Source organism: Trichosurus vulpecula, chromosome 2 (genome assembly GCF_011100635.1).
Source record: "Trichosurus vulpecula isolate mTriVul1 chromosome 2, mTriVul1.pri, whole genome shotgun sequence".
NCBI classification, from domain to species: domain Eukaryota; kingdom Metazoa; phylum Chordata; class Mammalia; order Diprotodontia; family Phalangeridae; genus Trichosurus; species Trichosurus vulpecula.
In genome coordinates, this window is record NC_050574.1 from 80421326 (window position 1) to 80493414 (window position 72089).

At 41.1% G+C, this 72089-nt stretch overlaps 2 protein-coding genes across 2 annotated transcripts; one reads left to right on the forward strand and one right to left on the reverse strand.

Annotated features, from left to right (window-relative positions):
• The first annotated feature begins 1418 nt into the window (after positions 1-1418).
• LOC118836486 (SUN domain-containing protein 2-like) lies at positions 1419-24457 on the forward strand. The gene is given in 16 exon segments (XM_036743764.1): positions 1419-1555; positions 1911-1968; positions 2276-2411; positions 3034-3331; positions 4532-4602; positions 5588-5715; positions 12919-13173; positions 13369-13446; positions 14117-14157; positions 14558-14723; positions 15144-15365; positions 15545-15629; positions 15869-15984; positions 16140-16307; positions 24006-24098; positions 24335-24457. Coding segments are annotated over 16 exon segments (2175 nt in total).
• An 11039-nt stretch (positions 24458-35496) lies between these two features.
• On the reverse strand, positions 35497-36420 carry LOC118836487 (vomeronasal type-1 receptor 1-like). The gene has a single exon (XM_036743765.1). It carries the CDS (start codon positions 36418-36420, stop codon positions 35497-35499), a length of 924 nt encoding a protein of 307 aa, XP_036599660.1.
• Positions 36421-72089: the final 35669 nt, after the last annotated feature.

A 72089-nucleotide genomic window follows, 5' to 3' on the forward strand; every position in this document is an offset into this window, starting at 1 on the left:
CGGGGCAGGTTCAAGTGAGCCATTTCCTTTGTGTTGGTAGCTCCTGAAAAGGACCTTGGGGGGTATTGTGTATCATCTCTGGGCAGATGAGGGAAAGCCAGGCTGCTCGTGGCAGGAGCTCTTGAAAAGTGTCAGTGTCTGTGCGTGGAACCAAGCCAGTCCCCAAAGCCTTTTCTGGACAGCCTGGAAGATTGTTTTCATCTCTGCCCCTCCAGTCTGGGTTGACAGCTGGCAGCAGATCCAGTGTGCTCCCAGGCCTGAGCCAAAAGGGATCCATCATTTCAATCAAAGCAGTAACACCAAGAATACAAGCCATAGCTTGTGCAATGGTCACAGACCCTCTAAAATTGAGGCTGGGATATTAGAGATTATTTTGTAGTGTGGACAGACTGGGCAAGCAAGCTGAGATCCCCTACAACCTGGTCTCCTCTGTAATCTGAGGGCTTGAACCCTGGGCTAATTCATCTTCATTACATCAGTTTTCCTAGGGCTGGGACAGCCTCTGCTTGATATGAACCCTCTGTACTTGAAGCCTTTCTTTTACAATCCTTGACAATTGAGAAATCCTTGAGGAGGCATTGAAGTTGGAGCTCAATTAGGGAGGGTGAGGCCTGCCTTGGAGGGTCTTCCTGGTGGTGTGGGGTCCCAAGGGAGCTTACCCTTGTCCATTTAGGCCTTTGTAAAATGAGTTCCATAATCCATATAGCTGTGATGATGACATGAAAAAACTGTCCAGGACTGTTCCTCCTGAAGCACATTGCCTAAGGGTCAGCTTTAGTATCAACTGGTTAGCTTGGACCAAGATAGAGTTCTTGCATGTTACCCAATCTGCCCTGTAGAACAGATCACAGAACCTGGTATTATTGGGGGGTGGGGACTGTTGGGAACTAAAGACTTAGAAGAGAAAGTGGTCCTTCCGTACCAATCTTATCAGGAGAAAGAAAATGTGTGTTTGTGAAGAAAGCTGAGAACAATCACAAGGCCAGTATCCACACCCCAGCTTCAGTAAAGATGTGCTAAGGGGGAGATGCACAATGGAGACAGTGTGGGGGTGGCCCTTCATCAGGGAAGTCTCCTGCAGGATCCTTTTGAGAGAGGACTTCGTGGCCAGGCTGAGCCATGGCTGAAATCAGGCACAAAGCTGCTGGGCTTGGCTCTGATAGGCAGCCATCATCCGTGTGCCTTGGAGATGCTTCAGAAGCACTTTAAGGGGGCACCTCTGTGTTGCAGCCCAGCTTCCATTTTGGAGGATTCAGTCTGGGGAGTTTCATCCCTCTCCTTCAAGGTTCCTCCCCCCCATCAGTCTCTTCTCTGGGGGTCCCAGAAAATGACTATAAGTCAGTCAGTAAGCATGGCTGCTCATTGCTTTTTCCTCCTTTTGGGAATTTCTACAATTAATCTAGGAGGAAAGACTGATGATGCCCCGACGCAGTGAGCGCCTGATGCGGCGTTACAATGGTGACAATGGAGGCAGTGGCAGCAGCAGCACCAGCAGCAGCACAGGGATTTCCCTGGTAGCTGGCCAGCACCCAGCCTTCCAGGACAGTGCCTTTAGGTAAGTTGTGCCAGAGTGAGCCTAAGCTACCTTCCAGACCACAACTGCCCAGTGCAACCAAGGGCCTTGGCAGCTTCCATGTGCACATGTCTTTTTTGGCCCCATCTTTGGTGGAGACATGACTCAACTGCTTGCTTTCCCCACAAATGTGAGAATTTCTTGTCCCCAGCACCATCTCTTCCCCTTCTCCCACAAGCTGGGCTACTGCTGCTTTCACTGTCTTCGAACAGGGACTAGGGAGGGGCAGCTTTGAATGTCCTGAAGGCTGGAAACCCTGAAGTTTGAAGCTGAGCAGGGAACGAATGCCTTCTGCCATGAATCACTTCACCCTAGCACCAATGCCCATGTTTACTAGGATGAGCTGCAGTGCCCAACAAGGGCATAGGAACCCACTGGTGGTGAAGGACTTGTGGGTGAAGAGACAGGTTCAGGAGGCTGTTAATTGCTCTCATACGTCACCATGGTGGTTTAATTTGGAAAGGGGCCTTCCCTGGTGTATGGTAGCTGTGACTTTGTTCAATGCCACCTCCAACATTCAAAGTTATCCATCAGCTTAAAAAATAAGAACAGGAAAAGAGGGCTTTGGGTATCATTTCTTTTCATCCTGGAATTCTCTGAAAAAGTCTCTTCCTCCTGGCCTTTCCCCCTCCCTGTCTTTCTCACCCTTTGTCTTTTTGGCCCTCTTTCTCACCTTTGTTCTTCATGCTTGGTGCCCCCCAGGACTATGAGGAGGAAGACCAGGGAAGCGAAATGCCTGTCATCAGCCTGTCCCCTGGACCCTGTTTCCAATCCTCACACCACTTACAAGGAATCGGTGGTCAGGCAGGCCTCTGTCAGGGGACCCTGGGCCACCTGGGTGACCAGAAGCTCATTTCTAGTAGAACAGCTGTAATCTTCGTGGAGTGAAAATGGTGAGCTCGGCCCAGAGTTGACAAACCTGAGGGCTTGGGCTGGGAAGAAGAAGAGGAGAAGCTCCTCCCTGTCTTCTCAAGATTTCCAGGGTGGTTGGCTTTTAGGCTTGTCTCTGACATGTGTTGGTCTGCTCCTATTTGGATCTCTGTTTCCTCCTGTGAGACATAAGATTGTATTGGGTTGGGTTGGCTCATCTGCCTGGATCCTCTCACACTGAAGATCCTTCCATTCTCCTGAAGGCCCTCAGCCCCATAGATGGCACTTTTAGAGGTTCCTGGGAGAATAACCCTACCCCCTAAGGCTGAAGGCCAACTGGTTTTCCACAGCCAATGAGTTAAAAATGGTCTTTCTCTACTGAAATAAAGTTTCATCATCTTGAAAACAATCCTTAGCTCATACAAGAGTAGGATGTGGGCCATATTTCACCCTTGGGCAAAATTCACTCCCTGCCCTAGAGCAGGTGGGATGGGCTTCAGGGCTCCACCCAGCAAAGAGGTGAGATATCTGAGTTGTGTCTGAAAAGTTCTGCCAGGCATCCCACCTTTGGCAACTGCTTCTGCTTCAAGCTGAGTGGAGTAACTCTAGGACAGTGTGTGGAGATGAGCTTCTTATGGAAGGATCCCCAAGCACAGTGAGAGAGCCTTGGGAGGATCCAAGAGCAGAAGAGCAAGAAGCAGCTGCAGAGTTAGCAGGCTGGGACCAGGCTAACTCTGGGCCAGGATGGGCTTGGAGGGCAAAGTCTTTGAAGCCCTCTGCTGGGACTTTTACAGGGTGGCTCTTTGGCCTGTTGTCCTCGTGGCTCGGCACCAGCTGCTATTTCGTGACCACAGCTGCCTCCCTGATGGACATCATTGTCTTCAACAGGTCAGTGAGGCCTCCCTGAGGCCTGCCAGAATCAAAGATCCAATGGCCCAAAGAGCTCCACAGTCCTTGAGATCAGTTTCCCCATAGGCTTTGCCATGTTGGATTTCAGCTTTTTCAGACTTTTATGCACTGAATCTTATGAGAGTGGATCAGGTCAGGTTCAGGGGTGTCCTGTAACCTGCTGGTGAGAGTCAGCTACCAATCAGGGCTTGACTGAGTGTGTTGACTTAAAGAAGATGATTGGAGAAGATGATTGTGTATGGCTTGCCCTCCTCCAGAGCTACTTGGCACACGCCAGCCCCCATTACTCTTGGCTCTTCAGGGAAGTGAGTTGGTTGTGAGCACTCTCTTCCTGAGTATCTTGGAGCAGTTCTCCCCTCAGTAGTTCCTGTCTCTGATATCAACTGAGTCTGGTGGGTTCACCTTGGAGGGACTGAGTTTCCAGGAACAATCCTTACTTTGGGTTTGGAATCCAGAATTATTTTCCCATTCCTCCAGGTATCCAGGCCATTCTTGTAGTTTCTCTGTGGAGGAGCATGTCCAGGTTTCCAGGCTGTTTCCAGGCCTGGGTCCAAGAGCCTTTAGAGCAGGTGTGGGGAACTTGTAGTCTCCAGGCCACATTTGGCCTTCTGGGTCCTCTGGTGTGGCTTTTTGACTGAGTCCAAATTTTACAGCACAAATCCTTTTATTCAGAGATATATTCTGTGATGTTTGGATTCAGTCAAAGGACTGTACTTGAGGAGCTAGCAGCCCACATGTGGCCTCAAGGTCAGCAGGTTCCTCAGCCCTGCTCCAGATTCTTGGGGCCCCAGGCTAGGCCAAGGGTGACCAGCCAGACTTAGCAGGCCTTCCTCCTGCAGCAATTCCAAGTTCAAATTTACAAGCACTGAAAGACTTAGCATATTCACACATTTCTGATGGAGGTCTGATAGGGAGAAGCCTTCCAGCAAAGCTGCCAAAGGGCACCCTGTCACCATTCATGACAACATTAATGCATTTCCCAAAGGCCAGTTTTCTCTTTCCACTTGACCTCCAGGGCTGTCCATAAAACCCCAGAGCTCCACATCTTGTCTGTGCCTGGATAGGGGCACACCCTTTTGGTTGTTTCATTGCCGGCTCAGGGAGGGTGTCACAGGAGACTGTGGTGGGGAAGGGCAGCTGCTACCATCTCCTCCTTCATTTCATCCCCATGAAATACAGGTGCTTTCCGACTTCGAAGAAGCTGCTCCTGTGTCTTCTATTGCCATTGCTTCTGGTTTCACTGACTTTTGGTGAGGCTTACTGAGTCCCCAGGGCAGCCTGGGAGGGAGGATGGCCCAGGGTTTGATGGCAGGGCCGTGGAAGGAAAGTCTGGAAGATAGAGCTTTGACGGGGAGCCTTTAGGGAGCTGGGACAAAAGCCTGGGGAAAAGGGACCCTGGCCTCATATGGGGAAGTTTTCATGCCTAAAATGTGAAAGTTATGTCTTGTGTCTCCTTCTCCTAATCCATTTCAACACAACTTTTTGTGCTTCTTCTGTATGCAGGCCTCCCTTATGTGGTTGGGGTAGCTGTGAGGCTTCCCAGGGGCATATTTTATCTGTGCACTGAGTGTTCACTGACCAGGCACTTGAAGGCGGGGGAGTGGTAGAGGAGCTGAGTCAGTTATCTGGGTAGGACAGAGGCAACGGCAGCACTGGGGACTTCGCCCCTTCTCATTGTTGAGAACAGACAGGGTGGTCCTCCCTAGATGATCCCAGAAGGGCTGGACTCTTGCTCAGGAGCCATGATGTTACTCACTCCATACTGTGAGAAAAAAAACAAGCTCATGAATGATGACACCACAAGCAGACAGTCACCAGGACCTGTATTCAGGTGGCATCACTTGAAAGCATCTGGTCCTCCTTCAGAAGGAAGAGAGCAGTGTGTAGACTAGGCCTGGGATGATGAGGCAGGACTTCTTGGTTTATATTCCATGTCCTCTCACCATCTTATTCTTATGTATCTTTTTTGCCACAATTCGAAATTATATCATGACCTCCTGAGAGGATCATGTGAAAGGGAATCCTTTTCTGTAGGCTCTTGTGGTGGAAGTGGCTCTAGCCATTGCCTTCCATGTCATGGAGCTTGTCAGGCATCTGCTTTTCTTGGACTGGAGTCTGTGCTTGCATAGATGTGACACTGCCAGAGTCAGTCCAGATGTAGGTCCTCAACCTCTACTTTTTACCCTTCTGGTGCCATAGCCTCTGCCTCAATTAGCCTTTGCTCCCATGTGCTAGGTGCTTGGTCTTTCAACCCCTATGGACTGCAGACTTTCCACCCTCCTATGCTTTCCTGGTGGGCAGCAAAAGGAAGCAGCAAGAGTGAGGAGTCACAGGAATCAGGAAAATCTACCCCATATTTCCAGGTGAGTGTCTGGGATTTTTACCAAGAATGGTTTGCACACCATGGGCAGACACCTTGCTCACAATCAAGTTCATTCCTCTCAACCTAGTGTTACTTAGTCAACAAGCTCTTACTAATCATGGCTTACTGTGTGTCAGGCAATATCCTAAGCCACTGGGATTCGAAGAAAGGCCAAACCAAACAAACAATCTTACAGTCCATGCCCCTGAGAACCTCCTAGACTGATGAGGAGACAATTAGGTACAAACAAAATCTAAAAGACCCAATGGGAGCACAGAAGTAGAGAGCATTGGCTGTGCTGTTTCTTATAGGGTGGCAATACAGACTATTGTCATACCATCCTTGAAGCCTGTCTTGGCCTGGCCGGGTCTGTCAGATACAGTCCTTGGTAAGGTCAACTCTGTAGCACCATGAGGCATGGGAGAATGGAGAAGCAGGGTTAGTCATAAAAAGGTACTTTGTTTTAATTTTTTATTAAAACAATCTGTTTTATTTTCCTCTCACCACCCACCTATTTGCGAAAATGCACAACAAACCACTTGTAACAAACGTGCAGCATCCAGCAAATCAGTCCCTCCTTGGACATGTCTAAGAGATGCATGTCTCCTTCTGCTTCTTGAGTCTATTCTCTCACTGTCAGAAATTGGCTCATTTGCCAGAAGAGTAGTTGATCATCGCATTAATCAGAGTTCCAAAGTCTTTCCCAGTTGTTTGTCTTTGTGGTTTGCTTACTCCTCCCTATATCAGTTCATACAAGTTAATAGCAAAAAATGTGGGACTATTTGGTGTTTTTTTGGAGCGATTCTCAGCAGTAAGAAAATCAAGAGTCTTTGATTGAGTCTTGCCTTTGCTTGAATCAAGAGTCTTTGATTGAATTAGGAGTCCTTGATTGGAAAGAGTACATATACTCTGAGGTATATACAGAGTATATATACTCTGAGTATATATACATTTTTGGGGGGCTCATTAATTGGAAGAATGTTTGTGTAATTTGGCCGGATGAGACTATGGGTTGCTGTTAAGGAGCCCCCAGCTTTGAAAACCCAGATTTCTGTGCCTCTGTCTCTGCTAACTATGCTTGTATTGCTATGGCAACACATTTAGCAGCCTGTCTATTGTTTTCCGTTATTTTCTCTGTTTGTAATTTCTGTTGGTATTTGCTCTGAAGTTCAAGGTGCTGACTTTTTCCCTTGAACTCAGTGAATGACATGCATATGCTTAATTCAAGTAAGATTGTTAAGCCATTACAGTTGCTTTCCTTTAGAGAAGCAGATCAAAGGACATATGCTAGCAGCCCTCTTGTATGCCTGTGTTATTGGCTTTACACCTCCACAGTAGCTACAAGGAACACTGTTGTTACAAAATGGGGCAGTTGGCAAGATCTTCAAATTGAAATGAAATTTTGGGGTTTGGGGTACTAGGATAGAGTTTGTCACCTCAAAAGCAGAAGCAGCCTGAGGGGAAACAGGCAACTAGCAGTGATGTCAGTGTTTTCCAAGGTGCTTGCAGCAGGGCCCTTGGGCGATCGCCTCTCCTTCCTCCTCCCTTCCCCACTAGGCCTCTGGAAGAGACATGTTATAGCCGTGGCTATGGGAGGATAACAAGCAGATGCTCGGGGCTACTACGTCTCCCTCAGTCTTTAGACCATCTATGAGCATGATGTGTGTGGTTAGCATTCTTCCTGTATAATCTGAGTGGCCACATGGAGTGGTGGGGTCAAGGACCTGCCTCTGGAGAGCAGCAACAATGAAGTGCTGGATGTCCGATGCAGACTCAGGCCCATGATTTTGGAAATAGCCAGGGTCAGAATTTGATTTGCCTGACATCTTATGTTCACTGCAAGGATTTCTTTTCAACTGGGAGAGGGGGAAAATCAGTGGAATGATTACTCACAGACTCCCCTTGGAGAAGACAAGTCAACCTTAAGACTTGTGTTTTATCACATTTTCAAGGCAACTCGAAAGCCCCAAAGTTATACTCACAAGGAGCATGAGCATAAGCATAAGCATAAGCAATGAGCATAATAAGCAAACACCGTGTTTACAGATGGCAAAGAAAGTCTACGAGGAATCTGATTAAATCATTTTGTCCTTGTGACCCCAACACCCCGCAGAGGAGTTTATCAGTGTTGATTGATTGGAATTGTATGCATTCTTCAAAACAACGTGCAAGAGAAGAAGACACTAATACAATTTGTCAGTAAGAGAGTCCTTAGATACAACATACATGGTCAGAATCATGAAGAAAACAAGAACAGACCATGTTCACAGAATAAGAAATATTGGTTACATAATTCATTTCAGCATCCAACATCAGATCAGTCACTGGGCTCAACAAAGGTTAAAATCAAGAGCAAATTAGAAGAAAGAGGGACAAAAAAGTAGTAGGAGACACAGTATAGATCCAACAGCTCCATTTCTTCTTGTTCAGATACGTTAAGAATTCATGCATGGACAAAAGCAACACTGACTCATAGCATGCTTTCCCAAGGATGAGTGACTACTGCCTCAAAACACCACATTTCAGTGAGAAGGCTAGCAAGCCTGGAGGCTGCCTGTGTCAGAGACCAGCTGCTCTTTGCCGAGCAAAGAAGTCATGGCAGCAAAAGGTAAGACTGTGTTTGAGGACAGGCCACTGGCAAAAGAGAAGAGAGTAGTGAATAAAGAATACAAACAGTGACCTCATGAAACAACAAAGAGCAGGAAGGCCCCTCAGCCTTCCTATTCAACCTGGTCCTGGAAAATGGAGGCCCTTGACCTCCTGAGGTAGCCCCTTCCCCTTTTAGTGACTTGCCTTATTAGAAAGTTGTCTTCGCCTCTGATATGTGTGTGATTTCTGTCCAGCTGGGTCATCTAAAACAAGTCTCATCCCCTGTCCACAAAAGTCTGCAAACAGTTTTCATGCTCCCTCATTGATTTTATGCATTTGCTGATTTGTTTCCAAAAATCTTGATGTCTTTTGTTTTTACATAACCTACCTTTCCCAGTGTAGCTTCTCTCCTCAGAGAGAGATGCAGGTAATTTGGAAAATACCCAAAAAGTTTTTGTGATCTATTAGTACAAATAACTAAGAGTTAGATATATCTATATACATATATATGTATGTATGATATGCATTTATATGTGTATATGGATATATTTTGTGTATATATGTACATATATATCTATATTTCTGTCTATCTATCTATCTATCTATCTATCTTTCTATCTATCTATCTATCTATCTGTATCTTCCATTCTTTAGGATCCATTCTTGAAGATCCATTCTTTTGCCCCAACTCCTTCTCTGTTTGTGTATCACTCTGTTTCAAGTGTACTTCTTGTAGAGACCATATTGTTAGATTCTGATTTCTAATCCGTCCTACTCTACTCTTTCATTCTTTCATCTCATTCACATTCACAGTTATGACCCCTAAATGTATATTTTGCTCCATCCTATTCTTTTGCACTTAATCTTTTCTTTTTGAGCCTGGCCCGTCTTCTTGCCCTTTTGCTTCTGACCATTGCCTCCCTTAATCTACCCCCTCTCTCATTCTTACCTCCCCCTCACCTTTCGTTTAACCCCTTTTCCTCTTACTTTTCTTTGGGTAAGATGAATTTCCATGCATAATTGTATGTGCATGTGTATTCTTACCTCCTTCAACCAGTTCAGATGAGAATAAGTTTCAAGTGTTCCCTGTTCTTCTCTTCTCTCATCCATTGCATAATCCCTTCCGTATGGATGGGATCAGTTTCTCCATTCTTTCTCTGCTTCCCCCTCTTCCAGTACATTTCTCTGCCTCGCCCTTCCATTCTTTGGAGATCATCACAACAGAATAGAATCATTCTTGGACTGCTATCTAATTAGATTCCCTCAAAGGCCCCTGGTCATCATGAAATTCTGAAGGGGTTCCATCTATCATCTAGCCACACAAGAGACTCAGACAATTTACCCTTGTTGATTGCCTTGTCATTCCTCATTCCTGTTGACCTTATTATGCTTCTCTTGAGTTCTGTGTTTGAATGTCAGATTTTCTATTTCTCTCTGGTGTTTTCATAAGGAATGCTTGAAAGTTCTCTCTTCATGAAGTGTTCCCGTTCCCCTATGGGAATATATGCTTGGCTCTAATCCCAGACCTTTTGCATTGCAGAATATCATATACTAAGCCCTGTACTCCTTTAGTGAGGAAGCTGCTAAATCTCATGTTTCCTGACAGTATTTGGATTATTTCTCTCTGGCTGCCAGCAGGATTTTCTCCTTGACTTGGGAGCTCTGGATTGTATGCAATTCCTGGGGGTTTCATTTGGGGGTTTCTTTCAAGAACTGATTGGTGGGTTCTTTCCAGTTTTACTTTGATCTCTGATTCTAAGACATTTGGGCACTTTTACTTTATAATATCTTCAAAAATATTAAGTGGCGCACCGCTCCCTTTTTTTGTTCCTGGCTTTTAGGTGGAGCATTGACTCTTAAATTATCGCTCCTCAATTCATTTCTACGTCATTGTTTTTTATATGAGATATTACAAATTTTCTCTTATTTGTTCATTCCTTCTAATCTATTTTCTTTTTTCTCTTGCTGTCTCATAGTTATTTATCTTCTGTTTGCTCAGTTTTAATTTTGAAGGGTCTCTCGTCAGTATTTTTGGGCGACATTTACCAAACTCTTAGATCTTTCCGTCACTGCCCTTGTTTTTTTTAATTTTTCCTCTTCCACTCTTATTTAGTGTCTAAAATCATTGTTTTTGCTCACTTTCATCTTGTTCTTTAGTTCTTCTAGGAATTTTTGTTCAGCTTGTGTCAATGTGCACTTTTTCTTTGAGGCTTTCCTTGAAGATGCTTTCAAGTCACAGTCTTCTTCTGTCTTTCTGTGTTGAGCTTCCCTGTCACCATAGAAGCTCTTAACGGTCACATTCATTTTTTGGTGTACTCGTTCTTTCAGCATATTTCTTCGTCATGAACTTTATGTTGGTGTTGGGATCTGCTCACCTGTGAGCTTTCTCAGAATGCTTCAAGAAACTCATCAAGGTTTTAGTGCTTCCAAAGTGGTGTGATCTGTTCACTGTTCTCCTTGTCTGAGCTGTGCAAAGCCCTTGACTCATGATTGGGTCTACTGGCTTGTGGGTGGTTTAGTTTCTGTAGAATGTTATTGGAGTCAGTCACTGTTAGCCCACTTTGAGGTTCTGCAGGGGCCAAGCTTATTGACTGTCCTTGTGTGTGTGCATCTACTCCCCCAAGTATCCCATTGCAGGCTTACATGCAGTACTAAAGGTTTCCACTGAGTAACCTGCTGTGCTGTGGGTTCAGGCCAGCTATAAGCTCTGTTTGAGGAATTTGTGGATCCCTGGCTCACTCATGACTGCTCCTGTCTGCCCTATGTCTGTGGCCCAGAGGTGCCACCTGGCCCCATTCCTCTTCTTAGCCCTCCTACAGGTCCTCTAGGACCTTCTCCTGCCCAGGGATTCAGTCCCAGCCTTTTTGCCATCCTTGGGTACTGAAATACTTCCCACCGTCCCAGTTGACATTATGCTGGTCTCATGACCAGCTCCCACCCCAGTGTACTCAGCCCTCTCTTTCTTTTTCAGCTTCCCTGGTCTGGAAAACTGACTCATGGGGACTTTTTCTTGGCTTTCCTGATCAGAATACTATCTGGCATATTTTCTAGATGGCTAGAGGGGAGGTGGACTGGGCTCAGCTAAAATGCTGAGCCTCCCTCTGCTATCTTGGCTCTGCCCAGGTTCTGTATGAATACTAGGGCATGGAGAGGGTGGACCTTCTGCATGCTTGGCCTCCTTTGCACCTCTTGGGTAGGTCACTGACCCAGACTTTTACGCTGAACTCTCTTAGCTTCTTTGCCATTTCTACCTTCCTAACCCTGGCCACCCCAGTTCAAGCCCTCATCACTCTCTCCTGGGTGTTAGAAATACACTTGACACTGAAATTCAAGGATCAAGGGCAATTTATTCTTAATGAGGAATCCAAAGGAATTGGTAAATGTTTCTGGCTAGGAGTGGACTCCTCCCTTCTTTAGGATGAGGGTGTTGGGAATACAGGAGCAAGACCATCTTTATTCTTTTAGACTGACATAGAGAGATGCAGCATCAGCTCAGTACCTCCCTTCAGAAAATGGATTGGTCTGCTCCCTTCCGAGTTACAATCTTCTCTACATGCCTCTCATATGCAACTCCTTGGTATGTTACCCCCCCCAACATACTTCCCATGTTCTAAAATGGCGGAAAACTCCTCCCTGTTGGCATGTAAAGTAATATTCAATTAACCAATTGGGCATACATGGTAGCCAGTTGACCTAGTTCTCCCTTCATCCCTGACTGTTATCTGACTGGTTTAGTCCATGTTTTAATAAACATCCTGAGGCTGCGGTTTATGCAAAACAGTAAACTTTATTTGGATTGGCTGGGGACCCTCATCCTGGTTAATTTTTACTTTGTTCAAGCTGACATTTAATGAAATATTCTTTGGAACTTAATGACCTCATCTATGGAAACTTAACTTTGCCTAACTTTTACTAATCTCTCACATGGGTCACTGCTGCAGACTCCTGAGTGGCCTCCCTGCCTCCAGTCCATTCTTCACTCTCCTCCCAAAGGAACTATCCTTAAGGACAGAGAAGCTTGGTGGTAACTTTCCTCCTCAGCCAACTCCAGGGGCTCCCCTTTGCCTCTGGGCTAAAACAGCTCTACTCTCTCTTTCCAGGCTTAGCCTCCCTGGGCCTCAGTCCTTCCATACTTGGTGACCTTGCCAAAATGGCTGCCTCCATGCTGAGAATTCATTCTGTGTTCCCTTTACTCTTTTAGTTCTGCTCTCCTCCTCACAAGCTCGTGCCCTTTCTCCAATTAACCTGTTCATCCACAGGCCTTTACTAAGCACTTATTATGTGCCAGATCCTGGCCTTGGTCATTCAGGTACAAAGAAAGAAACAATTCCCATTAGCAGGAAATGTCCATTCTAATGGGAGGGGCCAAAAGAGTATCCAAAAATGTAAACACCATCAATGTAAAATGAAGAATTCTATACATGGCAGTTAAATACCTGGTGGTTTGGAATGTTCTTGTCTCCGCCAATAGGATAGAAGTTCCCAGTGTGTAAGAAAGGTTCCTTTCTTGGTGCTTGTGTGCTTAGTAAACGCGGGAGTCTCTAACGCCCAGTGTTCCTTGTTCATCCTCCTAAGAGGCTTTTGATCTTTGTTTGTTTTCCTTCTTGTTCCCAAGGCTGAACAACATGTCCTGTCATGGGTTCATTGTTCAGGAAGATGACTGGAGACTCTGACATCAGATTCCTCTGCTCATTGGCAGAAGGAGGCTGCTAGGCTGGAACACCTGCAGCTACAGCCAGGGGCCATTGGGAATGGAGATGGGAAATGCCTGAGCCAGGAAGACATTCTGACTGTCCTGAAGGGCCTGGTGAGCCGATGGGAAGCCACTCTGAAGCAAGACTTCCGCAGGGACAGTACTGCCTACATCCAGGTGAGGAGAAAGCAGGAGCTGCTCACCTGCTCTCCTGCTCAGACTAGTTCACCAGGACTGGCCTCTCTCAGTTTGACCAACAGGGGCAGTAGGGGGCATGGACATCTTGAGGTGAGGCAGTACTCTGGGCTCCCCAGAGCCTGCCAAGTTCCCTGGGTCTTGTTGAAGGTCTATCTCCTTGTCCCTTCTCCTCAGGAAGTGATGGCCAAGCTCAGGGCTGAAAGTCATCAAGACTTGAATAACATCTTAAAGAAGATTACTTGGGTGTGCCAGGTAATCTAGAAACTCAGCTTTTTCTGGAGGCAGAGACAGTGGGGGTGGGCATCTCAGGAGAGGCCTCTCAGGGGGCCTGGCACTTGTCTGTGGGGTTCTGGCCACATTCCATACCTGTCTGGGAGCATCTTAGATTGACAAAGACTCTGGTCATGCTAAGAGATGGCCACTTGCTAACAGAGCTACCTGATGACCCTGGATCCTGTTGTCTGAAGGATGAGCAAGGAGCTTACTGACCTCAAACAAACCTAGACCTCCTCCTACAGCAAGTGTCTGAGACCTGTCCCATGTGCTGAGCACATCCATGCCGGAAGACTAGGGAAGGATATGACTGTGAAGGAGAAGAATGGGACTTAAGAGCTAAGTTTGAAACTTTCTTCAAGGGACCAAGAGATAACCTTACCACTGTGGGGAAAGTGGTTGATGCCTACTCCTAGCTGAGCTTGGACCTTTCTCAGGTGCCTCCTCTTGGTGGCATGGTAGGACAGGAGGCCAGTCTCGGAAAGGTCTAACCTGGACCCAAGATCAAGATTTCTGGAGCCCAACAGTTTGTAGAGAATAGGATTCTCCTCAGCAGACAGAGGGCCTACCCAGAGAAGACCACAAGTCCCCAGAATGAGGAGCTGATATTTTTATCGGTCTCAATGTAGCCTCATTTTCCTTACGGGAGCTAGAAAGATGAATGCTCCAGGTCAAGTTGGAGTGGCAGAGGTAAGGTTCCAAAGTGACTTCTAAAGTCAAAGGGATGCAAGTAGGGCTAGTAAGCTAGAGCAGAGAAGTTAAAACTGAGATTGTGGGTGGGGATGGGGGTGGAGGAGTAGGGGTGGTAGTGGAGCCAGAATACTTGGGTTAGCATGTCCATAAGATCAATCAGAGATGGTGAGGTCTTCAAAGAGCAGATGAAAGTAGTGAGGGCTGGGAGGGAAATGACCTGCCCAGGGTGACCCAAGGAGTAAAAGGGAAGACGTGAAGCCAGGTCTCTTGCTCTGTTCTTTCCATTGGATGGCGGTTTTCTTCAAGTGAGCCTGTTCCATTTCCTGGCCTCTGCTTGAAGCCATTCTCCATGACTATGCAGTGGTGGACCTTGACCTTTCCTTTTGTCACTGGCTAGTTTGGCCCAAGAAGCTATCCAGGAAAACATTGTAAAGGAAATGGGTCCACTGCAGGCCCAGCTGGCTAGCATGAAGCAGGAGCTGGTGGCCTTGAGCCAGAGACAAGCTGCAGTGGCAGAAGAAATAGACCTTTGGTGAGAGAAGATGGCAGCCCTGCGAAGTGATGTGAGTCCCCCCAGTTCCCTGGTTAGGCCGCCCATTCCCCTCAATCCAATACTGGCTGCTGCTGCCTGGGCATTTGCCCAGGGAGGTTGAAACCTCTAAGGTGTCCACTGGGTGCTTCTCCATGATTGGGCCTATTGGGTGGACTTAGTGACATGGAGGGGACATTTCTCATCTGTCAAATGGGACAAGAGTAAGCCGCAGAGGGACCAATGGGATCCTATTTGCAGACCCCAAAGCAGTGGAGAAACACCAGTTAGTTGGTTCACAATCTTGCCTTCACTGGCACCAGGCAGGCACATGCAGGCCCTGAACCCTCAGAGTCTCTCTAGACACCCAAAGGCCCCTGTTGAGGCCCTCTTCCTTCCTCACCTCTGCTGTTTCTCAGGTGTTTGCTGAGCTCTCTTCTCTGCTGGGTTCTAGGTGGAGTCACATTTCCCAGCCTGGATCAATCAGTTTCTTGTTGGAGATAAGAGCACTCAGTCAGGGTTCCTTCAGCTAGAGGAGGTGCAGGCCCAGCTTCAGGACCTGGAGCAGAGAATACTTACTCATGTGGCAGAGGGGCAGGTCAAGTTTGCCAGTGAAGCTGCTGCCAGCCAAAGGCTGAGCCTTCTCAAGGATGGAATGAGAGGGGTGACAGAGGAGGTGAGAGATGTGCCCCACTCCCTGAGTGGCTGGTGGGAAGCCCAGGTTTGTCCTGAGAGGAGACTCCCGGGAGGGAGGGGGAAGCCCTGGCCCAGCAGGTAGCATGCTTGCCCCTCCCCCACAAGGAGTGGACAGGTCCTGCAGGCGGTCAGGCCCATAAGTCCATGCCTGTGTTTTAGGAAGTGCGCCAGACGGTGAAACAGGCTCTAAAGCTGTATAGTGAAGACTGCATTGGGCTGGTGGATTACGCCCTGGAATCCTCAGGTAGGCAGCCTACAGAAAGCCAGAGGGCTTGAGACATGAGGTTTTAGAAAATTGGGAGGCAATTCTAGGACAAGAGGAATGGAAAACTGGGGATACCCCTTATGGGACAAAGCAGTTAGGAGGGCTGATTCACCTGCAGTGCCCTGTAGCCTTGAGAGCTGCCCTAGGCTACCCTGGTGTCCTGCCAGCCTGAGGCTTCTACCTCCTCCCCTCTCCTCATTTCCTTGTTGCTCTTTCAGGTGCCAGCATCATCAGCAGCCACTGCTCAGCCACCTATGACACCAGGATAGCTGTTCTAAGTCTGTTTGGTATCCCCTTGTGGTATTATTCCCACTCCCCAAGAGCCATCCTCCAGGTAGGGCTGCAAAAAGGATCCCCAGCTTACCTCTCTTAGCCTGCCATGTCCTGCCCTCCTCTGTGGGGGCTGGGCTCTCCAGGCCGAGAGGCCCCACGATCAGGAGCTGTTCTATTGGCCTACTGCCTTTCACCTAATTTGCCTTCTTCCCACAGCCAGACGTCTACCCTGGCAACTGCTGGGCATTCCGGGGCCCGCAGGGCTTTGTCGGTATTCGATTGTCTGCCAGCATCCACCTCACTGCTGTCACCTTGGAGCACGTGCCCAACACCCTGTCCCCCATCAGAAACATTCCCAGCGCCCCCAAAGACTTTGTCATTTTGGTTAGTATCAGAGTCTGGAAGCTCTTTCTAGAAAGGCTGAAAGCCGTTTCTTTTTTTTTTTTTTTTTCTGAAAAATTTTTTTTCTTTATTTATTTTTAGTTTATCACACGGTTCTACATAGTTTTGAGTTCCAGTTTTTCTCCCCTCCCTTCCCCCTCCCTCCCCAAGACGGCATGAAGTCTCATATAACTGTCATGTATAACTTCGCATTGAATTAATTTATGCTCTAGTCAAGTCGTGGAGAAGAATTTTGACCAATGGAATGAATCATGAGAAAGAAGAAACAGAACCAAAAAAACAAAAAAAAACAAAAAAAAAACCCCAAAAACAAAAACAAAAGAGAAGCAGAAAAGGCGAGCATGTAGTGTGCCTCAGTCTGTATTCAAACTTCGCAGTTCTTTCTCTGAATGAAGATAGCATTCTCCATCGTGAGTCCCCTGGAGTTGTCCTTGCCCCTTTAGGTTGCTGAGAGAAGTGCAGTATGTCAGGGTTGGTCCTCAGGGAATCCACATATCTGTGGCTGTCCACAACGTTCTCCTGGCTCTGCTCCGCTCACTCAGCATTATGTCGTGTAGGTTTTTCCAGGTTGTTATGAAGTCTGCACCATCCCCATTTCTTATGGCACAATAGTATTCCATCACCTTCATATACCACAGCTTGTTCAGCCATTCCCCAATCGATGGGCATCCCTTTGCTTTCCAATTCTTGGCTACCACAAAGAGAGCTGCTATAAATATTCTTGTACATATGGGTCCTTTTCCCACTTGCGTGATTTCTTTGGGATACAACCCTAGAAGTGGTATTACTGGGTCAAAGGGTATGAACATTTCTATAGCCCTTTGGGCATAGTTCCACACCGCCCTCCAAAATGGCTGGAACAACTCGCAACTCCACCAGCAATGCAACAATGTTCCAATTTCCCCACATCCTTTCCAGCATTTATCATTCTCCTGATTTGTTATTTTAGCCAATCTGACAGGAGAGATGTGGTATCTAAGAGTTGTTTTGATTTGCATTTCTCTAATCAGCAGCGATCCAGAGCATTTTTTCATATGCCTGTAGATAGCTTTAATTTCTTCCTCTGAAAACTGCCTGTTCATATCCTTTGACCATTTCTCAATTGGGGAATGGCTTGTATTCCTATATATTTGGCTTAGCTCCCTGTATATTTTAGAGATGAGGCCTTTATCAGAGATACTAGTTGCAAAGATTTTCTCCCAATTTTCTGCTTCCCTCCTAATTCTTGTTGCATTGGCTTTTTTTGTACAAAAACATTTCAATTTGACATAATCAAAATTATCCATTTTGCATTTTGTAATGCTCTCTATCCCTTGTTGGGTCATGAATTCTTTACTTTTCCACAAATCTGATAAGTAAACTATTCCTTGCTTTCCCAAATTACTTAGAGTATCAACTTTTACTCCTAAATCATGAACCCATTTTGACTTTATTTTGGTATATGGTGTAAGATATTGGTCTATGCCCAGTTTTTGCCCTACCATTTTCCAATTTTCCCAACAGTTTTTGTGAAATAGTGAATTATTAGCCCAGAAACTGGCTTCTTTGGGTTTATCAAAGAGTAGATTGCTAAACTTGTTGATTTCACCTACTTGTGTACCTATCCTATTCCACTGATCCACACCCCTGTTTCTTAAGCAGTACCAGGCAGTTTTGATGACTGCTGCTGTGTAGTACAGTTTAATATCTGGTGTGGCTAAACCACCATCCCTAGCATGTCTTTTCATTAATATCCTAGATACTCTAGACCTCTTGTTTTTCCAAATGAATTTTGTTATTATTTTGTCCAGCTCAGTAAAAAAATTTTTTGGTAGTTCGATTGGTATGGCACTGAATAGATAGATTAATTTAGGTAGAATTGTCATTTTTATTATATTAGCTCGGCCTAACCATGAGCAACTGATATTTCTCCATTTATTTAGATCTGATTTTATTCGCGTGAAAAGTGTTTCATATTTATGTTCATATAGGCCCTGGGTTTGTCTTGGCAAATAGACTCCCAAATATTTTATAGTGCCTTCAGTAACTTTGAATGGAATTTCTCTTTCTATCTCTTGCTGTTGGGCTTTGTCAGTAATGTATAGGAATGCTGAGGATTTATGTGGGTTTATTTTATATCCTGCAACTTTGCTAAAGTTGTTTATTATTTCAAGTAGTTTTTTACTTGATTCTCTAGGATTCTCTAGATAAATCATCATATCATCTGCAAAAAGTGATAATTTAGTTTCTTCTTTTCCTATTCTAATTCCTTCAATTTCTTTTTCTTCTCTTATTGCTTCAGCTAATGTTTCTAGAACCAAATTGAATAATAGGGGTGATAATGGACATCCTTGTTTCACCCCTGATCTTACTGGGAATGCATCTAGCTTATCCCATAATGCTTGTTGATGGTTATAGGTAGATGCTATTTATAATTTTAAGGAAGGTTCCACTTATTCCTATGCTTTCTAGTGTTTTTAATAGGGCATAAAAACCTCACAATCCAGTGCAGAAAAGCAGAAGTAGTCAATGCATCCTTTTCAGATCACGATGCAATAAAAATCATTTTTAATAAAGTACCATGGAAAAATAAGCTAAAAACTAATTGGAAACTAAATAATTTAATTCTAAAGAGTGAGTGGGCCAAAGAACAAATCAGAGAAACAATTAATAATTTCATTCAAGAGAATGACAATAATGAAACAACATACCAAAACTTATGGGATGCAGCAAAAGCAGTTCTTAGGGGAAGTTTTATATCTCTAAATGCCTACATGAATAAAATAGGGAAAGAGGAGATCAATGATCTGGGCATACAGCTGAAAAAGCTAGAAAAAGAGCAAATTGAAAACCCCCAATTAAATACCAAATTAGAAATACTGAAAATCAAAGGAGAGATTAATAAAATTGAAACCAAGAAAACTATTGAATTAATAAATAAAACAAAGAGCTGGTTTTATGAAAAAACCAATAAAATTGACAAACCTTTGGCCAATTTGATTAAAAAAAAGAAAGAAGAAAATCAAATTACCAGTATAAAAAATGAAAAGGGTGAGGTCACCTCTAATGAAGAGGAAATCAAAACAATAATTAGGAATTATTTTGCCCAACTGTATGCCCATAAATTAGACAACCTTAGAGAATTGGATGAATATCTACAAAAACATAAACTGCCCAGACTAACAGAGAAGGAAGTGAAATTTCTTAATGACCCCATATCAGAAAAAGAAATTGAGCAGGCCATCAACGAACTCCCTAGGAAAAAATCTCCAGGACCAGATGGTTTTACATGTGGATTCTATCAAACATTTAAAGAACAACTAATTCCAATACTTTGTAGACTATTTGGGAAAATAGGTGAAGAAGGAATCCTACCAAATTCCTTTTATGACACAAATATGGTACTAATACCTAGACCAGGTAGAGTTAAAACAGAGAAAGAAAATTATAGACCAATTTCTCTAATGAATATTGATGCAAAAATTTTAAATGAAATATTAGCAAAAAGATTGCAGCAACTCATTACGAGAATAATACACCATGACCAGGTAGGATTTATTCCAGGAATGCAAGGCTGGTTCAATATTAGGAAAACTATTAGCATAATTGACCATATCAACAACAAAACTAGCAAAAACCATATGATCATCTCAATAGACGCAGAAAAAGCCTTTGAAAGCCGTTTCTTAACAGCAGCATTGTGAGGTGAGGAATGGAAGGATGTGCCCATTTTACAGACAGGACCTTGAAGCTGGGCTCCTGACTCCAGAGCCAACCCTTCCACCTCTCTTCCTAGAGAGCAGCCAGGAAAGAACAAGGAGAGTAGTAATAAGAGCCAAGATTTCTTTTTTCTTTTTTTTTTTAATTTATTTAACATATTTAGTTTTCAGCATTGATTTTCACAAGAGTTTGGATTACAAATTTTCTCCCCATTTCTACCCTCCCCCCCACTCCAAGATGGCGTATATTCTGGTTGCCCTGTTCCCCAGTCAGCGCTCCCCTCTGTCACCCCACTCCCCTTCCATCCCCTTTTCCCTTCCTTTCTTGTAGGGCAAGATAAATTTTTACGCCCCATTGCCTGTGTATCTTATTTTCTTGTTGCATGCAAAAACATTTTTGTTTGTTTTTGAATATCTGTTTTTAAAACTTTGAGTTCCAAATTCTCTCCCCTCTTCCCTTCCCACCCACCCTCCCTAAGAAGTCAAGCAATTCAACATAGGCCACATGTGTATCATTATGTATAACCCTTCCACAATACTCAAGTTGTGAAAGACTAACTATATTTTGCTCCTTCCCAACCCATCCCCTTTTATTGAATTTTATCCCTTGACCCTGTCCCCTTTTGAAAGTGTTTCTTTTTGACTACCTCCACCCCCATCTGTCCTCCCCTCCATCATCCCCCCAATTTTTTTTATCTTCTTCCCTCTTCTTTCCTGTGGGGTAATATTCCCAATTAGGTATGTATGGTATTCCCTCCTTAGGCCAAATCTGATGAGAGCAATGTTCACTCATTCCCCCCTCATCTGCCCTCTCCCCTCCTCCCATAGAACTGCTTCCTCTTGCCACCTTTATGGGAGATAATCCATCCCATTCTATCTCTCCTTATCTCCCTCTCTCAGTATGTTCCTCTCTCATCCCTTAATTTGATTTTATTTCTTTTAGATATCTTCCCTTCATCTTCAACTCACCCTGTGTCCACTCTCTCCCTCTCTCTCTCTCTCTCTCTCTCTCTCTCTCTCTCTCTGTTTCTCTCTCTCTCTCTCTCTCTCTCTCTCTCTCTCTCTCTATATATATATATATATATATATACATATACATATATGTATATGTATATATATATATACACACATAGATATATACATATATACACATTCACCCATATATATACATAAACATATATGTATGCATATTCCCTTCAGCTACCCTAATACTGAGGTCTCATGAATCATACTCATCATCTTTCCATGTAGGAATGTAAACAAAACAGTTCAACTTTAGTAAGTCCCTTGCAATTTCCGTTTCTTGATTACCTTTTCATGCTTCTCTTGATTCTTGTGTTTGAAAGTCAAATTTTCTATTCAGTTCTGGTCTTTTCACTGAGAAAGCTTGAAAGTCCTCTATTTTATTGAAAGTCCATATTTTGCCTTGGAACATGATACTCAGTTTTGCTGGGTAGGTGATTCTAGGTTTTAATCCTAGCTCCATTGACCTCCGGAATATCGCATTCCAAGCCCTTCGATCTCTTAATGTAGAAGCTGCCAGATCTTGGGTTATTCTGATTGGGTTTCCACAATACTCAAATTGTTTCTTTCTGGCTGCTTGCAGTATTTTCTCCTTGATCTGGGAGCTCTGGAATTTAGCGACAATATTCCTAGGAGATTTCTTTTTGGGATCTACTTGAGGAGGCGATCGATGGATTCTTTCAATTTCTATTTTGCCCTGTGGCTCTAGAATATCAGGGCAGTTCTCCTTGATAATTTCTTGAAAGATGATATCTAGGCTCTTTTTTTGATCATGGCTTTCAGGTAGTCCAATAATTTTTAAATTATCTCTCCTGGATCTATTTTCCAGGTCAGTGGTTTTTCCATTGAGATATTTCGCATTATCTTCCATTTTTTCATTCCTTTGGTTCTGTTTTATAATATCTTGATTTCTCATAAAATCACTAGCTTCACTTGCTCCAATCTAATTTTTAAAGTAGTATTTTCTTCAGTGGTCTTTTGGACCTCCTTTTCCATTTGGCTAATTCTGCCTTTCAAGGCATTCTTCTCCTCGTTGGCTTTTTGGAGCTCTTTTGCCATTTGAGTTAATCTGTTTTTTAAGGTGTTGTTTTCTTCAGTGTATTTTTCGGTATTTTTTTGGGTCTCCTTTAGCAATGTTTTTCATGGTTTTCTCGCATCCTTCTCATTTCTCTTCCCAATTTTTCCTCTACTTCTCTAACTTGCTTTTCCAAATCCTTTTTGAGCTCTTCCATGGCCTGGGAACAGTTCATGTTTTTCTTGGAGGCTGTTGGTGTAGGCTCTTGCACTTTGTTGACTTCTTCTGGCTGTATGTTTTGGTCTTCTTTGTCACCAAAGAAAGAATCCAAAGTCCGAGACTGAGTCTCGGTGCGTTTTCGCTGCCTGGCCATGTTCCCAGCCAACTAACTTGACCTTTGAGTTTTTCAGTGGGGTAAGGCTAGTTGTAGACTAGAGAGTTCTATGTTTCACGTTTGGGGGGGAGGTGCCAGTTCTGCCACACCAGCACTTCTCCTTCCCCAACCCCCAACCCGGACTAGGCTTAGATCTTAAGCAGGCTGTGCACTCCTGCTCTGATCCGCCAGTTAATTCCTCCCACCAGGTGGGCCTGGAGCCGGAAGTAACAACAGCTGTAGCTGCCCCACCTCCGCTGCCCCTGGGGCTGGAAGCCGATCGGCGAACTCCTTCTACTCCTGGAGCTTTTCCCACTAACCTTCTCCAAAGTCTTTGGTGTTTGTGGGTTAAGGAGTCTGGTAACTGCCGCAGCTCACTGATTCAGGGTGCTAGGGCCCCCTCCGCCCGGCTTCTGGTCTGGATGGTCCACGCTGTTCAGGCTGGGTTCTGTTCCCCTCCGTTCCCAGCTCCCAGCTCTGTGCGGGATAGACCTCACCCAGAGTCCATCCAGTCTGTCCTGGGCTGGAGCCCTGCTTCCCTCTGCTGTTTTGTGGGTTCTGTCATTCTAGAATTGGTTCAGAGCCATTTTTTATAGGTTTTTGGAGGAACTCGGTATGGAGCTCACACTAAATTCCTGCTTAGCGGCCGCCATCTTGGCTCTGCCCCCTCAAAAGCCAAGATTTTGATGCTATCTCAGGGTCCTTTTCTACAGCATTGCCTCTATGGCAGGTGTCCCATGGGGTGGGGATGGTGAGTGCAATTCCCTAAGTAGTCACTTCCTCAGGGCAGAGATGAAATGTCCTTGGAAGAAGGATTTGGGGCCAAAAGATGGAGCCAGAGGAGAAGGTGAAGCAGGTAGGGGAGGGGCAAGCTACAGGAGCTAAACCTGACATGGATGAAGGAACTGAAGCACCCACAGTGAAATGGTTTATCCCAAGGCTTGCAGCAGCTTAGAAGAAGAGACAGAGAAGGAGGCCAGGGACTTGAGGGGGAAGGCATCTTTCTATTGAATTAGTAAGAGAGATGCTAGGAGTTGAGGGGACCAAGCAAGGAGCCATCACAGTGGCTTCAATTTTCTCTCCTTTACTCTCTCCAGTGTATCCTTCTGCCTCTTCCTCCTGCAAGGCCCTCACCCCCTCCTCCTCCCCTTCCTCCCAAAAGGCCTCCTCAGTCATCTCCGCCTTCTCCTTCTTCTCAGCCCCCTCTTCTCCTTCTTCCCCCTCCTCCCTTCCCTCCTCCTTCTCCCCGTCTTCCTCCTTGGTCTCTTCTTCTACCTCCCCCTCAGGCCCCTCCTCTCCTTCTCCCTTTGCCCCCTCCTCCTCATCCCCCTCCACCAATGCCTCCCCCTCCTTTGCCTCCCTGGATTTGATCTGATTCCTGTCCTAAGAGCCAGATCTTTTCTCCAACCCACTCCAATCTGTCTGTCTGACCATTCATCCATCCATTCATCCATCCATCCATCCATTCATCCATCCATCCATCCATCCATTCATCCATGCGTCCATCCCTCCATCCATTCATCCATCCATCCCTCCATCCATCCCTTCCCTTTGCTTTTCTTTCTTTTCAGGGACTAAATGAAAATTCGCAGTTGGAGGGTGTGGCGCTTGGCCACTTCACCTATGATAACACTGGGGAGCCCATTCAGACCTTCCACATTCAGGTATGGAGGGCTGGCTGCACAGCAGTTGGCCAGTGACCCAGACAGGCTGGTGATCTTGAGGGCTGGATCACCAGCCAGTGGGATTCTGTGGCTTTGCAAACAGCTTTGGTGGAAGCCAGGATAACCTTGTTGCTTCATTCAGTTTCTTAAGAACTCCTGGTGCAGAGGGGCTCCAGGGTCAGAGCATCCAGCAGGGGATCTCAGGCCTTTCTGACCCCACTCTTCTCTTCCCACAGGATAATGACACAATGCCATACCAGCTGTTCATTGGACATTATTCGACAAGGGATCTGAGATCTCGGCAGCCTAGGCAGCAAATACATCTTCTTAAGCCCTGCAGTTCTTCCCTCCTGTCATGAAAGCAAAGGGCTTCATTTCCCTGGGGATGGAAAGTGTTCAGAGTCTGATCAAGCAAGTTGTCTCACTGAGACTGAAAGTGGCTTTCTTGATTGGGCAGTTCCCAACTGCCCCTCTCCTGATACAACCCGCATCACCTCACACCTGCACTATTGCCATAGTTGCTGGTGGGTCTGATTGCCTCAAGTCTCTCCCCACTTCTTCCAGTTATCAAACTGATTTTTCCTAAGTTGCAGGTCTATGTCACCCACCCACTCAATAATCCATGGCTCCCTATTCTGTCCTGGATCAAATGCAGAATCCTCTGCTTGTCCTTCCAAGCTCTTCATGACTTAAGCCTCTACTCCCTTTCCAGCCTTCTTCTCACACTTCAGTCCCCACCACATCTTCTTCAATCCAGTGACACTGACCTCCTGGCTATTCCTTGCACATGACCCTACATCTTCTCTTTTCAGCCTTTTCTCTGTCTGTGCCCCATGCCTGGAACATTCTCCCTCTTAATCTTGACTTCCCTGGCTTCTTCTAAGTGCCAGTGAAAACTCCACCTTGTACAAGAAGCCTCCCCGAACCCCTCAATTCTACCTTCTGTCGACTATTTCTTATGTTTCCCATACATAGTTTGTTCGTATTGAGTTATTTGCATGTCGTCTCGCTCATCAGATTGTGAGGTCCTTCAGGGCAGGCACCGTGTTTTTGCCTTTCTTTGTATTCCTAGCTGTTAGCATAGTAAGCATTTAATCAATATTTATTGACTGACTGATCATACTAAATGCTGTAGAGAGATGAAGGAGGATTAAGACTGAGAAAAGGTCATTAGATCATAAGAGAGCAATTTTGGCTGAATAATGAGTTTGGAGACCAAAATACAGAGAGCTAAGAGAGTGAAAGGAAAGCAAGTGAAGGTGCCTCATGCTGATCATGTTATCAATCAAGAAACATTTCTCAATAAAGCAGTTTTTCCCATTTTCTATAGATGAGACATGAGGGACAGAAACATCCAAATGTGGTCGATGATAAAATCATTTGTTACAGAAACACCAAGAGATCTGTTCTCTTTGTAGTATTTGTGTTGTCTTCTTGCCAGTTTCATCTTTAATCAATATTCTTGGAGTGATTTAGTTAATTAGGTCTCACACTCAATTTTCTGCAAATTTCCTTTTCATTCTATTCCTTTTTGCTGTTTTTATAAAACCAGAGATGATTCTCTTCATGATCTTCTACATCTTATTTAAGGTTTTGCAAGGGATTTTATGTTCTAAAGTGGTGTTGCCCTTATGTGCTGTGTTTCTCTATTTGGTAAGGAGATCAGCGGGTGGCTGGCTAAAGCAGTTTCTAGGATATTTTGGCCTCCTCCCTTTGGCAACTGCTTTATGTTGATCAGATTTCTGCCTTTTCCTTAATCTCTTCCCTCCTTTTCACCATTTCTAACTTATTTGAATGGGTTATCTTTTTAAATGGGTATATTATCTTTTTCTCTAACTTGGGGGTTTTGACCTTTGCTTTAACAAGATGATTTGACTACAAAGTGTATTCAGAAATGATTCCCATGTCAATAACCAATCACTTCTTATCCATTAGGATACAATTTCATTTTGTGGTGAGGTTGTTTGGCATTTGACACATTCAGTGAGTTCCAACTCTCACTTTTTCCCCATTTTAATGAAAATCCACCTTTTGCTTTCTCCCAGCTCTCCTTTCCAGAAAAAAAACCTTGTAATAAACATGCAGAATTCTGATTCCTGCATGTAATTATTTTTCAATTCACCTAACCTCCTGAAAGAAATATTCAGGCTCTATATATGACTGCACTCTTTCCTTTCCTAATTCTTTATTATACTTTGCACCGTATTTTTTGCCATTCTCTGCCCACCTTTGCACTGAAACCACCATATTTTAAGGCACATATTGACTTCATCTGGAGAAACCTATTGATTTTTTTCATAGCATTTCTGGACCTCATCTTCTGATCAGATGTTGACTCAGAAGCTACAAGGCTGTTTCAGGGGCACTTTTTCTTGTGCTTGTAATGATCTCTGTAAAATAGGAAGGCTGAATCACCTGAATCACTTCTTGTTTTGTACGCCCAATGAAATCAATCCCCTCCTTTTTTACTTCTCAAAGAACCAGTGAGCCATCCTTCCATTTCCTGCTGTCTGTGGTTTCATTTATAGCAAGGATATTAATATTGATCCACTTGCTATCCTTCCATAGAATGCTGAATTAGAATCACTGGACAAAGATGTCCCATTTAGGGGAGTACAGTTAAATTAAGCTTCTATCTATGTCCAAAGGTCTAAAAATCTTTGTATGCCATTGACCCAGCAATACCATTACTAGGTTTGTATAACAAAAAGATCATCTAAAGGTGAAAGGACCCACATGAACAGAAATCTTTGTAGCAGCTCTTTTTGTGGAAGGAAAGAATTGGAAATTGAGGAGATGCTCATCTATTGGGGAATGGCAAAAGAAGTGTGGTATTTGAATGTAATAGAATAGTATTCTTGTATAAGAAATAATGAGTAGGTGTACTTCTAAAAAAATGAGAAATGCTCTTGGAGGTCCTTTGCAGCTCCCAATGTGATGAAGTAGAACAAGGGATAAAGGGAGACAGCTTGGAGAAACCTTTCATGCTATGAGGCCCATCTTGCTTCACACTGCCCTGCAACTCTCCTGCCCGTTGCCCTCCAGAGCCAAGATGTTGGACACAGGCCTCAGGCCTGGAAAGATGGGGCTGGACCTCATTCCCTTCTGCCCTTCCCTGGGCTCTGTGAAACCTCCCAGGGCACTGGCCTCCTCCCCAGCAGGGTAGCCCTAACCCAACATCTCCTGGATGACCTTTCCAGGCTTCCAGGACAGGCACTCATGCTGGCCAAGGGAACACGTGAGGCTCTTTAACTTCATTTTGGGTTGTCTTTCTGTCCTCTTTATGAATACTGGTCAGTAATCCCCCAAAGAACCAGGGGAGACACCTGGGGTGGGGCCAGAGAGGAAAATGAAGACAATTCTAGGGAATGGGCCATGTTTTCCAGTGGGAAAGGGGGCCCAAGGTGAGGGTGGGGGGCAGGGAAGGGAATGAGAGGTTAAGGGCAGCCCAGGCTGGGACAGGCCACAGACTTGGGCTTTGGGTCCTTCCTGAAGTGAAAAATAAACAAGTATGTCCCAAGCATGCCACTGGAGCTTGTCCCACACCCAGCCCGAGCATCTGAGGCACAACAGGCCCTCTTGAACTTTAGAGGGCCCATCCCTCTCCCTCTCTTAGCACCCAGAATTTCCAGGTGCTGGAAACTTCCCCACCCTTGGAATAAGCTCCAAGTCAACTCCAGTAGCAGTTCCGATGGGCAAAGTCTGCAGAATAGAAGGTCAGTAAATTCTAAAGGGCAGTGAGAGCAGTTGCTCAACCTACTTGAGTAGGCAACCCTCAGGGGACTTTATAAACATGATTTCAAGCAAGCTGAAGGCCCCGACTCTATGCCAGAGTGAAAAGGGGAAGAGCAATTTCTCCAGAATCCCCAAAGCTAACTGCAAGGGACAAGCCACAACCAAGGATTGGAAGGTGGGCTCCTTCTGGAGCTGCTGAGCCGTGGAGAGGAGAAACGAAGAAGAGGGCAGCCGTGGTGGCAGGTTGAGGGGTGGGCATGAGGCCTATCAGAAGCCCTCCAATTCCCTCCAAGACCTACTGGTTCAAAGTCAAGCACTTTGAACCTTCCTTTTTCAAGGGAAGGGGGGACTAGAAAGAGCTAAAGGAGTAAAGGGGAGGACACTGTCCCTTCCATTCTTGCCCCTATTTAAAAGAGTGGAAGGGAAGGGTTGGAGAGCCCTGCTTTGGTGGCCACCTGAGGGAATTTTCCCAACACATGGGCCATTCTTCCTTCCTAACTCTGAAGAGAAGGCATGTTTTTCCACCTCCCTCTGGGAGACAGTCATGTTGATTTTTCTAATGGGGTGTGCTTGTGTGTGTGTGTGTGTGTGTGTGTGTGTGTGTGTGCATACACATATGTGTTTGGGGGGAGGGAGGCCTGGCAACAGTCCTGTGCCCAAGGCAGACCCACCTAGTCCCCTGCCTCGAGATTCCCTTTTTGCAGGCCAGACAGAGGATCATCACCCATTCCATCCCCAGTCTTGGCCAGCTTCATCCTCCCAGTGCCAGAACCTAGCTGCCCTTGAACACACGCTCTAACATGGGGCACCCCCAGCTCAAGGATGATGTTCCCAGGATGAAGATCTGGCTGCGCCTGGCCCCAGCTCCTGCCCCACTTCCTCATGTCCCGTCTTGCACACATCTTGAGTCCCCTCCCCATTCCCCACCCCAGCATTTGCCCCACATTCCCTCTGGTACTCTGGTATCTACTAAGGAATGCAGAGAAGGACACTGTCACTGAAATGGACATGGTCACAGACATGGTGGGCAGGGTAGGGACAGAGCCTTTTCAACAGGTGTGGGGGTAGCCCTGCCAAGCCAGGAGAGGAGGAGAGGCAGGGTCCAAGGCGCTGGGCATGAGCATGGTGCCTTCCTCAGTGGGAGGGCACAGTAGTTGCCCCTCCTCTTGTCTGCCCCCCTGTGCCAAGGCATATCTGCACCCTCAAGAACTGCTGCCCTAGACAGGGAATAGGGGCCACTTCCCTTGTCTGCCTTCCAAAAAACCTGAGCACCCTGGCTGCCTCTCCCCTTGTCTGTATTCTCCCTGCGCTAAGGCAGTGCTGCCCTCCAGAAGAGTTGCCCCTGGGCACAGCTGCCTCTGGATCATCCTCTAAGCTTTCCCCTCAAAATCCCCAGTGTAAAAAGGGGGGTGTTTATGACTGAGTTTAGTTCCTCAGTGCCAGGCCTGGATGACTGGGGAGCTTCGTCTCCTTTCCCACAAACAACCTCAAAATGGAGTTCCCCAGGCTAGGGCTCACTTCCCAATACCAGAGCTTGGCAGGCCCTTCCACCAGTTTAAAGGCCCAGCTGCCCCTGGCTCACTGGGTGTCCCTGTCAGGACATCATGGCCCCTTCCTCCCTCCTCCCTGCAGAAGAGCCTCCCTGGCCAGAGGTCACATCTCCCACTCACCCCAACCTCATTTTCAGAGTTTAGCCAAACTGAGAGTTGGGGCAAGTGCAAGTGACCCCTTTCCTTTGGGCTGGTGGCTCTTGAAAAGGACCTTAAGGGGTGTTGTGGGTGTTGTGGGTCATCCCTGGGCAGATGAGGAAAAGCCCTCTCTTCTGACCACCCCCCTCCCTTTTTCCCCCCTTCCCCTCCTACTTCCTGTAGGACAAGTTAGATTTCTAAACTTATCAGAGTATGTTATTCCCTTCTTGAACTAGATCAGATGACAGTAAAGCTCAAATACTGCTCTTCTCCCTCCCTTCTTTCCCTCTACTATAATACGTTTTTGTGCCACTTCATTTGGTGTAATTTACCCTTTTCTACTACCTCCTTACCACTACTCTCATAGCCCTCCCTTTAGATCTCTTACTTATATTTTTTATCTTTACATCAGTTAATTTATACAGCCATTCACAACCTATGCACATCCCTTTCAATTGTCATAATAGCTGTACCATTCTCAAGAGTGACATATATATGTATATATATAAAACATACATAAGATGATATAATCCCACATAAAGATGCAAACAACCTGCCCTTATTGGTTAATAAGGTTAGTGGGGTTTTTCCCCCTGGTTACCTTTTTATGTCTCTCTTGAGTTTTGTATTTGGAGATCATATTTTCCATTGAGTTCTGGCCTTTTCATCAGGAAGGTCTGGAATTCCCTTATTTCATTGAATGTCCATCTCCTTGCCTGAAAAATTATGCTTAGTTTTGCTGGGTAGTTGATCCTTGGTTGTAGTCCCAGCTCCTTTGCCCTTCAGAATATCATATTCCAATTTCTCCTGTCTTTTAATGTGGAAGCTGAGAGATCCGGCATGATCCTGACGGGAGTTCCACGATATGTGAATTTCTTCTTTTAGGCTGCTTGAAGTATTTTCTCCTTCAGTTTATAGTTCTGAAATTTGGTTATAATATTCCTTGGTGTTTTCAGTTTGGTATCTCTTTCAGGGGGTGATCGGTGAATTCTTTCAATGACTACTTTGCCCTCAGGTTCTAGGACCTCTGGGCAGTTGTCTTTGATAATTGCTTCAAAGATACCGTCAAGGCTCCTTTTTTCATCGTGGATTTCTGGTAGACCAATAACTCTTAAATTGTCTCTCCTGGATCTATTTTCCAGGTCAGTTGTTTTCCCAACCAGGTATTTCACATTTTTTTAAATATTTGTTTAACATATTTATTTTTCAGCATTGATTTTCACAAGAGTTTGAATTACCAATTTTCTCCCCATTTCTACCCTCCCCCCCCCACTCCAAGATGGTGTATATTCTGGTTGCCCTGTTCCCCAGTCAGCACTCCCCTCTGTCACCCCACTCCCCTCCCATCCCCTTTTCCCTTCCTTTCTTGTAGGGCAAGATAAATTTCTATGTCCCATTGTCTGTGTATCTTACTTTCTAGTTGCATGGAAAAACATTTTTGTTTGTTTTTGAACATGTTTTTAAAACTTTGAGTTCCAAATTCTCTCCACTCTTCCCTTCTCACCCACCCTCCCTAAGAAGTGAAGCAATTCAACATAGGCCACATATGTATCATTATGTATAATCCTTTCACAATACTCAAGTTGTGAAAGACTAACTATATTTTGCTCCTTCCCAACCCATCCTCCTTTATTGGATTTTCTCCCTTGACCCTGTCCCCTTTGAAAGTGTTTGTTTTTGAAGACCTCCATTCCCCCCTCACCCGCCCTCTCCCCTCCTCCCCCAGAACTGCTTCCTCTTGCCACCTTTGTGCGAGATAATCCACCCCATTGTATCTCTCCTTATCTCCCTCTCTCAGTATGTTCCTCTATCATCCCTTAATTTGATTTTATTTCTTTTAGATAACTTCCCTTCATCTTCAACTCACCCTGTGTCCTCTCTCTCTCTCTCTCTCTATACATATATATATATATATATATATATATACACACACACACACACACACACACACACACATAGATATATACATACATACACATTCACCCACATATATATATAAACATATATGTATGCATATTCCCTTCAGCTACCCTAATACTGAGGTCTCATGAATCATACACATCATCTTTCCATGTAGGAATGTAAACAAAACAGTTCACCTTTAGTAAGTCCCTTGCAATTTCTTTTTCTTGTTCTTTTTCCTGATTACCTTTTCATGCTTCTCTTGATTCTTGTGTTTGAAAGCCAAATTTTCTATTCAGTTCTGGTCTTTTCACTGAGAAAGCTTGAAAGTCCTCTATTTTATTGAAAGTCCATATTTTGCCTTGGAGCATGATACTCAGTTTTGCTGGGTAGGTGATTCTTGGTTTTAATCCTAGCTCCATTGACCGCAGGAATATCGTATTCCAAGCCCTTTGATCTCTTAATGTAGAGGCTGCCAGATCTTGGGTTATTCTGATTGGGTTTCCACAATACTCAAATTGTTTCTTTCTGGCTGCTTGCAGTATTTTCTCCTTGATCTGGGAGCTCTGGAATTTGGCGACAATATTCCTAGGAGATTTCTTTTTGGGATCTACTTGAGGAGGCGATCGATGGATTCTTTCAATTTCTATTTTGCCCTGTGGCTCTAGAATCTTTTCCAAATCCTTTTTGAGCTCTTACATGGCCTGGGAACAGTTCATGTTTTTCTTCTTTGCTTTTGGTGTAGGCTCTTGCACTTTATTGACTTCTTTAGGCTGTATGTTTTGGTCTTCTTTGTCAGCAAAGAAAGAATGCAAAGTCTGATACTTCCACTTGCTCAACTCTAATTTTTAATGAGTTAGTGTTTTCATTTTGCTTTTGAGTCTCCTTTTCCAATTGGTTGATTTTACCTCTCAGGGTGTCATTTTCTCTCTTTAGATTCTGTATCTCCATAGCCATTTCACCAATCTTATTGTTTAGGGGCTTGATTTTGTCTTCTTTTAGCTCCCTAATTTGGTTTTTAAAATCCTCCTTTAGCTCTTCCAGCAATGCTTTTTGGGCTGGAGACCAGTTCACATTACCCTTTGAGGTATCAGACACATCTATAGTGTCATTGCTGTACCCTTCCATATTGTTATTTTGATCCTGCCTGTCTCCATATAAAAAAATCTATTGTCCTCAGTTTTTTTGTGTTCTTCTTCATGTTTGTTGTTTTGCCTTTTCCTGGCTTTACAAAAAATTTCTCCCTATAGGGCTCAGGGCTCTCAATCCCACCTTTCTTATTCTGGGGATTGTGAGTCTAGAATTATAGCCTTCAGTTTCCTGAGGTGTGGGGAAGGGGTCTGGCTCCCTGGCGTCTCACTCTCTATGGATGCTCTCCAGCACTTGCTTTTCAGCAATGGTCTCAGCTGTTTGTTGTTTGAGCTGATTTCTGGCACTACCCCTGGGGGAGAAAGATTATGTCTGGGCTCCTGGTGTTGACCTCTGCCGACTCTGCCCCTCTGGAATTAGTTAACTTCTACTATTTGACCACTGAGGCCCCACTTCTTTCTCCTCTGTTCCAGCATTTTTTTTCCCCTGAGGAATTCTCTGGGTGGTGGGGGGGTGGGATTAGAGCCGCTTGGCTGGCCTTTATGTCTCCCGGAATTTCAAGAAGTCGAGTTTCTGAGCTGTAAGCGTCAGGAGTTGGTGTTTTCCCAGCTGGTGGGATTGCGCTGCCTCTCGTCTCTTCCACAGACTGCCGTCCTGTGTTGGGAGGCCGGGGGATCTCCGCCGGTTTAGGGCGCCCAGCTTTCTTCCCACGTGGATATTGTTTCAGTTAGGTATAAGTTTCAACTTTAACTTAATTAGTCTTGACAACATAAGAGTTAAAAGAACTATAATTGGTTAACAAATCATTCTTCCCTATGAACAAAATTTTCATGAGACAATTGCCCATTCACTGCTGTGAAAAGATTTTAGTACAAATCGCATGATACAAAACACAAGATAGGACAGTGTCATATTTTACATTGAAGCTTCTGGTGTAAGTATATTAAATGAAGTTTTTGAATTTTTAAATAGTTCCTGTAGTTTTATGTCTTGCTTTTTTACCTTTGAAATAAAAAAAAATTAAGAAAGCATGTTTCTGTCTCAAAATTAAAAAAAAAAAACTAATTAGAACAAAAACACCAAAGTAACTACCTCTGAAGGAAGATATTATCTACTTACAGAGAAAGAACTCATAAATAGGCATATGGAAAAAGTGATTTTACAAATATATACATATTTGTGTCTAATGGTTGCCATCTCTAGGGAGAGGAAGAAAAAAAATGGAAAAAACAGAAATGTACATGATGCTTATCATATATTTATTTTATTATATATTTAAAAGGAAGAGTAAGTTGTATATAAGAGGTTTGCAGTTTCATGTGCAATCATCTTTTTTTCATAGTATTTTATGAAATACTTGTTTTATTCCATAAATTGAAAATAAATAAATACATTTTTAAAAAGGTTACAACCTGGAAGACTAGTCAAGAAAGCAAACAGACGAAATAGTCCTAAAAAAGGTCTCCCAAAATTCACAGGCGATACAGAAGTACAAGGCAGTGAATAAAAGAAGACAAACATACTAACCAGCAGCACACAGTTTGGGTGGCTCTGGTCTCAAGGCAACCACAGTGAGATTGTTGCCATGAACGGACTCTGGTTCTGTCTGTGTAGGATAAACCCTCTATTCCCTAGTCTACACTACGATTCCTAAATAGGCAACATTAGGAAAGGAGATTGGGGAGAAAAGAGAAAGTGAAATATTAACTGAAACAGAAAATGTAGCAGGAAATAAATGAAATCCTATACTTCACTCATCTTTTCAATTCCCTTTGGAGCTTTCACATAGACAAGGATAATGCAATTTGGTGCTGTTGGGGATTGCCTTCCATTATAAGAGTGGAAGTGTTTGCTTTTCACATTACATCTGAATACAACTTAAAATAATTCAGTTGCTCCTTAATTCACTATCTTTGGTTTGGCTCAGGATTCTTATCTCACTGACATCTGAGACGGTGAGTAGGCATCTTCAGTGAAGGTTGTATGGATGCAGGTGAAGAGTGAGGGGAGGTTGAAAAGTGAAGGAAGAGAGGATGAAGAGAGACAACATCTGTCCTGATAGTTCTGCTGTGGCTATGATATTCCCTTTATTTCCCTTCTTGTTCCAAGTGGCAGAATACTTAGAAAAGAGATTGGGCAATATTCAATGAGTAGGCAAGATCAACAGATCACTGAATTTGGAGTCACCAGACCTGAACTGGAACCCATACTCTGACCTTTGCGACCCAAATTATGGGCATTTTCAGCATTGTTGTTTTTAAGTATATTTCATATGAATTTATCATGCACATTTTACCACTACCACTTTCCACTAATCTATAAAAACAATCATCACAGATGTTCATAGTTCATAAAATAAAGAAGTTCTAACTGTAGGCATACCTAGAAGTCTATCATGGCATTCTAAGATCATTATTTCAATGGAAAGAGTTGAGTAGTATATATCTTCTTCAGTTCTCTTGATTCATGATTTATCATTGCATTGATCAAGTGTCTAGAATCTTTCAAAGTTGTTTTATCTATAACCTCATTGCATAAATTTCTTTAGTTCTCATTGTGCTCTGAACTCATTCATAGAAGAGTTTCCAGTTTTCTGGAAAAATTACATCATTATTTATTTCAAAATGGCAATCCATTCTAGTAATATAATGCACTTTGTAGGCATTCCCCAAAAGAAGGAAACTCCTTTAGCTTCCAGTTTAAGACTACTATGGAATGAGTTTCTAGATATGTTTGTGTACAGATATGATTTTTTCCAACTCTTTCAGATATAGGCCTAGTGTTGGTTTAGGGGGCTCAAATGGCATATAAATACAAATCATTTGGGGAGCACAGTTCCAAATTTCTATCTGAAATAGCTAGACCAATCCCTGGCTTTAAGAGTGCTTTATTGTACATATTTTCCTACAACCCATGTAACAATTATCATTTTGCTCTTTCAGTTATATTAGCTGCTGTGAATAGTGTGAAACCGCAGAGCTCTTTCAGAACTGTAACATCATCTTTTCCCAGAGGGCCAAGGAGTATTTTTGGACTTGGGAGTCACTGACTATTAGAACAAAGGAGCTGCAAGCTGGAAAACAGGCAGCCAGGAAGGCAGAGCTATGAACAAGCCAGGAAAATGTTTTCCCATAGCGAATGCATAACAACAGGATAGAATTCAGACAGTAAAAGGAGACAAACAGAATGATAAGCAGCAGGACTGTTTGGGTGGCTCTGGCCTCAGGGAAACCGTTGGGTTTGAGACTGTTGCCATGAAGGTACTGTACTCTCTGATGGTGTCTATACAAGACAAAAACTATATACCCACTGGTGCCCACCATGATTCCTACATATAAAACATCAGGAAGGGAGAATAGGAGTATATATAGTAAAATATATGGTGAAACATGAAATGTAGCAGAACAGTAAATGAAATCATTTATACCAGTGATGTTATTGCTTCCTTTTGGGCCTTTCATATATAAAAGAATCAGGCAATTTTTCAGGAGATTGAAGGTCCAGCATGAGAGAAACAATGGGACAATATACTTTGGGGATCTAGCTTTAAAGTTTTCCCACCAGGAGCTTCTAGGACTTAAAGTGAAGGCTTGGAAGCTACTCAGGAGGCAGGTGGTACAGAGGGAAAGATCCCGGGCCACTCTGTGAAAGTAAAAGACAAGTTTACATCCCACATCATCCAAGAAATTGGTGAGCCCCAATGTAGCCATGATTTGAGGAATCCCTTTGGAAAGAAGCACCAAGTCATTGGCAAAGGCCAAGTGGCATAGAAGCAAGTCAATGGGCCTCAGCCTGGGACCAGTGAAGAAGGTGATGGTATATAGGCCCAGGAGGAAGGAGTTCCCCAGGGCCCCAAATCCAGTCTGAAAAAGAAAAAGGAGTCCCAGTGCTATGCCGTCAGAAATCATTCTCTTTTTTTACTAGCAGTACATAGCAATGGAAACCACTTAATCCACAATCATTCAGAAATACACAGAGTGGAAGATATTTCCTGAGATGAGGGAGACACTTTCCATTTCCAGTCACTGTTCAGTCTCATCCAGAAAACCCATGGAGAATGTCTCTTTTATTATTGGCAGATGGGTATTCAGGAACATAGCATTGATGGGGAAATTTCTAATGTGTTTTCACCTTCATTTGTAGAGAGTCCTTCTTTAAAACACTGATTGGTTGAGCTCTTCTTTGGTGAAAGAACAAAATTAGGAGAATCCCTATAATACAGTCCTTAACACACTTGAACATATTGATGATAGAAAGACCACTTGGTTGAGAACTTGATGTACAGAACTCTTGCAGTCTGAAATATACCGTAATATATATATATATATGTGTGCCTTTGAATAGGATGTCTGTCACTGCAACCAATAACTGAAGACTATTAAATTTTGTCATCTCCATCTACAAAGAACATAGAAAAAAGATTTAATATATGATTTGCCAGCTTGTTTCTGAGTTATTGTTGTAAATATATTCTATCTGTTGGGGTGAACATATATGTTTACATAACAATTAGAGTTATTTTTATAACATATATTTGGATTATATTTGTATATTTGGATTACATATATATTTCTATAAGTTTTTTTCATAGTAACCAAATCTTTGAAAACAAAGGCGAATCTTCCTATTGGGGAATGGATAAACCACTATGTTATAGGACTATAATAGAATACTATTGTATAAGAAGAAATGACATAAAAGGTTCTGAAGACATTTTGAAGAGTTGTATGTACTAATACAGAGAAAAGTTAGCAGAATTAGGAGAAGAATTTGTTGAATTCAATTATAAGGAAAACACCTTTGACAGACTTTGGAACTCATCAATGCAATAATAAAATATGAATCCAGAAAAATGAAGACAAAATCTACTTACCTGCCCACCCATATTAAGTTGTTTATATGTTTACATATACTGTAGTTCCTTTTATTCTTTTTTTGACCTCTTCAGGCCATAAATCTAGTATTTATATATCTGTGTCCAAAGGCACCCATACTTTGATAATTTGTAGACTTAGTTCCAAATTGATTTCCAGAATAATCACACGAATTCATAGCTCTACCATCTTCATATTATTTTTCCTTTTCATATTGCATTCCTACAGTATGTCCAGTATTTATCATTTTCCTGTTTCTTCATATTAGCCACTCTGATGAGTGGGAGGGTAAATCTCAATTCCTTTTTGTTGTATTTTCCTGATTAAGAGTGATTTAGATCATTTGTCCATGTGGTTGTCCATCCTTTGTATTTTGCTCTTTAAAAACTGCCTATTATCATTTAAAGTATCTATCTCTCGTGAAATGGGTTCCTCTTATAAATTTGGATCAATTCCTTATGTCTTTGAGACTTTTTTAAATATTTCAATTTTATATGATCAAAAATAAACATCTTGTCATCCTCTTTGCCAATTTTTTAACTCTTACCTTATAGATTTTAAGGATAATTTATTTCCTGTTTCTGTAATTTGATCGTGACGTGACATTTTATAGGTAGGTCACATATCTATTTGAACCTCCTCTAGGTATATATTGCATTACATACATATTCCACTCTGCATATGTTGCTCTACCTCCTTTTAACTTCATGGAACAAGGTGCCCCTCCCAGGTTAAAACCATCTCATATAATCTCATTATCATACTACTAACTCAAGCCTTGATTGACAGGACCTCCTCAGCCTCCTCTCTCCTCTGATTGGAGACCTGGAGGATAGAGTACCAAACTCTTTCCAATGCTTTACTCTATGACGAGCAGAAACAAAATGTTTTGAATCACTTCACTCTACATTTGCTCCTCTGCCTGGTTTCAACCCCACAGAAGCCCACTGGTGTGCCATTCTCCTCCCCTTTCTGCCAACAACCTCCTTTACTACCTCCCATACTTTGCAATCCTATTTTATAGTACCCTGTCTCTCTACCTCCATTAGATTGCAAGGTCCTGGAGGGCAAGGATTGTCTTTCTTTTTCTTCATTGTAGTCCTAGTGCTTAGCACACTTCCTGGGCCATAGAAAATATTATTAAAGTTGATTGGATGGGATTGAAAATTGGATTTGAGTTATTATGAAGTGTTGATTTAAACATGAATTCTGCCAGATGACTGTCCAGGTGTGCTATGAGTTATAATGAAATAGCGATTCCTTCAAATAACTTCCCTTTGATTTTACTGAACACTGTGTTACTATGGTTGTTTACTTTTCTGCTCCACTGATAACTGATGCTCTTTATAATTCTCTCTCTGTCTGTCTCTCTCTCTCTCCCTTTTTCTGTCTCTCTCATCACTCAACTGATTAGTTTTCATGGTACAGTTTGAGCTATTGCAATGATATGCTAATTTCTTTTCCTACCTTTTAAAATTTTTTTCCACTTTAGAGTCTTGACCTCCTTCTCTTCCCTTTCAAGAGTATGGTTCAGAATAGTAAATTAAATAGGTGGAAAAATTATTATCTTCTTTATAATCAATCAGTGTTTGCATGAGCAAATAATGTTTCTCCTAGCATTGATTTTTTTCTTCAATTTCTGTGAAGTAGATATCCAAGCCAAAGATGGATATCCTAAATTCAGAGATATACTCACTTTTTTGCTTACTCAGTTATTTTAAATGGAATTTCACTTTCTAGCTCTTCCATCATCCCCCCCTTGTCTTTGTAACTAAGACTTAGCTGCCTTCTCATCCTAGAACTTTTTGCCATCATTCCAGCCACTTTTTTCCAGTGATGAATGTCTTCTGTGGGCCTCAATACTTTTGCAATGAGAAGAGACTGTATATGCATCATTCCCCTCCTGGTTACAGTTATGACTCTCAGACTTTGCAACCAAAAGACTCACATGCCTACCAGTTCTCAATATGCACTTTTCAGCTTCCTTCATATGTTGCATTCCCCTTTATGATGTAGTCTCCTGGGGGCAGAAATTTTCCTTCTTTTTGCCTTTATTTGATTACCCAAAATTACAGTATCTAGCAAATACTAAATATTTAAATGTTCATTGCGTCCAGGAATGAAGGGTTTTGTTTGTAACACACATAGGAATGCTGATGATTTGGGTCATCTTATATTCTATAATTCTCTTGAATTTGTTCATTATTTTAATTACCTTTTGTTCACAACTAGGGCTTACTGAGTACTCATATCATCTATAAAAGTAAAACCTTTACTTTTCTTGCCTTATTTTATTTAGTCAGTTTCATTTTCTGACCTTACTACTATAAAGTGCATTTCTAGCACTATTTTAAATAGTAGCTGCAACAATAGTCATCCTTCCTTTATGCCTGATTTTTTGGGGAAGGTCTCCAACTTTTCTCCTATGTATAATGTTTGATGCCTGATTTAGGTAAACAATCTTTACTATATTAAAGAAAAGTCAAATTGGCCAACACTTTATGGATTACTTAATCAACATGACTGCTATGTTTCACCCAAAGACATTTACCATCTATAATAATTTTTATTATTTATGTTGAGGATTGATTATGTTATAGTCTTCATTTGTTGAAAAACCCTGCATTACTGGTATAAAACCATCTGATCTTAGCTTATAAGTCTTTTAATATTTGTTTCACCTTCCTTGCTTAAATTTCATCAAATTTTTGTGCCAATGAAAATTAAGGTTCTTGTTCTGTAGTTTTCTTTCCATCTTTTTGCATTCTTTTGTTTAGGAATCAAGAAGACGGCAGCTGGAAAGCAGGGACTAGTGTGAGCTCCCCACCGAGTCCCTCCAAAAACCTGTAAAACTGGCTCTGAACCAATTCTAGAACTGCAGAACCCACAAAACAACAGAGAGAAGCAGGGCTCCAGCCCAGGACAGCCTGGATGGTCTCTGGGTGAGGTCTATCCCACATGGAGCTGGGAGCTGGGAGCAGAGTGGAGCAGAGCCCAGTGTGAGGCCGCGGACCAACCAGACCACGAGCCAGGCGGAGCGGGCCCTAGCACCCTGAATCAGTGAGCTGCAGCAGTTACCAGAGTTCTCAACCCACAAACACCAAAGACAGCGGAGAAGGTTAGTGGGAAAAGCTGCGGGAGTGGAAGGAGTTCGCGGTTCAGCCACCGCCCCTGCGGGAGTGGAGGTGGGGAAGCTACAGCTGCAGTTGCTTCCGGCCCCAGGTCCATCTGGTGGGAATAATTAAGTGGCGGATCAGAGCAGGAGTGCACAGCCTGCTGAAGATCTAAGCCCAGTTCAGGTTGGGGGTTCCTGGGGAAGGAGGAGTGCTGGTGTGGCAGAGCTGGCGCATCCCCCCCAAACATGGAACATAGAACTCTTTAGTCTAGAAGCAGTCATACCCCACTGAAAGACTCAAGGGTCAAGTTAGTTGGTTGGGAATATGGCCAGGCAGCGAAAACGCACTGAGATTCAGTCTCAGACTTTGGATTCTTTCTTTGGTAACAAAGAAGACCAAAACATACAGCCTAAAGAAGTCAACAAAGTCAAAGAGCCTACAACAAAAGCCTCCAAGAAGAACATGAACTGGTCTCAGGCCATGGGAGAGCTCAAAAAGGATTTGGAAAAGCAAGTTAGAGAAGCAGAGGAAAAATTGGGAAGAGAAATGAGAAGGATGCGAGAAAACCATGAAAAACAAGTCAACGACTTCCTAAAGGAGACCCAGAAAAATACTGAAAAATACACTGAAGAAAACAACACCTTAAAAAACAGACTAACTCAAATGGCAAAAGAGCTCCAAAAAGTCAATGAGGAGAAGAATGCCTTGAAAGGCAGAATTAGCCAAATGGAAAAGGAGATCCAATGGACCACTGAAGAAAATACTACCTTAAAAATTAGATTGGAGCAAGTGGAAGCTAGTGACTTGATGAGAAATCAAGATATTATAAAACAGAACCAAAGGAATGAAAAAATGGAAGACAATGTCAAATATCTCATTGGAAAAACCACTGACCTGGAAAATAGATCCGGGAGAGATAATTTAAAAGAAATTGGACTACCTGAAAGCCATGATGAAAAAAAGAGCCTAGATATCATCTTTCAAGAAATTGTCAAGGAGAACTGCCCTGATATTCTAGAGCCACAGGGCAAAATAGAAATTGAAACAATCCATCGATCTCCTCCTCAAATAGATCCCAAAAAGAAATCTCCTAGGTATATTGTCACCAAATTCCAGAGCTCCCAGATCAAGGAGAAAATACTGCAAGCAGCCAGAAAGAAACAATTTGAGTATTGTGGAAACAGAATCAGAATAAGCCAAGATCTGGCAGCTTCTACATTAAGAGATCGAAGGGCTTGGAATACGATATTCCTGCGGTCAATGGAGCTAGGATTAAAGCCTAGAATCACCTACCCAGCAAAACTGAGTATCATGCTCCAAGGCAAAATATAGACTTTCAATATAATAGAGGACTTTAAAGTTTTCTCAGTGAAAAGACCAGAACTGAATAGAAAATTTGACTTTCAAACACAAGGATCAAGAGAAGCATGAAAAGGTAATCAAGAAAAAGAACAAGAAAAAGAAATTGCAAGGGACTTACTAAAGTTGAACTGTTTTGTTTACATTCCTACATGGAAAGATGATGTGTATGATTCAGTATTAGTGTAGCTGAAGGGAATATGCATATATATATATATATATATATATATATATATATATATATATATCTGCTTGTATATATATATATATATATATATTAGTGAATGTGTATGTATGTATATATGTATGTGTGTATGTGTATATATATATATATATATATATATATATATATATATATATATATATATATATGAAGAGAGAGAGAGAGAGAGAGAGAGAGAGAGAGGACACAGGGTGAGTTGAAGATGAAGGGAAGATATCTGAAAGAAAGAAAAACAAATTAAGGGATGAGAGAGAAATATATTGAGAGAGGGTGATAGGGAGAGATAGAATGGGGTAAATTATCTCACATAAAAGTGGCAAGAAAAAGCAGTTCTGTAGGAAGGGAAGAGAAGGCAGGTGAGGGGGGAATGAGTGAATCTTGCTCTCATCAGATTTGACCTGAGGAGGGAATACCATACATACCCAATTCGGTATTTTACTCCACAGGAAAGAAGAGGGAAGAAGATAAAAAAAGGGGGGGATGATGGAGGGGAGGGCAGATGGGGTGGAGGTAATCAAAAACAAACACTTGGGAAAGGGGACAGGGTCAAGGGAGAAAATTCAGTAAAGGGGGATGGGTTGGGAAGGAGCAAAATATAGTTAGTCTTACACAATATGAGTATTGTGGAAGCGTTATACATAATGATACACATGTGGCCTATGTTGAATTGCTTGACTTCTTAGGGAGGGTGGGTGGGAAGGGAAGAGGTGAGAGAATTTGGAACTCAAAGTTTTAAAAACATGTTCAAAAACCAAAAAATTGTTTTTGCATGCAACTAGAAAATAAGATACACAGGCAATGGGGCATAGAAATTTATCTTGCCCTACAAGAAAGGAAGGGAAAAGGGGAAGGGAGGGGAGTGGGATGACAGAAGGGAGTGCTGACTGGGGAATAGGGCAACCAGAATATATGCCATCTTGGCGTGGGGGGGAGGGTAGAAATGGGGAAAAAATTTGTAATTCAAACTCTTGTGAAAATCAATGCTGAAAACTAAATATGTTAAATAAATAAATTAAAGAACAAACAAACAAAAAAAAAGGAATCAAGAAGATATTTATTGTAAAAGTGATAAATAAAATGAAGGACCAGACATTTTCTTTGATTACCTTACCTTTAACACATTTCCAAAACAGAAATTATGAACTAAAGATAAAAACATTTCAGGTACCTTTCTGATTTATGATACCCAGAATCCATAAGGAATGCTTTTGAGATCTGCATTCCAAGTTTAAGAATTTTGGTCAAGCCAGGACAGATAGTTCTCCAGACTATGAAAGCTCAGTTGGGCCACAGAGCCATTTCTTTACTGGCAAATATCTCAGGGGACGAATGAGAAACAGAGTTGAGTTAGAGCTCAAAAGCAGTTAAACCAACACCCTTCTTCCTCAAAGAGCCTCAGAGACCCAAACTGCAGAAACAACAAACATAAAAAATAGCACCTGCATGACAGCTCTGGACTACAGAAATGAAAAATAGTGGGAATTGGACATGACACAATACGTTGAGAGCACTGGGGAGAATTCCACTAAGCCTGAGGAAAAAAAAAACTTGGTACCCACCTAGGATTACTTATGTCCACCCAGAAAGTCAATTGGGGTAGAGACTTGGGCTGGTGAACCATGAATTATCCAGTATTAGAGGAGAGTGGGATGTTTTGAGAGTCAGCACTAAGGATACAAATACCAGAGGGGAAGAAATCAGAGAGTCACAAAGTAAGCAATAGAGAAAAATAAGTAAATAAGAAAAATAAGTCCCCATTACATATAATGCTTGTTGCTGGTTTCAGATAGATATTACTTATCATTTAAAGAAAAACTCCATTTATTCCTATGCTCTCTAGTGTTTTTAATAGGAATGGCTGCTGAATTTTGTTCAAAGTTTTTTTTCTGTATCTATTGAGATAATCTACTATTTCATAAACTCAAAGAACCCGGCTTCTGGGATAAGAACTCACTATGTGATAAAAATTGCTGAGAAAAGTGGAAAATAATATGACAGAAACTAGGCATAGACCGACATCTTACACCTTGCAGCAAAGTGAGGTCAAAATGGGTACAGGATTTAGACTTAAAGGGTGATACCATAAGCAAATTAGGAGAATGAGGTTTAGTTTATCTTTCATATCTATGGAGAAGGGTGGCATTTATGACCAAACATGAGATACAGAACATTATGAATGCAAAATGTAAAACTTTTGAGTATATTAAATTAAAAAGGTTTTGCCCAATCAAAGCTGATGCAACCAAGATTAGGAGGAAAGCAGAAGTTTGGCTGACAATTTTTACTGTCAATGTTTCTGACAAAGGCCTCATTTGTAAAATATATAAAGTACTGAGTCAGATTTATGAGAATACAGGTCATTCTTCAATTGATAAATGGTCAAAGGAGATGGACAGGAAGTTTTCAAGTGAAGAAATTAAAGCTATCTATAATCTTGTGAAACAAAGATCTAAATCACTATTGATAGGAGAAAGGCAAATTAAAATAATTTTGAGATACCTCCTCAGATCTATCAGATTGGCTAATATGAGAGAAAAAGAAAATGGTAAATGTTGGAGAAGATGTGGGAAAATTGGAACACTACTACATTGTTGGTGGCATTGTGAAGTGATCCAAACAATCTGGAGAGGAATTTGGAACTATGCCCAAAGGCAACCAAACTGTGCACACTCTTTGATCCAGCAATACCACTAATATTTTTGTATACCAAAGAAATCCTCAAAAAGGCAAAACAACACACATGTACAAAAATACTTACAATAGCTCTTTTTGTGTTAGCAAAGAATGGGAAATTGAAAGAATGCCCATTACTTTGGGAATGGCTGAAAAATTGGTATATGGATGCAATGGAATACTACTGTGCTGTAAGAAATGATTAACAGGCAGATTTCAGATAAAAAGTTGAAAAAATTAACAAAGTGATGCTGAGTGAAGTGAGCAGAACCAGGAGAATATTGTACACTATAAGGGCGACATTATGTGACAATCCACTTTGTTAGACTTGGCTTTTCAAAGCAATACAAGGGTCAAACATGAGTAATTGACTAAATAACAATAACAATAAACCTATTATACTATAGTTCACCCTGAGGAGCACTTTTGGCTTGAAGGAATGAAAGGCATTGGAAATGTTTAGAACAGTATATACAGGAGAGAAAGAGGATACTCAACAGGATTCCCCCATTCAGAAAAGAAAAGAGCCATCTACATCATTTTAGAGCAGATCAGGATCAGAGCAGGGGGTTAAGACAGAAGCATAGAGACAACACAGAAAAGACACAAGAAATATATTTAAAGGAAAAAAGGATACAGAACACTAAAAATAAAGATGGGTATCAGAGTCATATACAGAGGAAAATGATGAAGCAGTGTCACCTTGAGATAACTGAAGAAAATCCCAGATTCCTTTTCATAGACTTCTCCAGACTTCTTTCCTTTCTCAAGTAAAGGTATCCTGAATTAGGTTGAAGACCTGAAGAAATCTGTTGTGATCCAAACACCTTCCTCTGAGATTTGAAGATGAAGATACACTTACCAGCTGCTTGGAGAGAGGAAAGATCTGTGAGTCGAGCAAATCCAGTGCTCCCTATAAACTTGTGTGTGTGTAGGAGGCTAGCCCAAGAGAGGATCATTTATGGGAATGAAATTCTGTGAGCTCAGCTTTCCCAGAGCTATAATTATCATGTCACCTATAGGGGACAGGACAGTCTGACAGGTTGTTTAGGGCTGTCTCTGATAAAATTAACTTTTGACTCAAGTGTAAATCATTAAATGGAATTGCTAATAATTAATGAGAATTCCCTTCAGCCTTGACTAACAAATGAAGGGACAGATCAAACCCCAGCCAGCATCAGTTGGGAGAAAAACTTTCCTGAGCTGCTGGAGATGTCAGAGTCTGGGAGTGTCAGAGGATATTGATGTCCTAAAAGTGAGGGCCTCTGACCTTGTGCCCTGACTTGATCTTGCCCCCAAGCAATTTAGGTGGGGTTCTAGAAAAAAAAGAAAGGTCTTTTACCTGCCAACACTCCTGTTTCTGATCTTATTTTCTTCCCAGATTTAAAATTAATCTTGGATTTTTGGAATGTCTTTAGATTTTTCATTGATAAGGAGCTGATTCTACATTGTCTGCCCAGTTCTTAAGATCTCATAGAGCTTTAATGGCTTTTCAAAATCCTGCATAATGGACTGAATTCTCCCCTTTTCCTGAAAAAGTACTCCATTTCCAGAAGAGACACTGTCATGGAAAAGTGTCATGGAGAGAACACTGGTGAATGAACCTGAATTTGAACATATATTCTGAAAGTTAATAATTATGTACCAGCACAGAGAAGTAACCTGACCTATCCTTTTGGCCATTTCTTCACTGTAAAAAAATGGTAACTATCTAAAAAATGTATCATGGGATTGACAAAAAAGTTTATATAATTCTTAAAGCATAAGGTAAATATAGGAGACATTTTTCAAGGGGTTTCAGGTATTTTGAAGTTTTCTAGCCATCACGGTATCTCCCTCTTACCCTGTGAAATTCCATTAAAATCCCTATTTCTTTATTACACAAACAAAAAAGTTAAATGGTAGAGAATATACTTAATATAATGATAACAGAAATTACAAGTCTGGGAATTATCCTATTGATTCACATAGAACTCATCTACCAATTAAAGTATGAATCTTTCTTTTTTTATAAGAAAGTAAAAAGAGGCAGAATAATGTAGTGAATGGAGGGCTGGTCTTGGCAGCATGATGATCTATGTCCAAGTCTTGCCTCTCACACATGTGGTTGTCATTGAAAGTTATTTTACCTTGAGAAAGTTATTTAACCTATTAGTCAACCCTCTAACACTATAAACTAGAAAGCAATGTATACCCTTCTTTAGGAGAGTATATTTCTTTACCACCAGCTATTGTGGTTAAAGGAGTCACAAGTCAGATATAAAGAAAAATTAAACAATCATAGACACATCGAATTTTTCAGGTTAATACAATTTATTTACAATAGTAAATGCTAAAATACTTCCCAAATTAAACTAATTAAAAGCACTAATTAAAACTAATAATTAAAAGAATGGTAAATGGAAAACTTTGTGGAATTAGACAATTACAAAGAAAATTCATATTAAAGAAAATAGCAATAATTCCCATTAAAGTATCAAAGAATATGGAAAAAAGAATTTGCAATCATATTACAAATTAGTAAAGAAAACCAAAAAAAGATTATTCATTTAAATTTCTTTTATCTGGGCCAGCAAAGATGCTTAGCAAGTGGTATACTGAAGATGATATAACCAAGGAAAACTCAGTACTTAGGAGTATGATGACTAGGAGAGCAATGTTTTTTTTTTTTAATTTTTTAAATTTATTTAATATATTTAGTTTTCAGCATTGATTTTCACAAGAGTTTGAATTACAAATTTTCTCCCCATTTCTACCCTCCCCCCCACTCCAAGATGAAGTATATTCTGGATTCCCTGTTCCCCAGTCAGCCCTCCCTTCTGTCACCCCACTCCCCCCCCATCCCCTTTTCCCTTCCTTTCTTGTAGGGCAAGATAAATTTCTGTGCCCCATTGCCTGTGTATCTTATTTTCTAGATGCATGCAAAAACTTTTTTTTGCTTTTGAACATCTGTTTTTAAAACTTTGAGTTCCAAATTCTCTAGGAGAGCAATGTTAAAGATAGAGCTGACTGGAAGAAGAGAAAAGAATGTCAAGTAATCTATGAATATAAAGTGAAATTAATGGTGGAGAAAAGAACATTTATTACAGCTCTCTCAAATTCCCTCATTGAAGTAGGACATGATTTCCTCCCCCACACACCATCTCCCCACTGAGATGGAGGAGAGCTGTTGAGAAAAAAGAAGTGTTAGAATACCTCATATAGAAAGTGTGACCTAGAGCAGTGGCATCAAACTCAAATGGAAATGGGGACCACATATAAATATCCCTGCATGCCACATATCAACTTAGAAAACCACAAACTGACATTTTCTTTGTTTTATTGTATTTTTATTTATTTTGGTAACTATTTCTTGATGACATCTTAATAGCCTTTGGGCTGCACTCAGGAATATTGAAGCAGCATGTTTGACATCTCTCTTAACATACCACCTCCATCTTGGCCTTAAGATTTGTGAATCTATGATATTCCAGTGTTGTAAACGGTCTGCATTTATTTAGTTCAAGCAAGTTCTAATCTTGGAGTTGGAGTAGAGAAGACATAACTTTATTGAAGCAAGAATTACTCAGTGCTGGTGTCCTCAGGTTAACCACCTCTGCATCAATAGCCTTGTCTTGCTGTTTTGCAAAAGCCATGGGACATGTAGATTGACCATACATTACTGGGCATGAAAAAAAGAATTTACTCCATGGATCTAGTTATTCCTACAGCCCTGACTACTGGAGATAGTGGCTATGCCTGTGAACTGATACACAATGATTGTTTTGTTTATTGCTTTTCTTTCAGTCCTGTTTCAGGTAGAGGACCAGGAGGAGTTTGCTTTTACTAGTTTACCTAAGCATGCAATACACTTTAATGGTCCATCCATGGGGATAGTTTAAAGCCCCGCAATATGGAATCATTACCCCTACAAAGTTCTAAAGGCACAGGATCCTACAATAGTCTTGAAAGGCTCTATCAATAGATTCCCAAGACCAGTCTTTACCCTGAACCCAGCAGCTGGAAGAAAGAGTCACCTCTCCCTTGTATCCTTGCAGGTACACTATGGGTGAGGGCAGAAAGAGTGAGGAGAAAAACCCATATGATAGTTACTGAGACTCATAGCTGGGAAGACAGCAGTTCTTAGATGTTTGCATTCACACCCAAAGGCTCCTCTCTTTTTTTCCACTAAGACTATGGAAAAAAGAGAAGATAGACCTTGGCTATAGTAGGCTCCACAGGTACCATCGGCAACCAACTCATACTAGATGCCTTGAGCCCTCCTAAACTTCTTGTTATTCCTGTTCTCAAATCGCTACTATTCATAGTGTTTTTTTTTCATCAGACCAGTTTTTTTTTTCCCCAGAAACACCCAGTCTTAAAAGAATGGAATCAAGAAGGTACATGCAAGAAGTTACGACATCAGAGACCATGCTCATTCCTCCACCCTCAGAAGATGGCTGAACAATGTGGTGGGTAGATCCAGGGTTCCTATGGAGAGAATGGTTCAGGGTACAGGAAACAACCAAATTGTTTATGTGAATAATGAAAAGAGAGATAATTTAAAGATAAGTGAGATGGCTGGTAAGTGGCTGGACCCAAAATATCACAGACAGATAAGGAATGGAAGGTAGCAGAGCCATTAGCAAGTCTTAACTGTGGCATTTTCTCTTCTTCTAGATCTCTACTGTTAATGTGAATTACACCTAACCAATGGTAGGAATAAGACAAGACACTAAGCTATCTCCTGTGCTTCTTCATGATGATTGCCTTGCTTTACCTGATTTGTGACATCCCACTTGATTTGCCACTGGTGACACAGTTTGCCATGAGGATTGAGGATTGAGGATTGATATTGAAGACTATGATACCCCTGGTGTGAACCCTGCCTAGGGCCTTTCAGCGAACTCTATCACAAACTTAAAATGTATTTATGAAACTAACTCAGGTTGTTGCCTGAGCCAGGATCTTCATGACCAGCTCATATACCACTTGGACAAATGCAAACTTTTTCATTTAATTCATCACACATACACATCAAGAATTTCTCCTGCCAGTTATGACCCAGGAGAGCCAAAGAAACAGGAAGTCAGCCCTGTACTACCCTGATATGTGGCAGAATAATGAACTCTTCTTGGGATATAGTTAGCTGGTATTACTATAAAAATGAATATATGATTGGTAAATGTTTCTGTATAAATGGAATCTTTGAAATACCAAAAAATATCTCAGGCCAATTTGGGCACTTCCTCCACTCATTCCTCCACTTCTACCTTAAGGAAATTTAAGTCAGAACTGAGAGACTCTCCTGCTGGCTTCACAACCAAGCACTGCCAACTCTGGAACTGCTCAGGCCCAGACTTACCAAATAGGGAGATCTCTGCCCTCAAATTATGGCCATCATGTATATCTTTTTGGAATTAGTTATATGAAAATTTATTATCTTGGCAAACACCTAGTGGAACCTTTTGAGTCCCAACGACATTGACCTATGTTGTGTTGATAGAAAAAAAAAAAACATTCCAAGGACTGTTTCAGACACTGGGCTCCACAGATTTGTCATGTTCTTCCTCAGAAAAGAATATATGCATGAGGGTTGGAGCCAAGATGGCAGAATGAAAGCAGGGACTTTACTGAGTTCTCTCAGAAATCCTTTCAGATACTTCTGAAAAAAGTGAATGTGAGCAAATTTGAGTGTGACAGAATCCACTAGGAGACAGAGTGTGGCAGCTTTCCAGCCCAGGAGAGTCTGCAATGTCAGTGGGAAGGATCTCTTGCACCATGGTGGGATTGTGCAGAGCGTGCCAGTCCACAACCATCCATAACAAAGTGGGAGCAGTCCCTGCAGTTTGGACCACCAGTGGCAGTGGTGATTACTAAACCTCTCAGCTCAGGACTCTGTCAGAGCTGGGTGAGAGAAGCAGAGGGCCTGGGGGAGCAGCAGCAGCTACTCCTGGGGCTATCAATCCACAGACTAAATGTTTGAAAGCCACCTACTTGAACTTCCTGGAGCCATGTGTTGCAACAGTTCAGCTAGCAGCTGTTGTGTGGGTGAAAAACCAAAGAAGCCCAGCTGCAAGCACAGATTCTTTTGATCTGCTTTACTAAGGAAAGCAACGTTAAGGGGTTAACAATCTTGCTTTAATCCAGCATACAAATATCATTTACTTAGTTCAGGAGAAAAAGCCAGCAACCTGAACTCCATAGAAAATACAAACAAATTACAAACATCAACAAAAAGACCTTGTCTGATTGAAATCTCAATGCATAGTTACCAGGGTTTAACAAAGTCAGAACATCTGACTGCTTGTAGTGCAAAGAGTACTTTGTTCCAAGGTTGAGGGGATACACCGTTGATTTCAGAGCTATTTCTATACAGCCAGCTCTGCCACAACAGCATTCTTCCTTCCTCAAGAACCACCAGCCTGGACCTGATGCAAATCTTTATCAGGCTCTGCACTCCTGCTCTGATCTGCCACTTAATTCCTCCCACCATGTGGGCCTGGTGCCAGAAGTAACTGCAGCTGTAGTTCTGTAGCTGCACCTCCCCTGCTGCCCCTGGGGTGGTGGCCGAACCACGAACTCTGTCCCCCGCAGCTTTTCCCACTACCTTTCTCTGTTGTCTTTGGTGTTTGTGGGTTGAGAAGTCTGGTAACTGCCACAGGTCACTGATTCAGGGTGCTAGGGCCTGTCCTGCCCAGCTCCTGGTCTGGTTGGTCCTGCTGCCTCCCACGCTGAGCTCTGCTCCCCTCTACTCCATGTGCGATAGACTTCATCCAGCGACCATCCAGGCTGTCCTGGGCTGGATCCCTGCTTCCCTCTGCTGTTTTGTGGGTTCTTCAGTTCTAGAATTTGTTCAGAGCCATTTTCTATAGGTTTTTGGAGGGACATGGTGGGGAGATCACGCAAGTCCCTGCTTACCAGCCGCCATCTTGGCTTCTCCTCCAGAAGTCTGCCCAAGGAGGATTTTAAAAACCAAATTGGATAGGTAAAATAAAAATTGACCAATTCTTTTAAAAATACAATGGAAAAATGGGAAAAAATTCACTGATGAGTACAAATCTTTCAAAAGTAAAATTGGCCAAATGGATAAGGCAGTACAGAACCTAATGGGAGAAAATAACTCTGAAAAGTAAAATTCGCCAAATGGAAAAGGAGGTACAGAAGTTAACTGAAGAAAACAATGTATTAAAAATCACAGTTGGGAAAGTAGAAGCTAATGACTCTATGAGACATCAAGACCCAGTCAAACAAAATCTAAAGAATGAAAAAATAGAACAAAACATAAAATTTCTCATTGGAAAAACAGCTGACCTGGAAAATAGATCTAGGAGAGATAATCTAAGAATTATTGCTCTACCTGAAAACCATGATAAAAAAAGATCCTGGACAATATCTTCCAATAAATCATCAAGGAAAACTGCCCCAAGGTCCTAGAACCAGAGGGTAAAATAGTCATCGAAAAAATCCACCGACCATCTCCTGAACGAGATCCCAAATTGAAAACTCCAAGGAATATTCTAGCCAAATTCCAGAATTATCAGGTCAAGGAGAAAATATTGCAAGCAGCCAGAAAGAAACAATTCAAATATCACAGAACTACAGTCAGGATCATGCAGGACCTTACAGCTTCTACCTTAAAAGATAGGAGGGATTGGAATATGATATTCTATAGGGCAAAGGACAACAACCAAAGATCAACTACCCAGCAAAACTTGAGCATAATTTTTCAGGCAAGGAGATAGACATTCAATAAAATAAGGATTTCCAGACTTCCTGATAAAAAAATAAGCAGAGGCTCAATAGAAAAGTTGATATTCAAATATAAGACTCAAGAGTGGCATAAAAAGGTAAACAGGGAAAAAAAGGGGAAAACCATATTATTCAATGAGGGCAAACTGTTTGCATCCCTATATAGAAGGATGATACTTGTTAAACTTGAGAATGTGTATTTATTACAACATTCATATACATATATATATACTCATATATGTATGTATATATATAATATGTGTGTGTTTGTGTGTGTATAGATAGATACATAGATACATAGACATAGATATAGATATATAGACAAAGGGTGTTGGTGTAAATATTTCCAGATGAGATGATAAAAAACCTAATTAAGAGATGCAAAGGTATTATAATGGGAGGAGAGGTAACAAGGAGGCAGAAAAGGGAAAATTACATCACATGAAGAGGCATAAAACATATTAAAGGGAAAGAAGGGAGGGAGTAGAGCATTGTTTGAGCTTTACTCTCGTTGGATTTGATTCAAAGAAGGAATAACATACTCTGTAAAGGATAGAAATATAACCTGCCCTACAGGCAGTAGGAGGGGAAAGGTGAAAGAAAAGGAGCGGTGGTTAGAAGGGAGGCAAGAAGTAGTAAGGGGAAAGGGTAAGATAACGGAGAAGACCTGATAGGAAGGGAAAATTGAGGGAGGCAGTCGTTAAAAGCAAAACTCTTTTGAGAGGGGGGAAGGGAGAAATAAATGCATAAATGGTGTGTGTGTGGGAAAATAGGATGGAGAGAAAGACACAGATTGTAATCATAACTGTGAATGTGAATAGGGTAAACACTCCCATAAAATGGAGGCAGATAGCAGAATGGATTAAAAACCATAATGCTACAATCTGTTGTTTACAAGAAATGCTTTTGGGCAGAGCCAAGATGGAGGCTGAAAAGCAGGGACTTGCTTAAGCTCTCCCCCAAATCCCTCCAAACAACTGTAAAAAAATAGGTCTGAACATATTCTAGAGCTGCAGAACCCGTGAAATAGGAGAGGGAAACAGGTCTCCAGCCCAGGAGAGCCTGGATGGTGGCCAGGTAGGGTCTATCGCATGGTGTTAGAAGCAGAGTGCAGCCCAGAGTGGGTCCCACCAGGACAGACCAGACCAGGAGTTTATTTTATATCCTACAACTTTGCTAAAGTTGTTTATTATTTCCAGTCGTTTTTTGCCTGATTCTCTAGAATTCTCTAAGTAAATCATCATATCATATGCAAAAAGTGATAATTTAGTTTCTTCTTTGCCTGTTCTAGTTCCTTCATTTTCTTTTCCTTCTCTTATTGCTACAGCTTAAATTTCTAGTACTAAATTGAATAATAGGAGTGATAATGGACAGCCTTGTTTCACCCCTGATCTTATTGGGAATGTATCTAGTTTATCCCTATTACAAATAATGCTTGATGATGGCTTTAGGTATATACTATTTATAATTTTAAGGCAGGCTCCATTCATTCCTATGCTTTCTAGTGTTTTAATAGGAATGGGTGTTGTGTTTTGTCAAAGACTTTTTCTGCATTTATCAAGATGATCATATAGTTTTTGCTAGTTTTTTTGTGGATATAATCAATTATGCTGATAGTTTTCCTAATATTGAACCAGCCTTGCATTCCTGTATGAAATCCTACGTGGTTGCAGTGTATTATTCTCGTGATAAGTTGCTGCCATTTTTTTCCTAATATTTTATTTGAAATATTTGCATCAATATTCATTACACAAATTGGTCTATAATTTTCTTTCTCTGTTTTGACTCTTCCTGGTTTGGGTATTAGTACCATATTTGTGTCATAAAAAGAATTTGGTAGGACTCCACCTATTTTCCCAAATTGTCTATAAATTATAGGAATTAATTTTTCTTTAAATGTTCGATAAAATTCACATGTAAAACCATCTGGCCCTGGAGAGGTTTTCCTAGGCAGTTCATTGATGGCTTGCTCAATTTCTTTTTCTGAGAATTTCTAAGAATTTTACTTCTTCTTCTGTTAACCTCAGCAATTTATATTTTTGTAGATATTCATCCATATCCCTAAGGTTATCACATTTATGGGCATATAATTGGGCAAAATAATTCCTAATTATTGTTTTAATTTCCTCTTCATTGGAGGTGAATTCACCCTTTTCATTTTTGATACTAGTAATTTTATTTTCTTCTTTCTTTTTTTAATCAAATTGACCAAATGTTTATCAATATTATTAGTTTTTTTCATAAGACCAGCTCTTGGATTTATTTGTTGATTCAATAGTTTCCTTGATTTCAATTTTAGTAATCTCTCCTTTCATTTTCAGTATTTCTAATTTGGTATTTAATTGGGGATTTTCAATTTGTTCTTTTTCTAGCTTTTTCAGTTGCATGCCAAATTCATTGATCTCCTTTTTCTCTATTTTATTCGTGTAAGCATTTAGAGATATAAAACTTCTCCTAAGAACTGCTTTTGATGCATCCCATAAGTTTTGTTATGTTGTCTCATTATTGTCATTCTCTTGAATGAAGTTATTAATTGTTTCTATGATTTGTTCTTTGGCCCATTCATTCTCTAGAATTATATTCCAATAAGTTTCCAATTAATTTTAGCTTATTTTTCCATGGTTCTTTGTTACAAATAATTTTTAATGCATCATGAGCTAAAAAGGATGCTTTGACTACTTCTGCCTTTTTGTACTGGATTGTGAGGTTTTTATGCCCTAGTGCATGGTCAATTTTTTGGTATCTGCCATGTACCACGGAGAAAAAAGTTTATTTATTTTTATCCCCATTCACTTTTCTCCAGATGTCTATCATACCTGCCCTTTCTAAAATTCTGTTCACCTCCTTAGCTTCTTTCTTGTTTATCTTGATGTTAGATTTATCAAGTTCAGAGAGGGGGAGGTTGAGGTCCCTCATTATTATAGTTTTGCCATCTATTTCTTCCTGTAACTCCCTTAACTTCTCCTCTAAGAATGTGCCTGCTATACCACTTGGTGCATGCATGTTAAATAATGATATTGCTTCATTGTTTATGGTGCCTTTTAGCAGGATGTAGTGTCCTTCCTTATCCCTTTTAGCTAGATCTATCTTTGCTTTTGCTTTGTCTGAGATTAGGATTGCTGCCCCTGCTTATTTTTACGTTAGCTGAAGCACAATATATTTTACTCCAGTCTTTTTCCTTTGCCCTGTGTGTATCCCCCTGTTTCAAATATGTTTCTTGTAAACAGCGTATTGTAGGATTATGGTTTTTAATCCATTCTACTATCTGCTTCCGTTTTATGGGAGAGTTCATCCCATTCACATTCACACTTATGATTACTATCTGTGTGTTTTTCTCCATCCTATTTCCCCCCTCTTTATGCTTTTGTTTCTCCCTTTCCCCTTCCACTCCTCAACAAAGTGGTGCCTTTAACCACTACCTTCCTCAGTTTACCCTTCCTCTTTATTCCCCTCTCTTATCTTACCATTTTCCCATGAATTGAAAATAAATAAATACATTTTTTAAAAAAGAATGTGTACAAGCTGATAAACAAGACCAGAAAGGAGAGATGTGAAGCAGTCATAAAGAAGGCATTCCAAACGGACATGCAATGCTGAAACAGAAGGCAGTGAGTAAAAGAAGACAAACAATACTAACCACCAGGAGCACAGTTTGGTGTGGCTCTTGTGTCAGGGCAACCACAGTGAGATGGCTGCCATGAATGTACCATATTCTCCCATTCTGTCTGTGCAGGAAAAACCTTATATCTTCTAGTCTACACTATGATTCCTACATAGGCAACATTAGCAAGGGAGGTTAAGAAAATGAAGAGGGAAATATAAACTTAAATGAAAATGTAGCAGGAAATAAATGAAATCCTGTACTTCACTCATTTTCCTGCTCCCCTTTGGACTTTTCACATATACACAAAAAATGCAATTTGGCAGCAAATGGAATATCCAAGAGAAGAGACAGAAGTGGAAAATGGACTTTGGTGCTTTGGCTTTGAGAAATAATTAAATAATATAATCCTACAAAGTCATAGTAACTACCTTAATACCAGTTTACTCATGTTTATGATATATATCTATGTGTGAGGAAATGTATTGTGTGTATATATGTGTATGTGTGTATAGATATGTAGGTATATATGTGTATGTGTGTATACATACAGATATGCATACACATACATACACATATATGCATACACACACAGACGAGAGAGAGAAAGAACACGTAGGAATCTTTGACTTTCCTCTGAGTTACCTTTTTTCTTCCCCTTTGGTGTTGTTGGGGATTCCCTTCCATTATAAGAGTAGAAGTGTTTGCTTTTTACATTACCTTTCAATACAATTTAAAAATATTTAGTTGTTCCTTAATTCACTATCATTTGTTTGGCTTAGGATTCTTATTTCACTGACAGCTGGGATGCTGTGTAGACATCTCCAGTGGAGTTTGGCGGTGAAGAGAGAGTGAGGAGATGTTGAAGAATGAAGGAAGAGAGACAACATCTGTCCTGCTATTTCTGCTGTGCCTGATATTCCCTTTATTCCCCTTCTTGTTCCAAGTGGCAGAATAATTAGAAAAGAGATTGGCCAATATTCAGTTAAAAGGCATGGTCCACAGATCACTGAACTTGGAGTCACCAACCTGTACTGGAACTCATACTCTGATCATTGGGACTTGAATGACTGATGTTCTCAGACTTTTCATTTTTAAGTATATTATGTATGTATTAATCATGCATGTTTTACCACTACCCCTTCCCATTAAACCATTAAAAAACTCATTACAAATGTACATAGTTCACACAAAAAAGTTCTGGCTTTGGGCACAATTGAAAGTCTATTAATTGCATTCTAAGTACATTATTCCTATAGAAGGAGTTGAGTAGTTTGTTTCTTCTTCAGTTCTCTGGATTCATGATTTATCATAGCATTGATCAAGTTTCTGGAATCTTTCAAAGTTGTTATATTTATAACATCATAATATGAATTGATTTAGTTGTTATTTGTGCTTTGAAATCATTCATAGAAGATTTTCCAGTTTACTGTAAAACCATTACATCATCATTGATTATTTCAAAAGGACAATCCATTCCAGTAATAGGATATACTTTGTAGGCATTCCCCGATAGAAGGAAACTCCTTTAGTTCCCAGATTAAGACTACTATGGAATGAGTTTCTAGATATGTTTGTGTACAGATAGGATCTTTTTCAATCTCTTTGGGATATAGGCCTACTATTGGTATAGGGGGGGTCAAATGGTATACAAAGGCAAACAATTTGGGGAGCGCATTTCCAAATGTCGATCTGAAATAGCCACTCTTCCTAGCTGGAAGAGTGTATTATTGTACTATTTTCCTGTACCCATATAATAATTATCAATTTCCTCCTTCATTTATATTACCCATGGTGAATAGTTTGAGTTGAAACCACTGAGCTTTTTCCGAACTGTATCATCACCCTTTCCCAAAATGCCAAGCAGTATTTTCAAACTTGGGAGTCACTGACTATTACAACAAAGGAGTTACAAGCTGGAAAGCAGGAAGCCAGGAAGGGAGAGAGGTGAACCAGCCAGGAAGAAGGTTTCCCATATTGAAGATATAGTGACAAGATAGAATTCAGAGAGTTACAGGAGGAAAACAGGATGACAAGCAGCAGGACACTTTTGGTGGCTCTAGTCTCAGGGGAACCACTAGGTTTGAGACTGTTGCGATGAATGTACTGGACTTTCTGATGGTGTTTGTGGAAGACAAAAATCATATACCCACTAATCCCCACCATGATTCCTACACACAAAATATCGGGAAGGGAGATGATGAGAACATATAGTAAAATATAAAGAGAAACTGGAAATGCAGCAGTGCCGTAAATGAAATTCTGTCCTTCAGTGATGTTATTTCTTCCCTTTGGGCCCTTCACATATAAAACAATCATGTAATTTTTCAGGATATTGAAGATCCACCACAAGAAACACAATGGCACAATGCACTTTGCGGCTCTAGCTATAAGTTTCGCCCACCAGGAGCTTCTAGGACTTAAAGTGAAGGCTTGGAAGCTATTCAGGAGGCATGTAGTACAGATATAACCAAGGAGAACTGGGTACTTAGGAGTATGACTAGGAGACCAATATTAAAGATAGAGCTGACTGGAAGAAGATACAGAAGAAAGAATGTCAAGGTCTATGAATATAAAATGGAAGTAATAAGAAGTGGTGGAGAAAAGAACATTTAAGATGGTTTTCTCAAATTCCTTCTTTGAAGGAGAAAGTGATTTCCTTCCCCTGCCCCTCATCTCCCCACTGAGAGGGAGGAGAACTGTTGAGAACAAAGAAGTGTTAGAATACCTCATTTGAGGAGTGTGACCTGGAGCAGTGGCATCAAACTCAAATGGAAACAGGGACCACAAACCATATATAAATATCCCTGCAGGCCACACATCGACTTAGAAAACCACAAATTGACATTTGCTTTGTTTTAATGTATTTTTATTTATTTTGGTACTATTTCTCAGTGACATCTTAAACTCTTTTTGGCTGCACTCAGGAATGTTGCAGCAGCACATTTGACATCTCTCTTAACATGCCACCTCCATCTTAGCCTCAAGATTTGTGAAGCTATAGATGACATTCCAGGGTTGCCCATGACCTAGGATGCTTTGGATGAAGCAATCTCTAATCTTGGAGTTGGAGTAGAGAAGACATGACTTTATTGAAACAGCAACTTCTCGATTCTGGCGTTTTTAGGTTAAGCACCTCTGTATCAATAGCCTTGTCTTACTGCTTGCAAAAAGCAATGGGATTTGTAGATTGACCATACATAACTGGGCATGAAAACAAGAGTTTACTCCATGGATCTTGCTGTCCCTACAACTCTGACTACTATAGAGATGATAGTGGCTATCCCTGTGAACTGATACACAATGATTTTTTTTTGATGATTGCTTTTCTTTCAGTCCCATTTCAGGTAGAGGGCCAGGATGACTTTGCCTTTCCCAGTTTACCTAAGCATTCAATACATTTTAATGGCCCGTCCATGGGGATGGTTTAAAAACCGTGCAATATGGAATCATTACCACTACAAAGTTCCAAAGACACAGGATCCCACAATAGGCTTGAAAGGCTCTATCAATGGATTCCCAAGACCAGTCTTTACCCTCAACCCAGCAGTTGGGAGGATGAGTCTCCTTGTATATACACTATGTGGTGGGGGCAGAAAGAGTGAGCAGAAAAACACAAATGATAGTTACTGAGACTTATAGCTGGGAGAACAGCAATTCTTATATGTTGAAATACACACCCAAAGGCTCCTCTCTTTTTTTTCCACAAAGACTAACGAAAAAGAGGGGACAGACCTTGGATACAGCAGGCTCCACAAGTACCATGGGCAACTATATCATACTAGATGCCTTGAGCCTTTAAAACTTCTTGTTGCTCTCATTCTTAAATGGCTAGTATCCATAGTGTTTTGTTTTTTTTTTTTATCAGACCAGTTTTTTTTTTTTTCCCACAAGCACCAAATCTTAGAGAAATGGAACCAAGATGGAATATGCAACAAGTAAAGACATCAGAGGCCATGTTTATTCCTCCACTCTTGGAGGATGGTAGAACAATGTGGTGGATAGATTCGGGGTTCCTATGGAGAGAATGTCTAAGGTATAGACAACAACAAAAGCGTTTCTGCGAATAATGAAAAGAGAGGAGATATAAAGATTAGAGGGATGGCTGACAAGTCACTGGACCCAAAACATAACAGCAGATAAGGAATGGAGGGTAGCAGAGCCATTATCAAGTCTTGTGTGTGGCTTTTTCTGTTTCTGTATCTCTATTGTTAATGTAAGTTAGACCTAACTAATGGTAGGAAAAAGCCAAGACACTATCATCTGTCTCCCACATTTCCTCATGATGGCTGCCTTGCTTCACCTGATTTATGGCATCAAATTGGATTTATCACTGGCAACAAGACTGCCATGAGGACTGAGGATTGAGGATTGATACTGAGGATTATGATACTGCTGGTGTGAATCTGACCTCAGCACTCCAGTGGACACTACCACAAAACTTTATTATACCAGTGAAAATAATTTTAGTAGTTGGTTGCCTCAGGTAGGGACTTCATGACCTGCTGTCACAAATGGGTGGACTGAATAATCAGAGGAGTCATTGTCCCTACTTTCCTAAACTTGGTTCCTATATATGTTTGTGACTTAATTGAATCTAGTTCTAGTTAGAACCAGGATCGACAAACTCTCCCACAGGCATACTGATGCAGGACTATGGTAATGCTACCTTCCTCATTCTGAATAGATCTTTGTTATTATTTAAAGACCCTCTCCCCTTTTTCTACTAGTGCAAAAGAGGGAGAGAATTTGTAACTCAGATTTTTAACAATGAGCATCAGAATGGTTTACATGTAATTAAAAGTATTTAAATAAAAATATATTTTAAATTTGATATAGACACACATATGCATACATGTATAGATATGTGTACATATGCACAAGTATATAAACACACATATGACATAAAATTTCATCATGGATTCTAATTCAACTATTCCCCAAGAAATCGGCATCCCTTCAATCTTCAATTCAATTTGAAACTCAAACCACAGAAAGAGCTCCTATAAATATTGTCCAACTATAGGTCCTTTTCCTTTTTCTTTGATCTCTTTGGAATGCAGATGTACTAATAACTTGGGTCAAAGGGTATGCATGGCTTTATAGCCCACTGGGCATACTTCCAAATTATTCTCCAGAATGATTAGACTAGTTCACCACTGCGCTAATGGTGTATTAGTGTACCTATTTTCCCCCATCCCCTTCAATGTTTGTCATTTTCCTTTCCTATCATATTAACCAACTCCATATGTGTGAGTTGCTACCTAAGAACTGTTTTAGTTTGCATTTCTTTGATCAAGAGTGATTTAAAGCATTTTTCATATGACTATATAGAAAGCTTTGATTTCCTCTTCAGAAAACTTTCTGTTTATATCTTTTATTCATTTCTCAACTGAGAAATGTTTTTTTTTATAAATTTGACTCAGTTCTATACTCACTATATATTTGTGAAATGAGGACTTTATCAGAGAAACTTGCTTACCCTTTAGCAAAATGTAGTTTCTTTGATTATCTCTTTTAATTTAGTCTGTTTTTGCTTTTGCTTTATCTGAGATCATGATTGCTATCCCTCCCTTTTTTACTTCAATTGAAGCATATTATACACTATTATGCTCTCTAGCCCTTTATTTTAACTCTGTGCATCTTTGTTTTAAGTGTGTCTCTTGTAAAGGACATATTCTCGGATTCTGCTTTCTAATCCATTCTGTTGTTTTCCTTTTATGGGCAAACTTATCCCCTTCATGTTCACAGTTGTGATCAGTATCTGTGTATTTTCCTCCATCCTATTCCCCCCCTCCTTTTGATCCTTCTCTTTCTCTCCTGTCACCTGTACTCCTCACCAGTGCTTTGCTTCTGACCACACCTTCCCCCAATCTATCTTCCTTTCCATTAGCTCTCCTTCCTATGATCCCCTTCCCCTCCCACTTCCCTGTAGTGTAATAATAGTGTGTGGGACAACAGACCACTGACTCAAATAAAAAAAACAGAGGTGACTAGGCTTTCTCAAGGTAGAAACAAAACAGAAGCTTTATTTGAGCAAGTCTCGTGAGAATTGGGCATCTTCCACTACCAGGGTGGAGAAGGTAGTGAAGAGAGGCAAGGGGGAGAAGGGAAGCAAGGGGATATATATCCTTGTACAAACAATTCTAAGAAATCCCACCCCAGAGACTGGACCTCTGTCCCCATTTGCGGGGACAGGTGGCCTCACTATCTAACCAAGAATAAGTTTTACCCAATACCAGCACAGAAACTACAGAATTACCTTATAAGGAAACTTTAATGTTAAGATGGCGGTTTGTGAGTAGGGTAGGGGAGGGGGAGAGGGGAATACCACCTGATTTCCCCGAAATCATATGATTTACAGGAAAACGAAACTTAGGCCTAGTGAGGTCCACATCCTAACTAAATTTGTACTATTTGAGTATCACCTTGCCTGAGTTATTCATAGGGAAGCTTTCACAATCTTGTATTCCATTCACAACTGAGGTGACATCTACAAATCTAAAGAACAAGGGGGAGAAAGACATTCCTAAAGGCTAAATAATCAGATTCCCACAGACTCAAATGTATCCCATTTCCCTTTTCTATAAATATTGATTCTCAAACATTAATAATACATATATATATATATATATATACATATATATATATATATATATATATATATATATATATACACATATACCCTGTGAAGTCTTCACACTTTATTTTCTTACTACCTCACATAATCCCTCCTCTCCTTAACACCATGTTGAAGACTTCACACATACACCATTGCTGATATGTACTATCCACCCACCTATCTTCATTCATCACACTTTTATACCACAGTTTCTTTCCCATCATGCTGGTGTCCCCATTACCTTTTTTAATAAATATCAGAAGGATTGATCAGTGTATTGACAAATCAAAGGGGGCAGTCCCCTTTACAAGTACAACTACAGAGACCCAAAAGAAAACAACAATACAATCATCCCTTTGACATTCAAATGTCTCTTCCCATACAGCTGTCTGGCAGGGAGCGTCAACGAAGTCTTCTGGTCCTAGGTATTTGTTTCAGCCATCCCCACAGCATATTCTTCTTGGAGGAACCGGCTTTCTGTCCATTCTCCTACAAAATTTACCTTAGCACAATTTTAAGTTACCATTTCTAATAATGATACCCTGATCGTCTTTACAAGTTCAAAATTGAAACCTTGGCTAATTGCCATGTTGAAGAAATTCACATCAGAACCCAAATTCCCACACTTTACATGACTCATCATTAATTTCCCCACCAGAGGGATGAGACTCCAGTACATACATAAATACAACACAGTACATATAAAATCTTAACCTAGTCATGTCATGTTTCCTTGATGGCACTACAAGATAAGCCAGGCCGTGAACCATTTTTCTTTTTAGCATAATTAATTGTACCAAAATTTAAACATGCATGATATTAATCAAATAACAAAATAACATTCTCACATTGCTTAGGGAACATTTACAAAGTGAGTTCTAAGTGGCTCGTATGCATTTCTACTCTTCTTCATAAAGCTTTACTAAGTTGTGCAAAAGTCCATAAGTAACACTAATTCCAAAGCATCGTAACAAAGTTTCTAGTTATAGCAGAATTCCTAAATATTACAAAGTTTTTCAGTCAAAAAGGTGTTGTAATGGAATCTCACATTGATAGCAGTAACAGAGTGATCATAGGAAAATACTACTGCTCTTAGATTCCTTTTAGACAAAGGGAACATCTTAAAGTGAGCCTTAAGCAGTTTGTTTAAATTTCTGTACCTGCCCTAGTTCTAGATAAAATAATATTAGATTGCCCAGTAAGATAACACAAAAGGAGCTCATATCTTTTACTGACTACTTGCTCTGATCACAGAAATTTGCTATAGATAGAAAAAAGGCAGGGACACGTGATATGCCAAATATGACAGGATAAAACATCCTTGGCTCTGTTTATAATCCAGATATGGTTTTGATTCCTCAATTATGTAGTATCTCTGCCACCGCATTGCTACACTCAGAAATAGGTGGGAAACTTCCTTTCCAAAGGAACACAGGGGGAAACCGAGGCCAGGAGGATCCCATCCTAGACTGAGGCTAAGATTGTCTCCTCGACTTTTGTCCCAAATGCAGTTCTCCACTGTTTACAGTATGGATCCCATTCCTTCTGAGTAGCTTGTGGCATTTCTCTCAGATACTGATGTAATGTAGACAACTATACCCAGATTCAAACTCAAAACAAAAGTAGTTATGGCCCCAAGTGCCTTTTAACCTTAAACAGCAAGTCCCACCAATCATAGCTTAGAGTCAGATATGGAGCTGCAATAAGCAGTAAAGATTTACCAGGACTCACATACATAAGGGATTTAATTAAACATTTTCGTTCTCCACTTTAAACTTGTCCTGGTGTAAAAGCCAAATATTAGAATCCTTCCTATCTATTGTACATAAACTTTAAATTTCTCAGCAAGCTAAGTTCAGTGTTTAGGACCTACATAACTCAAACAAGTTCCTTGTCTGGGGCTGATGACCTTGCCCATGCAGATAGTTTTCCAGGTGCCTTGGCAATTTTACAAAATAAGGAGAAGTAACATGGACCCCAAGAAGGGCTTAAATAGAAAAACCTTGGGTCTGTTTGCTATGTTTTGCTGTTTCTCTGAGCACACTTATTCAAGGTTAAGGCTTTTTGACAATCATGCAAACGATTTTACAAAACTTTTCTTCATAAAAAAATCTCTCCTCAGAAACAGCTCATAATTTATCCTGATATTATTATTAATTCCTAAGTGCTAAACAATTCCCAAATTTTGATCACCAAACCCTTTCCACATAATTGAGAAAAAACCAAAACTAAACATACTCCGGTAAATACCATCTCTAAGCAACAACATCAACAGCTTAATTAATGATCTCACAAATTTCCCAAATGATAGCAAAACAATTAAAGACAAAATTTGGTAATTTAAGATTTCTTAAATTACAATTCTTAACCTAATAACATTTAGATTGTAAAAGAAATTGCTTCTCTAACAACACAGATGATACAGCTGCTTACCAAGTTATGCAATAAGAAAAATTTTAGACATATAAGAATATCATAAACAATTCTCATCTATTTAAACTTGAAAACCAAAACCAATTAATTTCCATTTTGGTGGCTTTGCCTCAGTCAGATATGGCCCTGAACTGCCTGATACAGAGAATCATTCATCTCATCACCAAAACTTCACATTGAAGAAAATCCACATAAAGTTAATAAATATGAAGCAACTATTTTTAACTTAAAACAGTGTACATTCAAATAGCATTTATTCTATGCCAAGCATTGTGCCGAGCACCCTTACAATCATGCGATCTTTGTAATATCCCTGGGAATGGATTCCACCACCATCCCCTTATTGAACAGTGAACTACAGTAAATAGAATTTTCTTGGGGCTATAATAGTTAATAAATTTCTCAATGCCAAATAACAATATGCACTTTTTCTAGAAAATTATTCAAATATGCATTTCTAAGTTCCATTCACATTTTCCTGGGAAAGTTTTACAAATAGTTTGCAATCACCTATTATAATTAGATCAGTTTAAAATGTGCTGGGCCAGTATTTTAACTACTTGTTTTGCCCCGGGTAAAAAGGAAGCCTAAGAAATTTGAATCATTGTTAACAAGGTATAGTCAGTTTCCCTTCCAGGTGGAGGGGGTTGATAATTAATTGAACAGCAATAATAATAACTCACAATAATCAATATCTTTAATCAATATCCATATAAGATTTAGTAGAACCCACCCACAAATCTAGCTCGAAAGGTGGATGGACGTAATTTCTTTTATCTCTTCAGAACTTTCTTGGTTTTTAACATTAAAACAGTAATCCCAAATAACCTAGTTAACAATCTTACAAGTAAGTGCTGGCTGAATTGTTTTAGCTGTGACCTTCCATTAACTACAGGTAAAGTAGAAAATACCTGGTCTTCTAAACAGCAATTAAGGCTGAGAAAGTAACTTAACCAGTTTTACATAATTGTTTTCATATCATTTTTTTCTCTTTTCTTCAACAAAATTCAGATTAATAATTGCTTTGTCCAACACTATTTTTAGTCACTTAAGTTTTGCAATATAGGACATTTTACTACAATTTAGAAGCACAATAATAGTACAAATAGAAAGATTTTCAGATGACATTAATTGCATTCCCAAATCATTACATATTTTAGGCTTACCAAGCATAGAGGCTTTTCTTCTCTCCTCATAGATGCAGAGCCTAGCTGTAGACTGAAGTGAGGTCGGGCGAAGGCGGGCGGGGGGGGGGGGGGGGGGCGGCGGGGGGTGGTGGTGGTGATGTGCTGGGAAGCTGCAGAGTCCAGCACCTGAATTAGAGGTCTAAGGAGTCATTTAGGAGGGTCCCTGAGAGATCTTTACTTTCTAATAGGGGTTGTTGGGTTTGGAAAACTAGGAGCAAAAATTTCAGGTTCCAGTGGTGTGGGAGCAATTGCCGGGAAGTGTGGGCTTCAGGGTGCCCAGGGGTCCACGGCTGTTGTCAGTGGGGTAATTATTTTTGAAAAGGAGCCAACTCTCTACTGTATATTCGCAGCCTAATCACTTTTTAAACTTTCCAAGTAACAAACTTAGGAAAATCACAGCAAGTTAGAAATATCTGTATCTATTGAGCTAATTCCTATTCTAGGAAGTATTTTTGTTTCTCAGGAATGTAATAAGCAACAGTCTTTTGGGTAAAATATGCTCAGATGGTTCTCATTCTCTGGTCATATTTCTCTATTTTTGAAGCCTTAAGCCACTTTTTTTCTTCTCTCAAATTCAAATAGGAACGAGGGTCACTAAATTGCACATAAGGATCTTTGTAGTTGTATGTAAAAAAAGTACTTACTAACGCAGTACTTACTAACTCTATAGATTTATTTAATACCTTTATATTATTAAATATTTTCCAATTCTATTTGTAGGATCATTACTTAAAGTTCTTAATTTTGAAAATTGGGAAACCATAATTACAATGTATTGTAGTACACATTCTAGATCTTTTCCTTTTCTCCTCATACTAGGGAGCTCAAAGTATCATCTTCCCATGTACGGATATAAAGTGCTTAACATCATTGAACTCCTTGTGTTATCTTTTGTTCTTTCCTGTTTAGCTTTTTATACTTCTCTTGAATCTTGTATTTGAAAATGGGATTTTCTTTCCGAGACACGAAGGGCGAAGGACTCGCCCCTTTCGCGCGCACATGCCTGCGTTGTCCTAGGCTCCCCCAGCCTGCCTTCTTGTCTGAGCCGTTCCTGCGCGTGCGCGCGTTATCGCCGGCTTACTCACCTAGGTTGTTGTTGGCTTTTTTGTTTTTTTCCCCTCCCCTAGCTCTCCTAGCCATTCCAACCTCCCGCACTCCACCTCCGCCCCACCTTCGGTTCCTCTCACTCACACCCCGCTCCCCCAGCCCAGGAAGGGGGTTCGCGCTGCCCCGGTCGCTCGCCCAAGGGGCGCCTCGATCTGTCAGCGTCCGCCCAGCCCGAGCCACCTGGCGCTCCTCCTCAGGCGGTGGAACTTAAGGCTCCATAGCATCCTCTTCAGCACCACCACCCCTCCCACTCCCACTCCCCCTTCCCGGGGCAGCGACGGCCGGAGGTGGCGGTGGCTGGAGACGAGCCACTATTGGAGCCCTCCTTCCCTCCCTCCACGATGGCAGAAAACAGTAAGGAAAATGAAATCTCCAAAGAATTCTTCTGTACCCGGAGCTGCTTGACAGATGTAGAGGAGAGAACTAAAGAGCTGTAACCGACTGCACTGGCCCGCCCACAGCGGTGCAGAAGGATCTAAAGCGAAAGATGATGGACAGCCAAAGTCTTTTCAAGGGAATCGTGGACAGGTTCCCTAAACTTTAATGACCCGTGCAGTTTCTCTAATTCTTCCTTGTAATGGCTTTTGAACCATTTAGAGGCAGGCTCTTTCAGCTTTGGGGAATTTTGAAGAGGAAAAGAATCTCGAAGGCTGTGTGTCGGCATATCATAAGCTTTGTCCAAGTCCCAAAGACTTTGAAGATGGCCTACTTAAATCTGTTCTCTTCTAGCTTAACTAAACTCATAGGGGCTTACTGGGGAGTTTAAGTTTTTTTCAACAATAGAAACTTTCAAAGATCATTTGGTGAAGAGCAGAGGGCAATGCTGTCTGTATTGGTAGAAGGATTATCACATCGCTAAAATTTCTGGCTCTTCGAAGTGTCCTTAGAAGAGCTTTTTCATTTCTTGGAGTTTAAAAACAATATGTCTCCAAGGAGTTAAAATTAAGTCTTTAGTTCTCGTCTTAAGTAATTTACAGCAACAATCTGTTCATTTAATTGTTCTTTAGCAGTGCCACTAAATCCTCACATTTATTTGGTACTTTAAGATATAAGAAGCACTTTCACAACAGTGCTGTAAGGTCGATATGGTATGAGTATCATTATTCGGCTTTGATTAAAGAAACAGACTTAGAGCTGAACCTAGGTGTCCTGAACCCGTGACTGATGCTATTCTTACTATACCACTAGGCCTCTGGAGCGGTGTGATGGAAAGAAGTGAGAAGACTGAATAAGGAAGCTTAAGTTCTAGTTCTGACTCTTCCACAAATTAGCTATGTGATCTAGAATGCAAAACAAATCCTCATCTCCCTGGATGTCAGTTTCCTCTTTTGTAAAGTGAAGATTTTGGACTAAATGATAGCTATCATGTCCAGATATAAAATTATGTGATTTGAATGGTTCAAAATAAAGCAACTTTGAATCACTGTCTCACAGCCATCAAACTGGCAAAAGTAATTAAAAGCAATAAAACTCAATGTTGGAGGTATTCTCACAGAACCTTTTTGACAGCATCTTATTAATATGCAGTAGAAGTTACCAAAATAATTGTACTCTTTGACCCAGTTGTTCCACTGATGAGTATTATGCCTTGAAAGTGTTGTAGGAAAACAATACACAGAAAGCTGTTTTCATAGCATTATAAATCATCGCAAAAAAAAAAAAACTTGAGAAACAAATATCCAAAAATAAGAAAATAGTTAAATAAATTGTGGTACATAAATGTAACAATTTGGTTAAGTGTCACAACTATAAGGAGTACAAAGAAATCTAGAAAGACCATTATGAAATAATACAAAATGAAAAAAGCTAACATAAAATCAAATGGGCAAAAATTCTGATTTGTGGAGCCTTAGTAGGAATGACTGAAAAAGCTCTTTTTATGCATTGAAATTAATTTTCATATACATAGTTGCTAAGCAAATTGAATTAGTTGTATTGTTTAATGTTGTTTTTAACAAGTCATTTAATTAAAAATGTTAAAAAACCCTTTAAAAAAAAGAAAATCAAATTTTCTGTTCAGCTATTTTTTTTTCCAATCAGAAATGTTTGAAAGTTCTCTATTTCACTGAATGTCTATGTTTTCCCTTAAGGTTTGACCTCAGTTTTGCTGTATAATTGATTCTTGGTTGTAATTCTAGTTCTCTTGCCTTCTGGAATATCATATTCCAAACTCTGCTAAATTCTGTGTAATTCTGACTGGGGCTCTACAATATTTGAATTACTTCTTTCTGACTGCTTGCTGTATTTTCTATTTAACCTGGGAGATCTAGAATTTGGTAATAATATTCCTGGGAGTTTTCATTTTGGGATCTCTTTCAAAAGACAGTTGGTAGATTCTTTCAACTTGTATTTTTACCCTCCAGTTCATGAATATGAGGGCTATTTTACTTGATAATTTGTTCAAATATGATGTATAGGCTCTTTTTCTTTAACCCTGACTTTCAGGTAGTCAAATAATCTTTAAATGATCTCTCCTGGATCCATTTTCCAGGTCAGTTGTCTTTCCAATGAGATAGTTCACATTTTCTTCTATTTTCTTCATCTCTTTTATTTTGTTTGATTGTTTCTTGATGACTCATAAAGCCATTAGCTTCCCCTGGCCAATTCCAATTTTTTTTAAGAAATTATTTTCTTGGGGGGTGGAGCCAAGATGGCGGCCGGTAAGCAGGGACTAGTGAGAGCTCCGTACCGAGTCCCTCCAAAAACCTATAAAAAATGGCTCTGAACCAATACTAGAACGACAGAACCCACAAAACAGCAGAGGGAAGCAGGGCTCCAGCCCAGGACAGCCTGGATGGTCTCTGGGTGAGGTCTATCCCACACTCCCACACGGAGCTGGGAGCTGGGAGCTGGGAACGGAGTGGAGCAGAACTCAGTCTGAGTGGCGTGGACCCACCAGACCAGAAGCTGGGTGGAGGGGGCCCTAGCGCCCTGAATCAGTGAGCTGCAGCAGTTACCAGACCTCTCAACCCACAAACACCAAAGACTGCGGAGAAGGTTAGTGGGAAAAGCTGCGGGAGTAGAAGGAGTTCGAGGTTCAGCTTCCAGCCCCGGGGGCAGCGGAGGTGGGGCAGCTAGAGTTGTTGTTACTTCCGGCTCCAGGCCCACCTAGTAGGAGGAATTTAGTGGTGGATCAGAGCAGGAGTGCACAGCCTGCTGAAGATCTAAGCCCAGTTCAGGTTGGGGGTTCTTGGTGAAGGAGCAGTGCTGGTGGGGCAGAGCCGGCACCTCCCCCCCAAACGTGGAACATAGAACTCTCTAGTCTACAAGCAGTCATACCCCACTGAAAAACTCAAAGGTCAAGTTAGTTGGCTGGGAATATGGCCAGGCAGCGAAAACACACCCAGATTCAGTCTCAGACATTGGATTCTTTCTTTGCTGACAAAGAAGACCAAAACATACAGCCCAAAGAAGTCAACAAAGTGCAAGAGCCTACACCAAAAGCCTCCAAGAAAAAGATGAACTGGTCCCAGGCCATGGAAGAGCCCAAAAAGGATTTGGAAAAGCAAGTTAGAGAAGTAGAGGAAAAATTGGGAAGACAAATGAGAAGCATGCGAGAAAACCATGAAAAACAAGTCAATGACATGCTAAAGGAGACCCAAAAAAATACTGAAAAATACACTGAAGAAAACAAAACCTTAAAAAACAGACTAACTCAAATGGCAAAAGAGCTCCAAAAAGCCAATGAGGAGAAGAATGCCTTGAAAGGCAGAATTAGCCAAATGGAAAAGGAGGTCCAAAACACCACTGAAGAAAATACTACCTTAAAAATTAGATTGGAGCAAGTGGAAGCTAGTGACTTGATGAGAAATCAAGATATTATAAAACAGAACCAAAGGAATGAAAAAATGGAAGACAATGTGAAATATCTCCTTGGAAAAACCACTGACCTGGAAAATAGATCCAGGAGAGATAATTTAAAAATTATTGGACTACCTGAAAGCCATGATCAAAAAAAGAGCCTAGATATCATCTTTCAAGAAATTATCAGGGAAAACTGCCCTGATATTCTAGAGCCACAGGGCAAAATAGAAATTGAAACAATCCATCGATTGCCTCCTCAAATAGATACCCAAAAGAAATCTCCCAGGAATATTGTCGCCAAATTCCAGAGCTCCCAGATCAAGGAGAAAATACTGCAAGCAGCCAGAAAGAAACAATTTGAGTATTGTGGAAACCCAATCAGAATAATCCAAGATCTGACAGCCTCTACATTAAGAGATCGAAGGGCTTGGAATACGATATTCCAGAGGTCAATGGAGCTAGGATTAAAACCTAGAATCACCTACCCAGCAAAACTGAGTATCATGCTCCAAAGCAAAATATGGACTTTCAATAAAATAGAGGACTTTCAAGATTTCTCAGTGAAAAGACCAGAACTGAATAGAAAATTCGACTTTCAAACACAAGAATCAAGAGAAGCATGAAAAGTTAATCAAGAAAAAGAACAAGAAAAAGAAATTTCAAGGGACTTACTAAAGTTGAACTGTTTTGTTGACATTCCTACATGGAAAGATGATGTGTATGAGTCATGAGACCTCAGTATTAGGGTAGCTGAAGGGAATATGCATACGTATATGTTTGTGTATTTATATGGGTGAATGTGTATGTATGTATATATCTATGTGTGTGTGTGTGTGTGTGTGTGTGT

Bases quoted from the DNA above. Each gene is read 5' to 3' on its own strand.
- LOC118836487 (XM_036743765.1), bottom strand. From the start codon at position 36,420: ATGATTTCTGACGGCATAGCACTGGGACTCCTTTTTCTTTTTCAGACT.